The sequence below is a fragment of the Ictidomys tridecemlineatus genome, chromosome 7 (genome assembly GCF_052094955.1).
Source record: "Ictidomys tridecemlineatus isolate mIctTri1 chromosome 7, mIctTri1.hap1, whole genome shotgun sequence".
Taxonomy (NCBI): domain Eukaryota; kingdom Metazoa; phylum Chordata; class Mammalia; order Rodentia; family Sciuridae; genus Ictidomys; species Ictidomys tridecemlineatus.
In genome coordinates this window covers 197,388,273-197,457,306 of record NC_135483.1, presented here as the reverse complement: position 1 = coordinate 197,457,306, position 69,034 = coordinate 197,388,273, and the positions used below count along the sequence as shown (strand labels likewise).

General features: G+C 52.4%; 5 protein-coding genes across 5 annotated transcripts; 2 read left to right on the top strand and 3 right to left on the bottom strand.

Moving 5' to 3' along the window:
• The first annotated feature begins 13,078 nt into the window (after positions 1–13,078).
• On the top strand, positions 13,079–14,776 carry Otos (otospiralin). Its single transcript, XM_005339645.5, has 4 exons — positions 13,079–13,193; positions 13,406–13,499; positions 13,621–13,647; positions 14,292–14,776. The coding sequence occupies exons 2-4, from the start codon at positions 13,433–13,435 to the stop codon at positions 14,474–14,476; spliced, it is 279 nt and encodes a 92-aa protein (XP_005339702.2). The 5' UTR covers positions 13,079–13,193; positions 13,406–13,432; the 3' UTR covers positions 14,477–14,776.
• Positions 14,777–16,162: 1,386 nt separating this feature from the next.
• Cops9 (COP9 signalosome subunit 9) lies at positions 16,163–20,224 on the top strand. Its single transcript, XM_005339646.5, has 3 exons — positions 16,163–16,541; positions 17,661–17,733; positions 19,979–20,224. The coding sequence occupies exons 1-3, from the start codon at positions 16,479–16,481 to the stop codon at positions 20,014–20,016; spliced, it is 174 nt and encodes a 57-aa protein (XP_005339703.1). The 5' UTR covers positions 16,163–16,478; the 3' UTR covers positions 20,017–20,224.
• Positions 20,225–28,792: 8,568 nt separating this feature from the next.
• On the bottom strand, positions 28,793–32,251 carry LOC101960827 (olfactory receptor 9S13). The gene has a single exon (XM_005339663.3). The coding sequence runs from the start codon at positions 31,572–31,574 to the stop codon at positions 30,627–30,629; it is 948 nt and encodes a 315-aa protein (XP_005339720.2). The 5' UTR covers positions 31,575–32,251; the 3' UTR covers positions 28,793–30,626.
• A 16,256-nt stretch (positions 32,252–48,507) lies between these two features.
• On the bottom strand, positions 48,508–50,993 carry LOC101955054 (olfactory receptor 9S13). The gene has a single exon (XM_040268145.2). The coding sequence runs from the start codon at positions 49,677–49,679 to the stop codon at positions 48,699–48,701; it is 981 nt and encodes a 326-aa protein (XP_040124079.2). The 5' UTR covers positions 49,680–50,993; the 3' UTR covers positions 48,508–48,698.
• Positions 50,994–54,575: 3,582 nt separating this feature from the next.
• LOC144365698 (olfactory receptor 9S13-like) lies at positions 54,576–68,587 on the bottom strand. Its single transcript, XM_078018382.1, has 2 exons — positions 67,050–68,587; positions 54,576–56,968 (listed from the first exon to the last, which is right to left on the bottom strand). The coding sequence occupies exons 1-2, from the start codon at positions 67,977–67,979 to the stop codon at positions 56,960–56,962; spliced, it is 939 nt and encodes a 312-aa protein (XP_077874508.1). The 5' UTR covers positions 67,980–68,587; the 3' UTR covers positions 54,576–56,959.
• Positions 68,588–69,034: the final 447 nt, after the last annotated feature.

Genomic DNA, 69,034 nt, shown 5'->3' with positions numbered 1-69,034 from the left:
CCTGTGGTTCCAGAAGCCCTGGGTCAGCAGGTAGATAAGATCCAAATTAGAGCTGCCTGCCATCCTGCAGTGTCCCAGCCCCAAGTCCCCTGCCTGCCATCCTGCAGAGTCCCAGCCCCAAGTCCCCTGCCTGCCATCCTGCAGAGTCCCAGCCCCAAGTCCCCTGCCTGCCATCCTGCAGAGTCCCAGCCCCAAGTCCCCTGCCTGCCATCCTGCAGTGTCCCCACAAAGGGCAGGTGTGCACCCCATTTTCCCTTGGTCACTTTCCAGCCTTCCACATTCTGGGACCTCCACACTTGGCTGAACTCCGAAGGAGCAAGTGACCCACTTCATTTTACAGAGGAGGGAGCTGGGTGTCCCGAGGGTGCAGACGGAGACAGGCCTCCATGCAGTGAGCTGAGGAACAGGAAGGACAGAGGGCAGGGCCCGTGTGCTAATCAAGCAAGTCAGACTGAAGCTTTTGCTGGAGGACTGCCGATTTGATTCCCCTGAAAGTCAGAGCAGAGCAGGGTGACCCTGGTAGGGTCCCTGATCTGGTGGGCCCTGGGGCACCTCCTCTCGGCACCCTCTCTCTCCAGTTTCCTTCATCTGGCTGGTCCACATGCCCTCAAGGATGCCTGGTGGCTGGTATTTGCTAGTGGCACTGACAGCTGACCTGGAGCACTGGCTGCCTTGAAGAGGCCAGTGGCCTGCTCGGAGGGAAGCTCCGTGTCCATGTGGACCCTGTTACCTGCTGCAGCCCTACAGGGTGAGGAGCCCAGGGTGGCCAGGCCCACAGCCGTGAGGCCTGCAGCCTGCCCACAGCACTCAGGAGCTGGGTCCTTCCCGTCCACCTGCAGGTGAGCGGGGGCCCAGCCGTGCCCTGGTGTGGCATCCAGGGACCTCGGGCAGAGGCTCCCCTGGTCTGTGGGGCTTTTCCCTGTGAACCTGAAGTCACAGGTTGCTCTGTGTTGGCGTCACCTGTCGACACATTCGGGAACTCACGGAGCGGTGCTCTGGGGGCATGGAGAAGAGAAGCCCCTTCTTTGCCCAGGAACACATATTTTAAAGATTTGAGTTTGATCACTTATTTTAAATTCATTAGGGTCAAAAAAGTTGAAAGCGTGATAAAACAGTGGGAAGAAGAGTGAGACGGGAAGGTCTGACGCCAGCACAGCTCTCCCTCCGGGGCCGGGGGCTCTGCCGCAGGCCAGAACCCAGCCACAGGACCCCTGGTGTGCCGGCCACTGAGCAAGGCCTGGCCCCTCCCTCCAGTCCACTCCGAGTCTGGGTGGGGAGATGAAGCTCCAAGGGTCACAAGAAGGCTCTACAGAAGCCAAGACAAGTAGGTGTGCGCCAGGTGGGAGGCCGGGCTGTGGGAGGGCCGGGCTGTGGGAGGCCCGGGCTGTGGGAGGCCGGGCTGTGGGAGGGCTGGGCTGTGGGAGGCCGGGCTGTGGGAGGCAGGGCCTGCCCGCGTGCACCAGGGGCATTGGGGCCCAACTGACCCTTGCTGTGGAGGGCTGTCCCGGGCACCCGGGCTGCTACCCAGAGGCCAGTACACCTCCCCCAGTGTGATGGCCATGAGGTCTCCAGCACTGCTGAAGGTCCAGAGGCACTCTGTGACGTCAGTCCAGGCTGCGGCTGAAGGTGAGTCAGGTCCTCCGTGTCCCCTGCCTCGAGGAGAAAGATGCCACCCAGCTCCGCAGGTGATACCGGGTGGGGAGAACGTAGGCCTGAACAGGATCCACGCCAGACATGGCGGCTGCCCTTGGCTCCGTGTTGGCACAGCAGGGCTGCGCTCGGCCCCTTTCTTCACTGTGACACAGACTTGGGAGGACTGGGCTTGTGGAGGGGCCACCCACTCTGCCTCTGCCCCACGGTCAGGGCCTGGGCAGGGCTCTGGTGGACACACAGAGAGGCCCAGGGGTCAGGGCAGGCTGCTTCAGAGTGCAGGCCACCTGGGAGCCGAGAGGTGGGGCAGGAGCAGGGACACAGGTGTGAGGCCACGGCAGCAGGAGCCCCTGGGGGGACAGACTCCCTGGCAAGTCTGCGTCCTCAGTGTGGACAGAGGTGGGCTGGGGTGGAGAGGCCCTGGAGGGGCAGACGGCTCCTATTAGCACCCAGGGGCACCTGCCCCTCCTGAGCCACAGCGGGCCAAGCTGACCTGCAGATGCCCTGAGCCTGGAGCCAGCGCAGCCTCAGGGACCCCAGCAAGGCCCTGCTGACTTAGTGGACACTCCCTGGGAAGAGCACTTCCTCCCTAGCTGCTGACTGTGGCTGCACCACCGTCCCCGCCCTGCACTGCCCAGCATGGCCCAGGCACCTGGCTGCAACTGGACATCTTCAGGGGCTGGAAGCAGAGCCAGGGCTGGCCTCTTGCCCAGCCTGGGGGGAGGCAGACGGGGGCGGGGCACAGAGCATGGGGCGCTCAGGGGCCGGGGAAACTCCCCAACAGACCCCAGTGTGGCTCTCCCACAGGCCTGGGGGCCACGAGTCCAAAGTCCAGGTGCCGCAGGGCTGTGCTCCCTCCAGGTCTCCAGGGAGGGTGCTTCCTGCCTCCCCAGCCTCCGGTGGCCTCTGCTCGTGACTGCACCACCCAGTCCGCTCCGTGGCCTTTCCTCTGTGTCTGTCTCTGCTCTCTTCTTATCAGGACACTTGCCATGGGATTCGGGGCCCACCCCAAACCTAACACATCATTCCAGGATCCTCACTGGTCGTATCTGCAAAGGCCCTCGTTCCAATCAGGTCCCGTTCTGCATTTCTGAAGGGTACCCCACGGTGCCACCTGCTACAGCATCACCTGGCCCTGGAGAGCCCAGGCTGGCGCCGTGGCCTGGCAAAGAGACGGGGCCCTGTCCCTTACCTCTAGCTCTGCTCAGTGAACAGGACGGTGAAGTGAGCTTCCCGCTTTCCACCTGGGACGTTTCTACTGCAGAAAGTCAGGGGCTATGAATGACTTCCCAAATTCATCAAATTAGTAAGCACTCGGAGGCTCGGCTGCAGGGAAAACCTATCTCAGATGCCCTAGATCTTCACCGCCATGTCCTGTCTTGTTGAGAGGCGCACAACATGCTGGAGAGTCGTGGTGAAGGATCTGCTCCGTGCCGGGCAGTCGGTGAAGACTGGATCGCAGGGGCAGGGAGCAGGGGCCACGTGGTGACACAGTTGTCCTGCACACTCTGCAAACCTTGGCCTGGCTCCTCTGCAGAAGAGGCGGGGTCTGTAGGAAGGCGAGTCCTGCTGTGGGGCTGGCGCCCTAAGCCGTCCCTCAAGAGCCCAGGTGTGGCAGGTCACAGGATGCTTTATAGGTAGAGCACAAACCAGGAGCCAAGAGGAAATGGGACGTGCTTCACAGGTTCTCTGCAGAGGGCGTGTGAATCGTGGTCCTGCCCCGTCTCACAGGTGGCCGAGGACACACCTCTGCCGCCCTGGTGGCACCCAGCTCGGAGCCACTTTCCCTTGCTGGTCCCTTGTCCCAGCTGCTCCTGCACTGGGGCAGAGGACACGGGGGACTGGCTGGCCTCAGGGGCAGGGCCTGGCCTCAAGAAGCACTGGCTCTGGGGTACAGTTCTGTACCCAGACACCGTGATACCAAGTGGGGCAGCGTGGGAAGCAGCTGGTCCCTCCTGCCACTGCCCTGAAGCAGTCTAAGGTCTTCAGTAGGAAACGTGGAGGGCCTTGGGGTCAGGCAGCCCCACGCTGTGACGGCAGGGACTTCGACAGGTCCTTGGCCACAGGAGCACACTCCCTACAGTGGCAGCGGAAGCAGCTTGTGTCCAGGGACAGACGCCCGGACAAGCACAGCGCTGTCCACCCACATGGAAGGTTCTGCAGCCCTCTAAGGAGGGAATCCTGACCCCTGCTACAGCGTGGACAGACAGACTTGAGGGCTCTGCTGAGTGAGATCACAGGACAGCTGTGTCACCATGTGGCCCCAGCTCCCTGCCTGAATCAGGGGGGGACAGAGCCAGAGGCCCTGGGGCTGAGCTCAGTGGGCGGGGGGACGGGAGGACCTGGCAGCAGCGTGGCCAGCTCCCCGTCCCTGGCGCACACACGCAGGGCGGTCCTGGTGGCCAGGTCATGCTGTGCACGTCTTCACATCAACACGTAGAGGAGAAGACCCCCAAATCCAATCCCACTCCCCCACAGGTGGGGTGAAGGGAGCGGGCAGCAGGGCAGAGCTGGGCGGCTGTGTCTGTGGCCCAGGGACCCCACGAGGCACTCGCTCCTCAGCCCTGAGGTGTGGGGGGTGGTCGTTGGGACTTGTGTGTGCCGTTATCTGACGTGACCTCCACAGAGTCTGTCTTCTGTGACAATAAATGACACTGAGACCGCCTGTCTCCGCCTCGCTCCCCGGTCCTCAGCTGGTCTTTAAAATGGTTTGCATGGAAGAAGCTGGACGGGTCCCTCTGAGGCAGGGAGTGCACCCGTGGTGACAAATGTCCACTCAAGATGGGTCCAACCTGATGCCACCACACGGTGCAGAGCACAGGTGCCCACGTCACCCACGTGCGCCCACGTCACCCACGTGTGCCCATGTGACAGGCTGCACAGAAGACAGCTCACCGCCACGAGTGTGTGCCACTCAGAGGGCGGCGGCTTCCAACAGGTCCCGATGGGATGGGGTCGGCAAGTCCTGCAGACCCTAGCCAGCGTCCATTTCCACTGAAACAGGGTCGAGCACGACACTGGGGTCCCAGGGCGGCGGACAGGCCTGGCTTAGCTCCTCCCCAGACTGGTTTCTAGGAAAAGGAATGGGGGGTGGCAGCTGGCCGGGGACCTGTGCAGAGGTGAGGGCATCAAACCCCAGGTGCCAGCCCGTGGGGCCGTCCCCTTCACGTCCACAGGGGCTCTTCTGCCCTGGGGGAAGCGCCATCCACAGCACCCCCTCAGCGCCCCCCCGACCCGCTGAGCAAGATGGGAGGTGGGCCTGTGGGCAGGCAGGAGGGGCCGAGGGGGCTCCTGAGCCGCTGCTCTCCACAGGCCTGAGGAGGAGGAGGAGCGGAGAGGGAGAGGGGGCACGGCACACACCAGAAATGACGCGGTGACTCGGGCCTGAGTTCGGGGGTGTCTGTCCTCTCCTCTGGCTTTCCCACCACGAGGCTGTCAGGTGGTGACTGCGAGGTGGTCATTGTGTGGTCACTCATGGGGACTGAGTGACCTGCCCAGTGGACTGCCACTCACCTCCGCTCAGCTGACGGGGCGCTGACCTGCCTGGGGGGTCAGGAAGTGGCCCCCCTGAGATTTCGTGGCGATTTTCAGGTAGCCAGTGTATGGGGTGAAGCTGGAGACTGCCCTTTGCTGACCCCAGCGAGGCCTGCACCCCACCTAGGGCTGGACCCTCTTCTGGGAATGTGTTGGGGGGTGCCTCAGGGGTAGGACAAGGCTGAGACCAGTTCTGTGTGTGAGCACGGGCAGGGCAGGGCGCGTGGTGGACGGCAGGTGCTCCAGCTCACAGACAGCTAGGACGCAACCAAGCGGAACAGAGCCACCCCCACCCGGCTGTGTGGCCAGAGGAGACCAGCAGGACCCCAGGGCAGGACCCGCCTGCAGCCGCAGGGACAGCTGGTGGGAACGCCAGTGTCCACAGGCTGTAGGAGAGCTGTTGGCCGTCACCACGGATTGAGGAAGATGTGAGCCAGAGCCAGGCCCAGAAATGCTTCCACCTGGGGCCCACGGGCGTGAGGGCTGGCAGGAAGCCCCCCTGGAGGCCACTCCCCAGCAGAGCCCCGGCCTGCCCTCGGTGCAGCGTAGGAAGTCGGCCACGGCCTCCCCGGAGCTCCCTCTTCCCATCCGCCGATGTGCGCATCGACTGCTCAAGACAGCCTCGTCCAGCCTGGGGTTCTGGTGTCGCCGAAGCCTCGCCTGGTACCAGGACATTGGGCCTTGCCAGGTCTCCCTCCCTCCCTGGCCCCTCTCTCTGGACTGGCGCTGGGCGGGCGGGTGGTGGTAGGGACGCCCAGCCTCACTCCTTTAGCCCTCGGGCCGACTGAATTTCCTTGATGGAAAACCCTGTGAGGTGAAAAATCTAATTTCAAACTTTGTTCCAAGTCATGAACCAGTTATCTCCGCAGGATTCATCGCAGCCCCGTTTATCGACTGACCTCCCTGGCCGTCCATCCAGCACCTCCCACATCAGGAGTGTTTCCCTGGACATCAGGGCCGGCCCGGGAGGTCTGGCTGGGGCTGCCACCTGAGTCCTGTCACCGCATTCTGAAGCCGCAGGACCTGCAGGGCTGTCCCGGCCCCTTCCTGGCTGCAGATGGAGTGACAGTGTTAGGTCAAGCCGGTGACGTGCACTGGCAGCGGAGCCCTCCCAAGGTTCCCTGGGCTGTGGTGGGTTTGTTAAGAGGCCACAGGCGGATTCAGGAGGGTGCACTTCAGCTCACTCTGGGTGGCTCTGTACCAGAGCTGCTCTGTGCTGTCCCACCCTCGTCCACGGCCCTCACCCCAGGGTCCTGGGGAACCACCACGTGGCCTTGGAAGTGGGGGTGGCGGCTCCTCGGCCTGAGGTCCAGCTGCTGCCCCCTCAGGTTCTGGCCACATGGGTCTCCCCCCCGGAGGGTCACAGCTGGCAGCTGACCGGAGCTTCGGAAGGCAGTGGGGACTGAGAGACGCAGTCTTGGAGGTCACGGCTGTCACTGCCGCATCTTTCGGTTGGAAGAATGAAAAATAACCCAAATGGAGTCGCTGGGGTCAACTCCAACAGCAAAACTGGGGGGCTCTGGGAGAGGGGCTCTGTGCACAGCTGCCCGAGTGACCATCCCCGAAGACGGGCAGAGCCCTGGCCCCAGAGGGCTCCCAGTCGAGCAGCGTCTCTGCCAGGACCTCTGCCAACACGTCTGTGTGGCCTCGGGCTGATGGCCAAGGTGTGGTCACTGTGCCTCGTGTGACCCCCTCAGTCTTGCTTTGCCCACCCCCAGGCCTGACCGCTGGACACAGCTGACCCCCCTGGTCGCTGTCTTCTGCACTTTTGAGCTGTGCCCAACAGGCTTGGTCTCGCTGCAGCTCGAAGTCCTCTGTGTCTCCTGGTGGACAGCAGCCAGCCTCCCGGGCACAGGAAGAGGGCGGCACACAGTGGGCACAGGGCCGGACAGCCGGCTGGTCCTGACGCTGCCTTTGCAGGCTGACGCTGGCCCGTAGCGCAGTGTCCTCTACACGGCGAGCCCCAGGCGGGCCTGGTGCCACGGGGCCCCCAGTGGGCACGCGGCCCCGAGCGAGGGTGTGGACAGGGCCACTCAGGGCCCCTGGCCTTCCTCAGCTCTTCCTCACTCGACACCGTCCCATCCCCAAGTCGCAGTCTGCTGCGGGGTCCCACCTGGGGGCTCCTGGTGGACAGCCTGGGGAGCCTCGCTGGGAAGGCAGGGTGTGGAGACTCTCCGTCTCCCCCTTGACCAGGGCACTCCCGCGGGGAGCTCCTGCCAGGTCATTCCCAAGAGACCGCCAACCCTGAAGCCTGGAGGAGACTGTTAAACCTCTGGAGACCCCAGGCCCCCACAAAGCAGGTCTCCCCCACGCAGGGACGATTAGGCACGTCTCACGTGGTGGCCTGTGCTGTCTGTGGTCCCCGTCCTTCGGTCCTGTCCCCCTTCCCCACTGCCCCTCGTCCACCCCACTGTCTCAGCCAACACCACGGCCCCACTCCAGCCCCACCCGCCCTCCGCTGGCCGCCCCATTTCTACCTCCTCTAGGTTACAAACCCTGACTCTGGGCCCTGAGCGGATGTGTCCAGGGCTCTCCTGGAGGCCAAGGCCAGGCTCAGATTGAGAATGGACCAGGCTGCAGGGAGGCAGGACGCTGGGGGAACAGGGTGGGCTTGGTGGAGCCTAGGTACCCCGGCGGGCGGGGCCTGGGCGGACTGGGGGGGGGGAGGCGGGGGGGAGGAGGGAGGCGGGGGGGAGGGGGGAGGGGTGGGCCTGGCAGCGCCCAGCAAGGCCTGCTCGGGATGGCTGCGTTGCTGTGAGCCACCTGGACTGGGAGCAGGCATAAGGCCCCACGGAGGCCCCCTGCCTTGGCACCGCAGGGCAGGACAGGACGCCTCTGTTCACGTAAGTTCCGGAAACACGCGGCATCCAGGCCCTCTGCAGCAGCCAGTCCAGAGCCACGCCTCGGCCCCGGCTTGCTCTTGGCCACATCACCCCAGCAGGTCCAGGGGTGCACGGCTGTCCAGGCTGCCCCTTGGGGAGAGAGCAAGGGCAGGGAGAGCCAGGCTGGCTTAGAGCCCAGGACACTGCGTGGCCACAGCTGAGGGCTCCGGGCCCTGGACAGAAGCAGGATCGCAGCGTCCATGCCAGGCCGCTCCACGTCACCAGAGGGCAGGGATGGGCGGGGCCTCACTCACAGAGGCCAGTGGCAGCAGCTCTGCGGAGTCCACTCACACTGTTTCCATCAGCTGCCCCTGTGTCCACTCTAAGCTCCCCTCTGGGTTAGAACTTCAGATGCACGTAAAGATGGTCACAGCTTCGCTGCTCAGAGTGGTCAGGTCCTGGAAACCCCAGATGTCCATCCAGGAAAATGACGGAATCGGCACAGCGTGCTACAGCAGGGCAGGGTCCCCAACCCAAGGTGCCCCTGGGTGTGTGTCAGTCAGGGTTGTCCTGACCAGGGTTGGGGCTGGCATGTGATGGGTAGAGGCCTGAGGTGGTGGAGGCCTGAGGTGGGTGGAGGCTGAGGTGTGTGTAGGCTGAGGTGAGTAGAGGCTGAGGTGGGTAGAGGCCTGAGGTAGGTGGAGGCCAGAGGTGAGTGGAGGCTGAGGTGGGTGGAGGCTGAGGTGGGTAGAGGCCTGAGGTGGTGGAGGCTGAGGTGGGTAGAGGCCTGAGATGGGTAGAGGCCTGAGGTGGGTGGAGGCTAGAAGTGGGTGGAGGCTGAGGTGGGTGGAGGCTGAGGTGGGTAGAGACCTGAGGTGGTGGAGGCTGAGGTGGGTAGAGGCCTGAGGTGGATGGAGGCTGAGGTGGGTAGAGGCCTGAGGTGGGTGGAGGCTAGAAGTGGGTGGAGGCTGAGGTGGGTGAGGCTGAGGTGGGTGGAGGCTGAGGTGGGTAGAGACCTGAGGTGGGTGGAGGCTGAGATGGGTAGAGGCCTGAGGTGGGTGGAGGCTAGAAGTGGGTGGAGGCTGAGGTGGGTGGAGGCTGGGGTGCTGCTGGACATCTAGCGTTCTACCCGAGGTCCATCGTGCTGAAGCTGGGAACTGGAATCAAGGTGTTGTTGCTGTTAGGAAGGACGAGTGGCCTCATACATATTGACCATCACTCAGTGAGAAAATGGGCTTATGATTCACGCCTGTGATCAGGGCCTGTCATGGCCGCCATGGCCTCACTGGGACAGGGAGGCCTGGGGCTGGAGGCGCGGGGGTCTTCATTCCTCTTTCACTCCGTCCTCCCCCACCAGCTGCTCCTGGGGCCAGGCTGACATCTCCTGGGAGCCAGAAGGGCGATGGGCTCTGCTGTCCAGGTCTGGGCTGGACAGCCACCTCCCAGCAGGGCCAGGAGACAGATTTACCAGGGCTTCCAAAGGCACGGCCAGCCCTTTAATTCAGAGGCCCGGCTGGACCCTGCCCAGCAGCGGCCACCTCCCTCCCCGCACTCTGGCTCACAACACCTGGTCTGGAATCTGGGACAGCGGCCGGGTGCCACCGAGACCTCTCCTGTCCTCAGCATCGGGAGAGAGAGCTGGAGGCTCCGAGGGAGGAGGGCAGCGGGCCGTTTGCGGGCAGCTATGAAGGCTGGACTCTCCAGCAGAGACCCTCAGAGGCTGAGAGGCTGGCACCCTGGGGGGTGGGGGACGCTGTGGCCTGGGAGAAACGCCCAGTTCCCTAAGGTCAGCTTCTCTGTGGCAGAGATGGCTGAAGGGCCCCTGCAGTCAGGGGCCTGGACGTGCAGTCCTGGAGCCCTGGAGCCCCGGCCCTGTCTGGGAGCAGCAGAAACTGATGCCTGTCAGAGTTGGGGAGGAGTGTCCACCGTCCGCAGCAGTCCATTGCTGGCCAGGCTCATCCCCAACCGCAGGAGGACGTCTGTTGGCATCCCCAGCTGCCCATAGGTCCCAGGGTGGTCCCTGGACCATGGCCCCTTCTTGTGGGCAGTCTCAGCCTTGGGTCATGTCCCTGCCCACGACTCCTCCCTCCACTACCCCAACAACACTGGGCCCCTCTGTCCAGCCCGCCCACTCCCCGCAGTCATCGGGACCATGTCCAGGAGGGACTCCCAAGGCCCAGCCCTGTGCAGCCTGCGGCAGTGCCCTCTCCTGGTTCTGCTGTTCCAAGGCACTTTGGGCCCCGTTCCAGACGTGCTGGTTCCCAGAACCCGCGGGGTCAGACCTGGAGAGACCTGTGGGGTCCGCCCTGGCCCTCCTCCCCTGAAGGCCGCAGGGAGGGTCTGGACCTGCTCCATCAGGGGTCTTTCTCTCATTCCCAAGTCTGCCTGTTCGTGTTCGCCGATTTCACGATATTTAAGTCCTTCATTGAGCTAACAACATGAGCAGAACCTGTGGGCTTGGGAACGAGTGTGGGTGACACTAGAAGACGTCCCTCCCACTCCGGAGCAGGGGCAGTGCCTCCCCAGGACCCAGGCCGGGTCTCAGCAGGTTTGGGGGTGTCTGGCACAGTACTGAGGTGGGCCAAAGCCACTGGAATGGCATGTCCTGTGATGCAGGAGGGGCAGCAGGGGCAGCTGAGGGGCCTCTGGGCTGGAACCCTTGCTGGCTGGACGAAGGCAGAGAGCCACTCTCCACCTCAACTGCTCAGGCCCTGGACACCAGGCTCTCTCGGGAGCCCAGGGACACAGTTGGGCAAGAGGGCACCTGCCAGGATGGAGGACACAGGACGGAGTGACAGGCGAGGGGATACATGGGGCAGCAAGGCCTGCAGAGGAGGCTGTCCTCAGCCCAGGGAGGTGCAGCTCTTGGCTGGAGAGGGCAGGGGTCCGAGCAATGAGCAGGCCCAGCACTGACCCTGGACACACTCCACAGGGCAGGAAGGGAGGAGGTCCGGGGGAAGAGTTGCAGTGAGACCTGAGTCTCCCAAGAGAGCAGGTGGCCCTGTGGGGCACTGGCCTGGGCATCTGGGGGCTGGAAGACCCAGGCCACACCTGCTGTTTCCGGGGTGGGCGGGAGGGGGCGCCAGAGACCTTATCTTTGCCACGCTGCTGAGGCCGCCAGCGGGCGCCTTCTCATTATCACTAGAGGGTACAGGGCAGCCTTTGTCCACCCAGATGGCCTTATGCAGCCCAGGCATTTTCTTACTCCAGACAGTGGACCTCCTGAGGCCTCTGATGTCCCCATAGGGAGGGCCCTATGCCCTGCAGGGACAGGGGTTGGGACAGGGAAGACCCCAATCCAGGGAGCGGTGGTCAACCAGGCTTCAGAGCAGTTACTGGACAAATTCCAAACCCACGGGTACCAGGGTCCACCGCTGAGTTAGGATTCACGCGTGAGCCAGGGGCACAGGTGCTGACCACCCTGCTGAGGACTGACAGGGAACAAGTCGGAAACGCAGCCCACGCTGGGCTCACGCAGAGCTCCGAGGGGAGGAGCCGGTGGCACCTGCACTTTGTTAGGTCCTCCAGGGCCTTCAGCTGGCCCCTGCTGAGCCTCACCCCCCAGGTGTGCTCCGGGCCCTGCAGCTTGGTAGTGATGCCGAGCACCCCCTGCCCCACCACCCAGTCAGAACCTGATTTCAACAGAATCCCTGGAGATCCCTAAAGGTGGGGACATCTCTCTCCCGCCCAAACCAGAACACACGGGGGGGGGGCGGGGGCAAACCCCCTCCAGGACTTTCTTGGCCCACTGCAGGAGAGCAGGGGTGGGGGAGGACCAGTGGATGGGGCAAGGGGTGTAGAGGGCAGGGCCTCCATGTGGAGGCCAGCCACAGGGAGCTGCTGCTGCTGTTTAGACTTCCTGACACGAGATAAATTATCTACAAAAGAGAAGACAAAAGGTATGTGCACCTGTAGTCCCCCACCACCAAACACCATCCCTGTCCGTCCTCCTAGACTTTTGACGCGGTCCTCTATCAGGAACAGAGTTGTGAAGGTACAGCGACTGCTGCCGGGTGTGCTTTCCCTAACTCATCCTGAGATGCCATCTCAGCAGGGCGAGAGCCATGGCCACGGGCAGCTCTCTCCTCTGACACTGGAGGCCCGGGCCTGTCCCATGCAGATTTCCCTCTGTGTCCAGCTGTTGTGATAAAACCAACCATGAGCGCACCCCGTGTGTTCTCTTAGTGAATTGTGGTTTGGGAGACCCCAAAGCAGCTGCCCCCAAGAGAACCTGTTACCTCCTGTAGCCACAGGGACCAGGTTTCTGAAAATGAAACCCAAAGTCTAATCTGGTGGGTGTCTGCATTATCATGCAAGTTGTGGGTCTCTGGGTAAATTTAGGGCATTGTTAGAGAAAGAATGGGCCTCCGCCATTAGGATGGGGATCTGTGGGCAAACTGGGTGGAGCTGGGGATCTTTAGGTGCAGAATCCCAAAACATGTGGGTGAGCAAGTTTCCCAGCACCCCTGAAGCGCCCTGGGGTGGAGAGGAAAAACAAAGGAACGGGCCCCCTGGACAGGTAGTGTCCCATGGGATGGCAGACCTCACGGGCAGGGCCAGGAATCTGCGCTGACTCAGGGTGGTCTCGGGCACTGTGGTGGTCTGTGCAGAGAGGTGATTCTCATGGCTCAGGACCCCCTGGCATTTGAGCTGGCAGCCCTTGGGCTGGGACACTCTCCTTCCAGACTAGAGACAGGCTCTGCAGAAGCCCAGAAGCTCTGGTTTGGAGACAGGTCCAGCTCAGCCTCACACTTTCTGCCTGTGACTTTGCTCACAGTCATTCTGTGACTCCTGCCAGCTGGACTGCTGGGGCAGCTCTGGGCTCACCCACATTACCCTAGGACAGGAAGCTTCCATGGGTCCCAGTGGCAGATGCCCGCTCTCTTGTGGGTTTGTTCCAAGTGCCAAGGTTGAATCTCAGTCCTGAATGCTGTAGAAACAGACTGCACAAGGATGCTTTTCTCTCAATTTGATCTTGGATCCAAGTCTCACAAGTTGATCCCGTGACTCTGCTGCCCGCAGGGCTACAAAAGCCCACAGTCCTCTGGCTGAGAATGAGATATTCAGTTTGACAGTTCAGACAGGTGACGTTTCCTTCCTTGTCCCCAGCCCCTGTATAAAGAGGAAATTTTGAGCTGGCAGTGACACATCCAGGCTGCACGGCTGGGCTGAGCAGACGGAGGGAAGGTAAAGCCTCTGGGGACCTGGGACTGTATCCGAGGGCAAGGAAGGCAGACTCTTAAGTAATCAGAATCAATGAAGCCGACCAGCTGGGGGCTTCATGGGAGAATGACGGCTCGAAACCACTGAAGTTGGAGTCACTGGGCAGACACTCGCTTCCCGGGTGGCAGAAAGGCTGGCTCTGGTGCACAGTGGTCTCGCCCTCTGGGCTCCTGCAGGTGGACCAGAGGAGTGGACTGGCTGCAATGGGGACGATGGAGGCCTGCTGGGTGCTGGGGCTGGCCCTCTGCCTCCTGCTGGGGCCTCTTGCAGGTGAGGGGCCACCCCGGGACAGACCTCTGCCCTCTGGTGCTCTCCCCTCCATACTGCGGTCCACTCACAGTGTGGGTCAGGTCTGGGATGCTTGGCTGATGGCCTCCCCTTCCCTTTGCAGGGGCCAAGCCTGTGCAGGAGGGGGCAGGTAAGCTCTTCCTGGCTTTCTTCATTGACATCAATAACTGGGTGGGGTGGAAGCAGTGGTGGCTGGGGCCAGGGCTTCTTCACCAGACAGACATGATGGGCAGCCTGGCTCAGCTGAGAGGAGGTGGGTCACTGCCAGCAGGCCCTGCCCAGCAGCCTGGGAACACACCTGGCCAATGAAGCCCCGAAATTCCCACCCTCAGGCCTGGGATTGGTCCGGGGCCCTCCCTCAATTCAAACACAGGTATTATCTGGGTGTCTTTGCCCAAACTCTAGGACCAGGAAGCTCTGCTCTCCTCTGAACCCCTCCCAGGACCCTGCCCAAGCCCCTTCAATCCTACCACCCAGCTCCTCCCAGCTCAGCACCTCCCCGGGGAGTGAGGGTGGCCTCCCCTCTCTCCCTCCCCTCCCCTTCCTCCTCCTCCACCTCAGGTCCTCATCCCTCCCCTGACTCTTCTTCTGTCCCTAGGCCTGGCACCCTTAAGATGCAGGGACACTGGCCCCTGTTCCTAGGATGATGAGGGGCAGCCTGGGCCCTGCTCCAGGCCAGAAGGCCCCACCACTGCAGGTGCTGCTTGGCTGTCCACCTGCCCCAGGGTCTCCAGGCCGTGGGCAGCCCCTGAGGTGGCCTCCTGTTTCTCTCAGACCCCTATGCTGAGCCCCCGGCCCTGCCCTACTGGCCCTTCTCCACCTCTGACTTCTGGAACTACGTGCAGTACCTGCAGAGCCTGGGTGCCTACCCACAGCTGGAGGACCTGGCCCGCACCTTCTTTGCCCACTTCCCCCTGGGGAGCACCCTGGGCTTCCACGTCCCCTACCAGGAGGACTGAGCAGCATCCAGCCTGACGCCTGCCTGGCTGCACTGCCCTTGCCTGGGGGTGACCCATAGCCATGGTGGGGTGGGGGTCTGGCGGCTTCACACCAGTAAACCTCCCACTGAAGAGACACCACAGGCCATGGGGCGCCACAGGCCAGGGACACACTCTGACCTACCCCACAGCTGCACACAGTGCCTCCGCTCTATTGTCTCGCCAGCTGACCTGGCTGGCTCTGATCCCTGGGGACTCTGCTTTAATAAATGTCTGCACTTTCACCCATGGGGAGTCGCCTCTGTGTCACCCCCTCCTCCAGTTCTCTCGATGACCCTCAGATTGCCGGTGAGGAGACTGAGGCAGGAACAGAGGCTTGGCCTGAATCGTTAAAGCCATTCAGCTGGTCAGAGGAGCTGGTTCCTGCCCCAGCAGGGGACACGGAGTTGGGCAGCAGTCAGCCCAGGCCAGGTGTCCACACTTCACACAGAGCACACTCCTGAGAGCAGCAGGGAATGAGGACACGTGAGCCCAGCTGTGAGGGGAGTCAGGGCCCAGGTTCAGGCTCCGCGGCTGAGGAGGGAGTGGGAGGGTGGACAGGCAGTGCAGGAGCGCCTCAGGTCCAGCCCCAGTGCAGGGAGACCAGTCTGTGCAAGGTGTGCGAGCCAAGAGGACCGTGAGGCTCACACCAGTCAGGGAAGAGAGCCAGCCAGTGGCAGCCCCCGCAGTGCCTCAGGGGACACACTCTGACCTGGCATCTGAGGCTCCTCTGCCCTGAATCCAGTCCCTGTCCACTCAGGCCAGGCTGGCCCCTGTCCAGGCCACAATACCCTCACATCTCTGCTCTGTCCCTTGGCCTCCACAGCCCCTCCCAACCTCCATGTCCACCTACTCCTGAAAGTTAAGGAAAAGATGATTCAAGGACACTAACAGGGGGTAAGAGACTCCATTCAGGACTACCAAGTCAGGGGCCAGGGCCTGTGGGGCCTCCCAATGGGAAAGACTGCGTTCAACTGCAACAGCAGCAGCAGTGGGGTGGACAGCAAGGAGCAGGCTGGGTGATGGACGGAAAGTGACTGAAGGTGGCACAGTGGGTCTTGCTAAACAGGACTTGCGGAAGGAGGCCAGGGAGCTCAGATACCCACGGGTGTGAGGGCGGAGGAACCCCATCGGATGTCGGCGTGATCACATCTGGCTGCGCTGGCTTAGCAGGGCTCGTGCAGAGCTGGGCCTCCGACAGGAGGCGGCTGCACTCTGGACCAAGTGGAGTCCAGGCGCCTCCTGCTCCCTCTCGGCTCTGGTCTCTCCCTCCTTTCCTTCCCTGCCCCCTTTTCTCCGTCACAAATTGTGGCAAAACAATACAACATGAAATTTCCACCTTAACCATATTCAGTGTCACCAGGCACGTTCCCGACTCCTCCAACGGGACACCGTGTCTTTCGGTGACCGGCTTATTTCAGTAACCCGATGTCCTCGAGGCTGGCCCTCGCTGACCACGGGGAACGTGCCTCCTGGGTGGCACTGCGCTCGCAGGAGTCCGCTTCCCACCAGGGACGCGCTCCGGAGGGGTCTCGGGGCGGCCCTGGGCGGTATTCCGCGGACTCGGGGATGTCCTCCGGTCGCCGCGAGGTCCCGCCTTCGCGGGCGGCCCCAGAACGCGGACGCGGGTGGCGCGCGGCGGCTGTGAAGGTGGCTGCGCGTCCCCGAGCCCGTCGTCCGCATCCTTCTCCGGGAAGAGCTGCCGTGCCCGGCCCGCTCCACGCCGGGCTTCGACGTCCAAGAGCTCCCCGCTCCCTCCACCCGTCGGCTGCGACACAGCCTCCGGCTCCCGGCGCCCTCCCCGGGCACGCAGGTCGGCGAGACCAGCTCAGCTCCCGATGGCGCGGCACGGAGCCCACCCGGGCTGGCCGGGGCCCGCGGCGGGCACCACCGAGTCACGGTCCTCCAGCGTCTAGACCTGCCGGGTGGGAGCGCCGGAAGTAGGCGCGGCGAGCCGGAAGTGGGCAGAGCGCGACGGCCCGAGATGAAGCCGGCGGTGGACGAGATGTTCCCCGAGGGCGCCGGTCCCTACGTGGACCTGGACGAGGTGAGGTGGGAGCGTCGGCGTTCCGGCCTAGCGTAGGGGCGGTTGCCGGAAGGCGGGAGCTGGTTCCCCGCCTGGCGACGCCCGCGCGTCTTGGGGACGAGCCTGGCCGGGGTGCGCAGCTCCTGCCTGCAGGGGCCCGCGGGGTGGGTACCGGGGGAGGAGAGAACGCAGGGCCAGACGGCGGAGCGGCACGCAGCCGGCGGGTCCTGCGCCTCCCACTCCCGGGGCCCCGAGCCCAGCTCCTGGCAGGTTTTAAGGCCCCTGCGGGAGGCCTCAGGCCCCGATTTGCCAGGCGCTGGAAAATGGAAGTAGAAAGGAACTTGAAGAAGGCCTGCAGAAGGCCGGTGGAGCAGGGAGAACCCCAACCCAGGATTTACGTGGTGGCGTCTGCATGGCTTCCTGCAGTGTTGGGATGGGGAGGCTGGCTGAGAAGGGGGGAGTCTTGGAACCTTGGCAGCAGCCTGACACGGAGCACGGGAGGCGTTTGGCACTGAGAGTTGAGCACACGCCTTCGAGGATGTAGGGACCAGAGCAGGAACAGGCTCCTGTGGCCAGCCATCCAGACGGCTACCATCAGAGGACACTGCACTGATCCTTCCCAGGCGACTGAGCAACGTGCAGAATCCTGAGTGCATTCTGTTGCCCAGCGGTGGCAGTGACCTGATTTTGCCACCAGGAGGAGCTTCAGCTGTGGGAGGCTCTGAGGGCACACCAGGGCCAGGGCAGGTCAGCTTCCAAGGGAAATGGTTGCATTCTCAGAAGGGAGGGGTCCAGAATAGTCGCCAGGCTGGGGCTGCACCTGCTTGTGGTCTCTGTGCAGTGTCCAGGAGGGGACTGGAGGCCGAACTTGAGGTCCACAGATGAGGAGTGGCACTCAGGGCAATGGAAATTCTCTTTTTGAAAGAAAGGGAAAAATTAAGGAATGTAGAATTTTAAAAACGGCTCCTTGAATTCCCCCTTCACACACATTCTTTATTTGCAACTAAAATTCTTAACTCCATCCTGAGTACTTGCCTGTCACTCCTCACCCTGTTCCTGTTCCCTGGAGGTATGGGGTGCTATGACAACTCAAAGCTGTTTTGGGGAAAGAGCTCACATAACTTACCTTTCACTCCCCAGGCAGGAGGCAGCACTGGACTCCTGATGGACTTGGCAGCCAATGAGAAAGCAGTCCATGCAGACTTCTTTAATGGTAAGGGTGCTGGGATTATGCATGCCTGGTTTTACTTAAAAGTTTTTCCCGTAAGTTAATACAGGATCTTGTGACCTGAATAATTAGGATCATGGAACAGTGAAGCCAAGGCACTGTCGTTCTCAGAGTACAGTGCAGAAGCGATCACACTGGCTGTCGGCCAAATCTGGAGAAGCATGAAATTGCTCCCAGTCTCACATGGTAGGGCCTGAGATTGAGTACGTGGCATGAATGTTAGCACATGCTAACAGCCAGTTGTGGCTGGCCTGTCACCCTGGACAGGTTCTCTCGGGTGGCTGTACTCTCCTGCTCTTCCCTCCCTTCTTCCTTTCCTATGCTTGTCTGCCCTTGGCTGTCTTTGCAAGGAGCAGCCACTCTCCAGCTTCAGCCCTTCCCCGTCTTTGAGTCAGGACGAGGACACATTTCATCTTGTTCAGAACTTTTCATGCTAGCTACCCAGGAAGTTTTACCAAACGCACACTGAAAGCCGACCTCTCATGAACCTTCAGGTGTGCTAGAGGGCATGTTTCTCTTATTCCTCTGGTTTCTGCAGGCTTTGTCCATACAGGTTATTTGGGCCCTTGCCAAGGGTTCAAACAGAGGAAACATTACATACATTTCCTGCTCAGAAGGGTAAGTGAGATTTCTCTCCTTTTTCTGTCCTGCTGTAATCACATGATTTTTGTCCCTACAAAGAACTTTTGTTACTCGCTAGTAGCAGCTGGGGTGTGATCTTGCCACGTTGGTGTCTGACTTTACAAATAATCCCTGAGTCCATGCTGGTTTGGCTCACTGTCCAGGAGGAGGAACCTTGCTGCTAAATAAGGTGCAGTCTTTCCAGGGGACCTGGCTGCCATCAACTGATATCAGACATCCCATAACCTTGGAGCTGAGCTTTGAGAGCCTCAGTAGCCTTTCCTCTAAATTCTGCCCAAGGGAACACAAGGTGCGGAAGGGTGGATGCCTTCCAGAGCTTCCTTGGTGAGGAGGGTGGCTTACGCAGGGCACCTGGGATTCTCACCAGGCAGGGCTGTCTCATTCCTAGTGCTGGACCATTAATTCACAGTTCAGTCATCTTCAAAAGTCCCTTTTGTCCTTTGCTAGCCTCTTAAATTAGAGGTGATTGACTGCGTTCAATGGTCAGTGCTGAGATTTCCAAAGACGGCCCTTGGATTCCAGTGAGAAGGATTTCCAAAGATTTCCAAAGACAGTGGATTCCTGTGCACCTGCCTCTGGGCTCAGGAGCATGTCAGAGTCCTCCTGCAGGCGCTGCCCGTCTTGGGTGGTGGCTGTTGTTGTCCACGAGGAGCCTCTGGCTTTAGTTGAGATTTCTCCCACAGCCCTTTGGCTCGTCAGCTGGGTGGACTTTGGGATCCATTGTCTGCTGGGCAGTGGGTCCTCACGATGAGAGTGACTTGCTCTCTTCCCTGGCTTGTTTCACAGTGCAGTGGAGGAGTTAGACGAGGTGACAGGCAGGGACAGAACTGCACCCTGAGGGCTGGGTGGGATTGCCCTGGAACGTGTCTCCTTGTGAAGATGTGGAGCAGAGGAATGCTCTGGGGAGAGGGAAAGAAGTGTCTAGAGCAATAGCACCACACAGAGAGGTCAGCGAGTACTCCCTCTGTGGCCAGAGGAGCTGCCCTTCCCCAAAAAGGCCAGTGCGGGGCCTGCCCCAGCACTCTGTCTGACCACGTCCTCAGGCCAGGGCCCACAGGAGGGGGCTTAGTTCTTTCTTTTCCCATGGTGAAGGGGATGCTGGCATGAGGTCCAGAACTTGGAAGGTGCCCAGAGAAAAACAGAAGGACAGATTGGCCCTGGCTGTGGTCACCCGGCCAGTGCCTTGTGTGTTTATCCAGCTGCTTCTGGCAGGAATGGGGCTTTGTTGTGTCTTGAACTCACCTCTTCCAGGCCCCCTAAGGCCATTCTCAGTGGCGCAGTCCTTCTGCCACCTTTCTGTAGCCCCTCCGCATGTCACCCTTAGCACAGGTGACAGTGCAGCTGTGAGGTGGTTGTCAGTGTGCAACACCTGTGTCTTCCTGCGTAAGAGCAGGTTAAAAGTACATAGAAACCACACTGTCCCCTTGAATTGTGAGCCCTGTTAGCTAAAGCTGAGCATCTGTCGTGGGGAAAGGCCTTTGCCACATCATTTACTGTCTGTGTCTTCAACTACCTGTAATATATTTTGAAGTGGGTTTCTGGGATGCTTTCCCTATGTGCCCATTAACGTGGGGTTCTGTTTACATAGATTTTGAAGATCTCTTTGATGACGATGATGTCCAGTGAGTCCGGTCCAGCTGCAAACATGGCCATGCACAGCACACCAATCTGCACAGAGGGCGGTGTCATATGGTTTAGAGACCTCGTGGAGATCACTAGAAGTCAGGACTGGCCAACCGAGGGTGGGGGACTGTCTTAACCCCCTGGACACTTCATCATCTCCTGTGGAATGGCCTTTGTCCTCACGCTTATTAAAAACACACCATCACATGCAGGGCAGTTGTGATTCTTGCATGTCTGGGTGGATGTTGCCGTCCGAGTGTGTGGATTGGGTGTGTGCACTGTGTATCAGCATGCAAAGAGGATCAGACGCTATGTGCTGCTTTTTGGTGGCTGGTGTGCCTCTGGTGTGGTGCCTGCTGGTCACCTGTAGGTGTCCTGCTGCAGCACTCCTGACCCTGCATTTCCTTGAGTGGGCAGGGCCTTATTGCTGCCCATCCCCCTTGGCCTGGTCTCTTCCTCTAGCTTCCTGATCCAAGTGGCTTCTGTCACAGACCTGAGGCTTATGTCCCCGGGCTCTGTCCCATGGGGACTACATGGGGAAGGCCCAGCCAGTCAGCAGCAGCCAAGCTTGAGCTGTGCCGGGTGGTGGCTCCCAGCCACTCTGATGGAAGACCTTCTCCTGCAGGGCAGGGAGAGTGGGTGACCCACACACTGCCAGCGATGATTTAGTAGAAGAATATTTTCTACTAAAGTCAAATGTTCTGAAGGTTCTTGTTACAGTTCTGATAGAAGTGAGAACCTCAATGAAACAGCTTCTCCAGTGACTCGGTGCCAGCCAGGAGGGTTGTACAGCTGGGCTCTGGAGCCTGGGGCCTGGGGAGGTGATTGGGTGGCACAGGCAGGGTCACCGGCAAGGCCTTCTGGAGGAAGCACCTCCTTGCCCTGTCCTCAGGCTCTGCCTCTTCAGAGTCAGGTGGAAATGCCCATCTTCGCCACTGGGGACCAGAGACAAGTCTCTGAGCCCTTGGTGCCAGTGGTACTTCAGAACAAGCAGGTTTTAGAAAAAAGACATTATTGATGGTGGAACTCTTTCCTGCCTTGACACTGCTTAGAGTCAAGGTGAGAAAGTACTGTGAAAAATGTGCTTAGATAGAAGTCCCTTTGTTTCTCACAAGGCCGAAGCTGGGCACTCAGGAGCTGGACTGCTCCTTTGCTCAGGATTCAGGTCTCAGCCTAGAGTGAAGGGGACTGAGCCCTCTGTGAGCTTCTGCCACACCCTTCTCAGGGGGCAGGCTCAGGCACTGTGAGACCAGGATGCTGTGTATCTTTTCAGGATCTAGTTCTGTGTCCACACTTGCAGGCCTCCAGCAGCTCCGAGCTTTCCTAGGTGCCTAGTGGATACTGTGAATCATGGTTACCCTCCCTGATGAGTCACAAAATGCTGCTCATAATTATGATTTTAGTGGCTGCTGGGTAATTTCTGAGGGGTGTGAGTGCCTCAGATGGCTGTCACCCTGAGTGTTCAAGAGCAGTCACTTGACTTATATATAGGTAACTGTGTTTAAGAAATAGCTTGATTTCTTTGTCCCCAGCATTGGGGGAGCCTCTAGCACAGAAGGTGCTCAGCAAGTATCTGTTGAGTAGAAATAACAGTATATCAATATGCAAGGGGCTTGGAAATGACCAAGTCCTAGGTCTTTCTGGAGAGAAGAAAATGCCAACCTAGAGAAGTGCTGAGCATCAGCCCCATGCTGTGCCCCCCCCCCCCCCCCGGACCCAGAGCACCAGCAACACAAAGAGTGCAGCCGTCCATGTGTAGCAAGGGCAATGGGGCCCGAGTTTCCATCTGTCCTCAAGCGCACTTGGCTTGAGAGTTCTGCCTGAGCCCCTAACTCCGATCCCAGGGGTGTGATGGTCAGCCTCACCTGAGCAGAAAGGGTCCAGCCAAATAAGCCTGCCCCAGACACCTGACCTGCCTGGGGACACCCACAGGGGGACAAGGCACTGCACGCCACCCATCTGATGTGCTGCCTGGTCAGGGAGCAGCACAGTAGCTGAGGGTTCCTGGAGCTTGATGCCTGCGGCAAAGCCCAGCTGTCAGAGGTGCTCTGCTGCGTCTGCCTCGGGCTGTGAAGTGAGGGCAGCAGTGACGTGGGGTGGGCCCTGTGGGGGCTCTGAGTCAATGTGCATGAAACGGCTTCCGTGGAGTCAGAGTCCCGCGGATGTGCGCTGCTGCTGTGTGCACATTTGGGCACTGCAGGGACTCTGGCCTTCTGCTCGGCTTTCCACTCTGATTTCTGAACCTTGTCGAAAAACCTCTCTGCTCGCCCAGGTCACTCAGAATTCTGGAGGACAAAGGTGCCAGACCCCATGCCCTTATCAAGAGCTGCCCTCTCCGAAGAGGCCATGAGGGAAATGAGGGGTGGATTTGGAAGGAGTTCCTGAAACAAGGTCACGTGCCTAGAGCCGAAGTGTTGGTGTTTGTCAGATGTTGAGATGCTTGCAAAGGCATGAACGAAGCAATACGGTAAAGAATAATGGGCACAGAGTACTTAAAAAAGTTCATGGAGGAGCCAAGCCAATGGCCAGTAAGTGTTTGAAGGTTCTCAGAGTGACATGCGCCAGGCCAGCGAGGGATGAACACCATCCACCTTGGTGGGACAGGGGTGGCGGGAGGTGTAACAGTCATATGTGCCCCTGCCACCACCCAGCGGGTCTGAGGGGAAATTGCTGCTGATGAGAGTTGTAGGAGATCTCAGTGCCCCCAGTGGCAATGGTCAGGTGATCCAGATGGAAAGTCAGCCAGGATCCCTGGCCCTGAGGACATGCAAACTTCATGAACCCAGCAGCCGTGCACAGAAGTTCACCAACAGCAGCCACTTCCATACTTGGTACAACATGTACCCCTAGTCTTTTCTAAAGAGAGAGCGTAAGGGTGGTAAACAGGCAAGGGCCATGTGCCTGCTGACCTCTCAATACTACCCAACAAGTGTAGAAAAAAACAAGTGAGGGATTGATGCTGTGGCCACCCATGGGCTCCCACAGCCAGCCAGTGAGCTGAGGTGTCCACCTGGTCCTTGGGTGGGAAGCAAGGTAGAGAGTCGTGTTGCTTGGCGTGTTCATCTGTGGGTTTGTGCACACAGGACACATTGTGTGCAGAGATGTGTGCTCTTAGGTGAGTGTATGTGGGGCATATGTGTACACAAAGCCCCCCAGGTCTCCACCTTTGCAGCCCCCCAGAACCTCCAGCTGTGATCACACACTTGTGTGTTCAGCTCCGTGTGTACGTGAACGTGTTTCAGGAAGGATTGTGCTTTAAGGCCTGTGGAGAAAGAGCTATGAAAACCCAGGACACACCGTGGGTAGGTAGGGGCTGGGGAGCAGGTGGCCCCCATCTCACCTGGAAGGAAGCATTTGGGAGAGTGAAGAGGAGCCTCAGGAGAGGGTGTGCTGTTGAGAGGCAGGACAGGGTAAGTGGCTGGCCACCTGGGATGGGCTGTGCTCTTGAGCAGCAGTTGTCCATCCCAGACATGCAGTCAGCCTCAAGCTGCGATCCTGTACCCTTTTCTTTGCTTCCTTGTTTGCAGCTAAAGCAAAGAAGGCAGGTATGGCCTTCAAGGTCAAGGGCCATTAATTAGCATGTGCTTTGAAAGGGGGACTGGCCTCCAGAGCTATGGGTGGCCTCTGCTCCTGGACCTGGGAAGGGAGTTTGCTGGGGGCAGCCTGTGGCAGACTGTGCTGCAGGTGGGCCTCCTTTCAGCTGGAACCTCCCTGCATCTGAGGGTCTGCTCACCTGGGAGTCTGCCAGCCCCGGCCCCTGGATTCGAGTGTCAGGATGTGGACGTGGTTGTGGTCTGCAGATTGAGGCCGCCTCGGGCAAGGTGGCGGTGGGGTGGTGCTTTCTCCCCTTGTCCCCTGGTGGTGGCTTGTTTTTTCTTTTTTGTTTTTGGCTGCTTCAACTTCAAAATTTATTTTGCTGAACTTAATTTATACTGTCACTTGGAAGGCTCACCTCTGTCCCCAACTGTGCCCAGTGCAGTTAAGTAAACGTTGGAAGAACCTCTTAGAACTCTTGCTGAGGCGGAAAACCAGCAGACCTGGCATGAAAATAGCATTTGGAACAGTTTTATTTTTTATTTATTTAACATCTTGCCAAGGATTATAAATCCTAAAAGGTGCCATTCACCGGAAGCCCACGTGAGCCCCACATCTGCATTCTCTCATGTCGTCTCAGGACATTGCCCAGTGGGTATGTGCTCACTTTGCACATGAGCAGGCAGTGGTGGGACGGCTCCCCAAGGCCAGCCCTGAGGCGCGGCAGAGCAGGCTTGCCCTCGAGAAGGGCAGTGTCCAAAGAAAACAGGAGACGCTTCAGGGCCCAGGCTCAGGCCCAGGCAGTCCCTTCTTGAGTAAGGACTCCAGTAGCTCAGACAAGAGCAAGGATTGACAGATGGGATCACATCAAGTTAGAAGCTTCTGCACAGCAAAGGAAACAGTGAAGAGGCAGCTGAAGAATGGGGAAAGCCACTCTTCTGACAGCAGCGCTTCAGCAGCTCTTCATTGCTGTGACCCAGATACCCCGAGAACAACAGCAGAGGAAAAGTTCATTTTGGTTCATGGTTTCAGAGTTTCAATCTGTGGTCAGTTGGCTTCGTGGTTCTGGGCCCAGGTGGGGCGGAACATCATGGTGGAGGGCATGGAGGGGGAAGTAGCTCAGGACATGACACCGGGAAGCAGAGAGCGCTCAGCTCCAACCTGACCTGCCTATAGTTACTCCCAGTCGGTCCCTGTAGTGCCTCTGTAACCCAGTCACTTAATATCTGAACATCCTTGCAGGTGAGCATTTGGGGGACACCTAATACAGAAACCATGGCAGAGAATTAGTGTCTGTAATATAAAAAGAACTCAAAAAGAAAGAATGCCAACTTAATACCAAAAAGAAAGAAAGAGAAACCCCAGTCAAAATCAGGCAAGTGAACTGAACAGACACCGCTCAATCGAAGTACAATGGGCAGTAATTTCATACAAATTCATTCAACATCTTTAGCTCTTGGGACTATGCAAATTAGAACCACACTGAGGTTCTGTTTCCCCTCAGTCACCGGGACTGTCTTCAAGGGCAGAAACAACAGTGCCTGCTGGCAAGGACACAGGGGAGAGGACCCCTAGGTACTGCAGTGGGAATGCAGATACAGCCACCGCGGCCGCCAGAGCGCAGGCTCCTCAAAAGGGCGCAGTCGCATTTCCACGTGTGACGCAGTTGACCCTGCCAGAAGCTAAGGCCAGCATATCACAAAGGTAATGCACACCCGTGTCTTCTAAGGCACAATTTACAGCATCCTAAGTATCTGTCAGCTGATGACAGGATAAAGAAAATGTGTATGTATATACACAGCGGAGTATTCTTCAGTCACAAAAAGAATTAAGTCGTCTTTTTCAGGAAAATGGATAGAGCTGGAGGTCACCATGTGGGGTGGAATGTGGCAGGTGTACACTTAGCTTTTTAATAGACCGCCAAGCTGTTTCCCAGAGGGCTCCACATTCTCGCCAGCAGTCTTCTGTCTCAGCCATGCTGGTGAGCGTGCTAGGAGCCATGGAGGTTTTGAGGTGTATTTCCTAGTTACTAGTGTTGAGCATATTGCCATGTGATGGTTTGCCATCTGTATGTCTTCTTTGATGAAGTAAAAATCAACCACTTTTTACTCGTTTGTGTTTGGTTTGTTGTTTTCTTACTTAAAATTGTGTTTGTGTATAATGTAATCCTTTATCACATATGTAATCTGCAAACATTTTCTTCCAGTCTGACTAGCGTGGTAGGTAGGCAGCTTCCACGGTGGCCCCAGAGACCTCTGCCCCCTGCTGTTCCCGTTGTGTTCAGCACCCTCCCGGAGGTGGCCTGGACTGGCTGCTCTCTTCTCGTGAGCAGCATGGATGAAGCGCTGTTGTGCTGCGTGCGATCAGTTTGTTGAGTAAAGACTGGGGCTGGGGCCCGGGGATGTGGCTCAAGCGGTCGCGTGCTCGCCTGGCATGCGCGGGGCGCTGGGTTCCATCCTCGGCACCACATAAAAATAAAAAAATAAAGATGTTGTGTCCACCAAAATTAAAAAATAAATATTAAAAATTCTCTCTCTCTCTCTCTTCTTTAAAAAAAAAACCAAGTTGTCCATGCCTGTCTGACCAACCCCCATCGTTGCGATGGTCACAGGGATCTGACAGCTTCCCTAGTCTCGCAGGTCTATATAGAAAGACTTGTAAATTGTACCCAAGGAACCAAACCCGAGGAGCCTGAGGCACACCTGGATCTAGTATATATATAAGATTCTAGACTTTTGAGCTGATGTAGAAATAGATAGCTAATATAATTATTTTAGTGCTTTTTCTTTCCATATAAATTTCAGAATTAGGTCATCAATGTCTCTTGGATTTTGATGGGGATTACAATGAATCTAGAGACCAAATTGGAACAAATGAGTATCTTAGCAAGGTAGAATATTTCAGTTCACAAACACTTTAGCTCCCTTCATTTAGGCTTTTTAATTTTTCATTGATATTCTATACTTTTTTGTTAATGTACTTTAACATTTTGTTAAGTTTATTCTAACATATTTTGTTTACTTGGCATATTGCATATGACAGGGAAGTCCAAACTGCAGTCACTCCTTGCTAGTGTAGAGGTGGAATTGGCTGTGTGTGCTGACTTTGTATCCTGAGATTGAGGTTGATTTATTTTTCTAAGGGATTTTTTTTTTTTTTTTTGGTGAATTCTTAGAGCTTTTCCAAGGCCATCTTACCTGGCATGGCCTGCTGAAGCTGCCATGTGTCTCAATGACACAACAGTTTCCAGTTTACTTGGCATATTTGCAATAGAAATAATTCCTTGTACCATCAAAGACACAAAGGAGATTGTTCTTAACAGTGTGCTCATGATGTCCCCCAAGTTAGAATAGATGTTCTGTCCACCAGCCACAAAAGGGATGTATGATTTGAGCAATCGAATACTGAACATCAGTGGAAGAGAGGGAACTGCTGTCGCAGGCGGCAGTGAGGACAGCCGGCCTGGGCGGCAGGGAGGACGGCCTGGGGCATCTGTTGTATCAGGTAAGTCTACGAAGAATACACCTCACGTGAACTGATTTTTGTGATTCTCTAAGCAGACAAAAGTCATTTTTGTTCTTAGAGATCATCAGAATAATGATTGCCCTAGCAGCAGGGTGTTCATTGATAAAGGGCACAAAAGAGCTCTCTTTGATTCAGCGTTTCCTGTCCTGGTGAGGGCAGCAGGGCCTGGGCATCGTGTGAAAGACATGGAGTGCACACCTAGTGTATGTGTGCTGTGGAGGGGAGCTTGATGGGTGGGGGGACGTCATGGAGAGTGACCTTGGAGGTCACCAAGGGAGGGAAAGCAGACTGCAGGTTGTGAGGGGCAAGACCAGCCCCTGAGGGGTGCCAGTAGTTAGCCAGCATACAGGAGAGTGCCCAGCAAAGATGTCTGGTCATGCAGGAATGACCAGAGGTATTTAGAAAGCACAAAGCTTGATGAGTGTTCAGACAGACACCAGTGGAAGACAGCCACCAAAGAGCAATTGACAGATGGCACCCGGGTCTACTCAGAGGTTTTTGACAAGGAATGGGACGTGCCCATTAGGTCTGGACAGTGAGCAGTGGCAGAAGCAGAGAGCAGGTTGCAGAGGGGTGGAGAGTAGCACGAGCAGAGGTGTGAAGTCTAGAGTATTGTTGTAAGAAATGCTCCTGGGAGTGAGTGCGAGGTGAGCAGCCCACAGACCTGCCTGAGCTAGAGGGAAGGGTGAGGATGAAGAGCAGGTCTGCAAGGGTCGGGGAGGGGGGAGAGGAGAGGTTGAAGAGAGGAGAGGAGGAGGAGAAGAAAGTGCAGCTGCTGGGGGTTCAGCTCAGGTCAGCCCGTGTTCAGTAGCCACGAGGGGCTGTGCACTAGACTAGAGAGAACTGAGCTGTGGTCTCTGTCCTTGAGGGCAGCATGCACCAGCGTGCATGCTCTTGTGCACATGCACACACGCAGCTGCCTTCACTGTGGGAAGGGAAGTGATTTGGCAAGCGTGGCCACAGTTGAGGCACATGAGAAGAGGGCATTGAGGACTGTCCTGGAACTGACCCTGGGACTGTGCTGGAGAAGGGCAGAGGGTAAAATGACATGGTGCACCCCGTAGGCTATGAAGGGGGCTCTGGGACGACTGCAGGGTCGTGACAAGGGGAGCACTGGCCTATGTGGCAAGAGAAGGTCCAGGATGTCCCTGAGAGCACCAGAGTGGCAAACTGCTCTGGGTTGAGTCTCACCAGCCCCTCAAGCCTAAGGCAGAGGCCTTAGAAGCCCTCTGCCAGGGTCTGATGAGCACCTAGTGGAAGGCCAAGGTGGGCGGGGGGACCAAGAAGCAGCCCACCCAGATGCCAGGGGCCAGAGGTGCCAGGCCCTCTAACTAAGTCCATTCACACCCAGACCCGTGTGCTGCATCGTGGCACTGCTCCAGCCGGGCAGGGCGTGCCCTCCCACTGTGCCATTTACAACTGTTCCAGAGAAGTGTGAGGTGGCTCCTAAGCTCACCTTAGGGTTGGAAAGGCCTTGGCTGGTTTGGCTGTGCCGCATTATCAGGAGCTTTGTCGTGTGGGATGCCGTCAGCCAGAGACACGCTGGCTCTCTCCTCGGTCCCCTGCTACATCTTTCAAGAGTATCTACACTTTATTTCCTAATAGTTTTCACACCATAGATATTAGAGAGTTTTTATTATAACATTTTACCTGTAAGATTCCATGATGTATTTTGAGATAGCTCAAGAGAACAGAATACAGTTTCTGGAAGCAAGCCCGCCCACAGGGCACCTGGTTAATGACTTGGTGACCTGCACAACTCGAGAGAAGGTGCTTTAAAAAGTGTTTCTTAGGTCAGTGAATGGGACATAACCTTCCTGTGCTCATACGTGAACACATGACCGGTGTAACTCCACATCCTGTTCAGCCATAAGAATGGGCTCAGGACTGTAATGGGTTACTCCCCATGTATACCCTGCTGTCTGCACATCTAAAAACAAGTTACAAAAGGAAAACCTGCACCCAGGGCATGAGCACTGGCCACGGGGCCCGAGATGGAAGGCTGGCTGACATGCAGCTTCCTGGACTTGTGATCCTGTGTGTTCCTGGGAAGCAGCAAGGCCATCAGGTCCCTGCAGCTTGGGTCAGAAGGAGGGGCTTGCGTAGCAGTCAGGACCAAGGTGACTTCGTCCTGCAGAACACAGGATTACCTGGAGGCAGTGCCACCGACATTGGGCGCATCCCCCGACTTGAGCCCCACACCTGGGCGGGTTTTGTCTGTGCCGGGAAGCAGCCAACACAGGGCCGAACTGTGACCTGTAGGTGACAAGTATTGGATGCAGTGCAGCCTGTGATGTTTCCAACCTACCTTGGGCTTACGGGGTGTAATCCCATTGCAACTGAGGAACATCTGTAATGGAATCATGTATGGTGGACAGCCAAGGGCTCCGTTACAGGCAGCTGGACATGGGCGAGCAGCAGTGGTCAAACAGAAGACGAACTGTGCATACCTCTCCATGGAAAGTACTTTGTCTTCACAGAACTTTCCATGGAGAAGAGCTTGTGCCACCCAGATCCTGAAAATGTGGTTAGTCAGGATAAGGCTAACCCGGGGGGCATGGACAGGCAGGTGGCGTGAGCCGTACCTTCTCTTGACCTGTAGATGTTGAACTTGCTGAGTTGTAGATGAAACTTGTGTATTTTCCCTTGGAATTAGTGTTTATATTGTGCAGGTACAGACATATGTGCACATACCAGGAGGGATAAGTCCTGCTCTGCATCCATGTGCACACACACTGCATGTATGTGATGTATACAGTTATGGTCACACACACAGTGCAGCTTTTTACTTTCTCCCAGGTCCATCCTGAGGCTAGGAGGGGCTGCTGGGTCCCAGGGCCATGCTGTCTGTGCCCATGGTGTGATGCCCAGGAGCCTAGGCAAGCTGTGCCCCAAGAGAAGCCACCCCGAAGCTCAGACCCCCTGCAGCTCCTTCGCACACAGGCTCTTTGTCAGACTGGGCCACTCAGAGCCAAACCTGCTCCGCCTGATGCCAGACTCGCTCTGTGGGATGGCTTGGTTGTGGATCTTTAAACAGTTCTTATTTTTAGTAGCTCCTTGGCACCGGTGTGGAAGATGGGCTGAGGGAGCAGGCAGGCAGACCCTTTACTCACATCACGGGAGGCCACCGGCCAGCCAGGCTCTGCGTCTGGGTGAAAGCTGGGCTAGTGAGATACACATTTTTGTCTGACAACTTTAATCAGGATGCACAATATCTATCCTCTGACCAACTAGAGCCTGGGAAATGGCCCAGAGATGCAAAGGAGGAGCAGAAGGCAAGGCCCTGCTAGGCGCTCAGGGGTGGTGCCCACCCAGGCTTCTTGTGGTCAGGCTGTCAGTTCTCCTCAGAGTTCTGCATGGTGCCCATGACCAGCCTTCTCCATCCATGCTTCTCACACGCAATAAACATGTCATCCGTGAAATGCTCTAAGGACCTTGGCGAACATGTGCCCAACATCTTCAGGTGCATTTTGAAGCAGGGAGCAGTTGGAGGATCAGAGATTTCCATGGAGCCCTTCAGTCCAGCTCCATGGACACTGTCACCAGAACTTTCTTCACATGGCGATGTGCCTCTGTGCCAGACTCTGCAGAGCGTCCTTCACGTCCTTGTTCCGCAGGCTGTAGATGAGGGGGTTGAGCATCGGGATGACCAGGGTGTAGAAGACAGAGACCACCTTGCCCTGCTCCATGGACTCCACTGCTCCTGGCTGGGCGTACATCACAAATAGTGTTCCGTAAAATAAGGACACGGCTGTCAGGTGGGAGCCACAGGTGGAGAAGAGCTTGTGCCGCCCAGATCCTGAGCGCATCCTGAGGATGGTCACTGCGATATAGCCATAGGAGACCAGGACCGCTAGTGTAGTGCTCACAATGATGAAACCACAGAGGCCAAACAGGAGAAGCTCATTGAGAGCCGTGTTGGCACATGCCAGCTGGAGCAGCGGGGGCACATCACAGAAGAAGTGGTCGATGCGGTTGGAGCTGCAGAAGGGCAGCTGGAAGGTGAGGCTGGTCTGTACCATGGAGTTGAGGCAGCCTCCACAGTAGGCTCCGAGCACCAGGCGGACACACGTAGCAGTGCACATAGTCACAGGGTACTGCAGGGGGCTGCAGATGGCCATGAAGCGGTCATAGGCCATCACAGCCAAAAGGAAAGTCTCAGTGGTAGCCAGTAAGGAGAAGAAGAACAGCTGGGCAGCACATCCCCCAAAGCTGATGGCCTTGGAGGAGAGGAAGTTGGCCAGGGCATTGGGGGCGATGACGGAGGAGTAGCAGAGGTCCAGGAAGGACAGGTTCTTGAGGAAGAAGTACATGGGGGAGTGCAGGCGGGCATCCAGGGTGATGACCACGATCATGGAGACGTTGCCCAGGACGGTCACCACATACAGGGCCAGGAAGACAGCAAAGAGCAGAGCTTGAATCTCCACCCCTCCTCTAAAGCCCTCCAGCACAAACTCCCACAAGGGCAGCGCCGAGAGGTTTCCATTTCTGAGGGTCGGCATGGCCCAGCGCTGGGACAGCAGGCACAGAGGACAGTGGAGGCCGTGAGACTGAGCAGGTTACGGGACCGTGGTCACGTCTTTTGTGGAGTACAGAGACGTGTCGGTGCCATGCTGCACCCTGAACCAGAGAATTCTTGAACGGCCCCTGGTGGTGCCCACACTGACCGCACAGCTTGACCTTGTGATGAGCTGAAAACACTTGGAATGCCCACCCCAAGGCCAAGGTCACTGACTCACGTGGGAAGAGGGACAGAGCAGAGCTGTCCAGCCTGGTGAGGACACAGGGCCATCCCTGGGCCCAGTGGAATGAGCAGCTGGCCACGGGGCAGGGAGGGTGCCCATCTGCTGGGGAGCTGGAAGACTGACTGGGTGTGATAGGATGGCCTGTCCTCCCCACTGTCCCTGGCCCACTGTGCACAGGTGGTCCTGAGCCAGCAGTGTCCCTGGCCCCTGGGAGCTGGTGGAAATGCAGGAGCCGCAGCCCCAGCCTGCAGACTCGGAGCCTGTGCTTAGCAAGGGGCAGCCAGCGGGTGCTCAGGCCAAGGCTCACAGGCCCTGCCCAGCCACCAGGGTGCAGGGCAGGGTGTGGGCAGGGGAGTGGTCTCTGCCCCCCCGCTGGGGCAAGGCCTGAGTGCTTACTGTATACACAGCCCTGCTGCCTGCTCGCTCATGGTCAGCTTCTGGTCCTGGCAGGCCTGAGCAGGTGGTGTGTTGACGTTGCCTGTCCAGGTGAGGGTTAGGACAGCAGCTGTGCTTCCAGGGTCCCTGTGCTCCTGAGCCAGGTCTGTGCTGGAGACGGGGAGGCGCATGCCCAGTGCCTTGTCCTCTGCGGCTCAGCTGTGACCTCCTGAGCAGTGAGTGAGGTGGCGGGCAGTAGTAGGTCCAGTGAGGCTCTGGGCCCCACGTCAGCCTCCTCTCCTGTCCTGCCAGCTGGGCAGCGTGTTAAGGCACCTTCACTTGGGGTCACTGTGTACCTGGCAGGGCTGGTACTTGGGCCTCCAGTGGCCAATTAGTGAGGCTCTGGGCCTCTGCAGTGCCTGGACTCCAACTCCCTGGGCCCCCAAGCTGCAGGGCTGTGGCCAATCTGTGTGTCATCACCATCTCCTCCCAGTGGGGTGGCAGGAAGACTGAATCATCAAGGACTCCCTTGAGGGATGCAGCAGAGACAACTCCTAGGGACCTCGTGTCCAGGGCCCCTTGTAAGAGCTGCTGCCCTGGGCTGGGGCTAATGTGACCTCCTGACCCACAGCCCTCCCCTCCTGCTCCATCCTGGCCATGGTGTGCGGGCAGTGAGGTGGGAACCCTGCCCTGGGAGGCCGGCAGCCCGCTCTGCCCTGACTGGGACGGTTCCTGCACAGGCAGGGCCTTGTCAACTTCTAGACAGGTTCAGAAGTTAGACTAGTTTTCCTCTAAGTTCCCTTCTCTTGTTCTTTTTGCAAACAAGTTTATATATTTTTTTGCCTTCAAATTTTATTTTTTAAATTTATTTTTATTGTTTTAATTGCTTTTAAAAAAAATACATGGCAGTGAATGCATCACAATTCTTATTACACATGTAGAACACAATTTTTCATATCTCTGTGTATACAGTGTATTCACACCATTTCATGTCGTCATACATGTACTTTGGATAATGATGTCCATCATTTTCCATCGTCGTTGCTTACCCCCTGCCCCTCCCTTCCCCTCTCTCCCCTCTCACCCCTCTGCCCTATCTAGAGTTGGTCTATTCCTCCCATGCTCCCCGACCCTACCCCAGTATGAGTCAACCTCCTTCTGTCAGAGAAAACATTTGCCGTTTGTTTTTTGGGGATTGGCTAACTTCACTTACATCATCTTCTCCAACTGCATCCATTACCTGCAAACGCCACCTCTTTTACTGCTGAGTCATATTCCATTGTGTATATATGCCACATTTTTAATACATTCTTCTACTGAAGGGCATCTATGTTGGTTCCACAGTTTAGCTATTGAATTGTGCTGCTGTAAACATTATATGTAATATAAGATAATTGAAATTTTGTGGGTGGCTGTGTCCCTGTAGTATGCTGTTTTTAAGTCCTTTGTTTATAGACCGAAGAGAGGGATAGTGGGGTCAAATAGTGATTCCATTCCATGTTTTCCAAGGAATCTCCATACTGCTTTCCATATTGGCTGCACCAATTCGCAGTCCCACCAGCAACGTACGAGTGCCCCTTCCCCCCACATCCTCGCCAATACTTATTGTTGTTTGTATTCACAATAGCTGCCATTCTGACTGGAGTGAGATGGTATCTTAGAGTTAGTTTTGATTTGCATTTCTCTAATTGCTAGAGATCATGAACATTTTTTCATATATTTGTTGATCGATTTAATATCCTCTTCTGAGAATTATCAGTTCACGTCCTTGGCCCATTTATTGTTTGGGTTATTTGTTTTTTTGTGTTTAGCTTTTTGAGTTCTTTATATACTCTAGAGATTAGTGCTCTATCTGATGTATAAGGGGTAGAAATTTGCTCCCAAGATGTAGATTCTCTATTCACCTCACAGACGGTTTCTTTTGTGAGAAGAAACTTTTTAGTTTGAGTCCATCCCATTTATTGATTATTGGTTTTAATTCTTACGCTATAAGGGTCTTATTAAGGAAGTTGGGGCTTAATCCAACATGATGAAGATTAGGGCCTACTTTTTCTTCTATTAGACGCAGAGTCTCTGGTTTTATTCCTAGGTCCTTGATCCACTTTGAGTTGAGTTTTGTGCATGTGAGAGATAGGGGTTTAATTTCATTTTGTTGCATATGGATTTCCAGTTTTCCCAGCACCATTTGTTGAAGAGGCTATCTTTTTTTCCAATGTATGTTTTTGGCGCCTTTGTCTAATCTAAGATAATTGTAATTTTGTGGGTTAGTCTCTGTGTCCTCTATTCTGTACCCTTGGTCTACCAGTCTGTTTTGGTGCCAATACCATGCTGTTTTTGTTACTATTGCTCTGTAGTATAGGTTAAGGTCTGGTATAGTGATGCCACCTGCTTCACTCTTCCTGCTAAGGATTGCTTTAGCTATTCTGGGTCTCTTATTTTTCCAGATAAATTTCATGACTGCTTTTTCTATTTCTATGAGGAATGCCATTGGGATTTTGAAGTGAACTGCATTAAATCTGTACAGTGCTTTTGGTAGTGTGGTCACTTTGTTAATATTAACTCTGCCTATCCATGAGCAAGGTAAATCTTTCCATCTTCTAAGATCTTCTTTGATTTCTCTCTTTAGGGTTCTGTAGTTTTCATTGTATAGATCTTTAACCTCTTTCATTAAGTTGATTCCCAAGTATTTTATTTTTTTTGAGGCTATTGTAAATGGGGTGCGTTCCTCATTTCCCTCTCAGAGGATTTGTCACTGATGTACAGAAATGCCTCTGATTTATGGGTGTTGATTGCCTTTTAAATTTTAAAACAGTTTCTGTTTGAAGGAACAGAGGCAAGCACAAGTGGTCAATGAGAAGAGCCCTCACTCCGACCCCACCACACCTTCCCTCCCTGGCCGCTGGCTGTGATCCCACGCATGTGCCTGCACACCTGTGGGTTTCTGCTGGTGTGCTTGTGCAGTCTACGTGTCCACCTTCACTACTTCTGAACTGGGACTTTACCTTACCAGAGACTGTGTGGGTGCATGTGTGTGGTGCCTCCACAGTCTTCTTGGGTGGTGTCCAGTGCTTCTCCATGCATCTGCTGACCGCTGGTCCAGCACATTCTCCTGTCCTGTCCCACTGTGTGATCTGGTGTACACTTTGCCTCTGCCGTCATCTCTGTAGAGTAGATGGAGTCCTCCAGGTAGCCTGTGGGTGAACATAGACAGTTCATGGGTTTCATTCTGCCCACCTTTGTGTCCATGCATCTGCACTCCTCGGGGGACAGGAAGCCTGGCCAGTCCATGTGGCTGTGCAGTTCTGGAAGTGTGTAGTGCACTGAGACACTCATTTCCTTCCTGTTTCCGTCAAGAAAGGTCAGGTTCAAGCTGGCTGCCTGCCTGGTGGCTGTTGTCCACCAGCTCTGGCTGGTTCTTGTCCAACTTGTTCGCTCCGTTTTCTTTTGACCTACAGTCTCCTTCCATTTTTCCTTGAGGTCTCTTTGCTGGTCAGCATTAGAATTTGTGAAGTGTTCACATATAACAAGCCCCAAGGCTTAAGTGTGTGCTGTGTTCCAAGCTCTGTGATGCTTGTCAGCTGGTCTTCAAGCAAAGTTAGAAAGTGCATTCTGATATGTGGCTTCCAAATACCTCAACCAACTTCACATTCTTTTTAATTCCACAGGGTTCCAAGAATATGAAGACTTGGCCCAGATCCCATCCCTGGCTCCCCTGGTTGCCGTGTCTGTCAGGCCTCTGAGAAGTGGAAGGACTGCTGTTTGTAGCTGCACTTGTGTGTATGATGATCTCAGGCAACAAGAAAAAATGCTGCCATCCCATGTCCCCAGTACACTTTGTTAATTCCTATTTAAAACCCGGAGCCTCCAGCACAGGGGGATTCCTGGCCAGGTAAAGGGGAATGTTGTGTCTAAGAGGTCAGAGACAACCAGAGCTGGGGTAGGAGGACACGGCCAGAGGCCAGCGCACTGAGGCAGGTCACCCAAGCACCGGTGCGTGTAACTGTGGCCACACCACAGAGAAATGCAGCGGGAGGGAGTCTGTGTCCAGGACAATGTTAGATGACTTCCTGCAGTGAAGAGGGGTTGGCTGGTCGAAGAGAAATCTGATTTTGTAAGGAAAATGATGGAGAAGGTGAAGCCTTGAGGCATGGTCCTTCTTATTAGGATGATTTTAAAATTGCTCAAATGTGGAGGCCACACTGCAGCAAGCCTCAGATACGCCCCTCAGCTCCACAGTCATCAACACACAGCAAATATCACTCAGCCTTCCTCCCAGCCTCAGGGCCTGCGCCACCTGAACGCAAGCATCAGGAATCACACTGTGTGCAATCTCACCGCACGACCCTAAGAATCAGGGCTTTTATTTTCAAAAGGATCTGCACAGTACCATTATCATACCCAGAGAAAAATATTCCCCTGGTATCATCCAATGTCCACCTCTGTCCAATGTCCAGTGAGCTCACAGCACAATGAATGTCACTTTCACGTAGCTCCTAAGTAATTGTCCAAGACAGGTCCTCACCGGGGAGGTGACAGTCGACATTGCCCCTGGAAGCCGCGGGCTCCCTTCCCAGCCTGTCCTCACTGTGGCTGGTAGCAACACAGGGTGGCGGCAGCGGCGGCAGCTGATTCTTTTTCTTTTTTGGGGGGAACATTGTGATTATACATCGTATTTGAGTTTCTCTTGACAAAATTACACATGCAAGGGATTTGACCACTCCCTCTTTCCTTCCCTCTTTCTCTCTCCTTTCTCTGTTGACCTTGCTTTCCTTTTTAAATCTGTATTTCCTACATTTACCTTGAGGTGGAATTCTTTTTGGTGCATTTCTATATGTATGTAACAAGTCATTGTTTACTTCATTCCACATCTCTACCCCTTCCCTGCCTCCCTCCCTCCTCCTTGTTCTCCTTTCTTGCTCCACTGGTCTCACATCTTTGTGGTATCAATCCTCCTTCCCTACCACCTGCTTTCCCTTTTTTTGCTCTAGCTTCCATATATGAGAGGACATCTGGCTCTTGATGTTCCTGGTCTGGCTTATTTCACTTAGCATGATTTTCTCCATTTTTATTATTTACCAGCAAATGCCATTATTTCATACTTCCTTATGGCTGATTAATACCCAGAATATATAAACAACTCAAATCCTCAATGCTGTTTACTTTTAAAAGAAGCTGGACTTAGTCCTGTACAACGTCCCCCCGGCGGGGCTTAGTGGTTCCACTGTGATGCCCTTCACCATGTTCCCTGTCCTGTGTGTCTTTAGTCAATCTGTAGTTGTAGGTAGGGGTTTGACTAGGACTCAGTTGTGGCCATCACCACTCTTACCATTACTGGCCATCACTTCCACTTCCTGGAGGCATGTGCTCTTCTCTTGGGAGTGTGGGGTCACTTCTCTCCCGTGTTGGCATGAGCCGCTGACCAGCACTGCCCACTTAGGTCCATTCATCAGGTTTGCAGAAAGGTGGCACCCAGCACCACTTCTGCTCAGCTGCATGCGCCTATAGAGATGACTTTCCTGTGTAGATAGTGACTCTTTTCTTGAGAAACGGTTTTTGGCTTCCAGTTTTTGGCTTCCGGTTGGGCTGAGAAGAGAATTCCCACTTAACTGTGGACCACCTGTGCTGTGTCCACATGAGGAATGCTGGAGAGACGCTGGCTCTGCCATCGGAGACATTTCTGAGCAATGAGTTGGCAACTGGCACCTTCTAATGATGACTGTTTTTTTATGTGTCAGTTGCACTCAAGATCCAAACGTTTATGTGTTTCCATCTAATATAGTTATGATTCTGATTCAAATCATAAATTTGTCCACTTTTTGGCCACTGGGATCCTCTCAGGTTGGTACTAGACTAATCAAGCAAAAGGAGTAAAAACATCTTTTAAGGCAAAATATCGTACACTTGGATATAAAAGCCAAACCAAAGTATAAAGGACATACTATCTTTATATAAAATATAGAAAGTATAAAAGAAAAATACCTGTTATACCATAAAGATTCTAAAAAAATAAAGATGATGTTACAGCTACTGTTACACTAGGTAGACTTTGAGGAAAGAAGTTTCTTTATAGAGACATTTCATAGTAGAAATGATCGATCCAACTAGACAATGAAGACTTCCAATTTTATATAGCTAATAAGGACTTAAAATATAGAAAGCAAAAATGTTTGATTAAAGAAGGAAGGCATGCATCCAAATTCCAGTTGATGTCTTACCATACCTCTCTGTTCCTGGCAGAGCAAGCCAGTGAAGTCCAGCAGACACGTTAGAACTGAGCCTTGAATTGTGGCCGTCATAGGAACACAGCCAATGGATCTGTGAGCCTTGGGGCACCCCTGAGCAGTGGGTGACGAGCCATGCTCCCTCCGGCAGACACACGGAGGTGGGTGTCTTGGTAGAGTAGAGGCGTTTTCCTTAATGGCTTCACAGTGCCTGCTACCCTCACATCCCAGAAGCCACCAGTACTCCACCGTCCTGCTTTTCTGACATCTAGTGGCCCTTGCTCCAGGCCCACAGCTCCCATGGGAGCCATCCACAGGGGGCCATCTACAGGCTGCTGGAGGACACGGTGCTGGCACACTGTGGTCGCCACCTTGTCCTCGGCTCTTCTGTCTCTGTGGGTCTGCCCTATCCATGCTCATAACTCCCAGGAGCTCTTCCTGTGCCGCCTGTCCCACGGAGACTGTCCCACGGACTCCTGTGAGCAACTCCACCGCAGCACATCTCCTTCTCGATCCACTGAAACGGCTACACTTCTCTCAAAATCACTGAATCAAAGACACCAACCGGGAGCCTCCGAGTCCCTGTTCCCTCCATTTCCTCATTTTGATGGGCATGCTGCATCATTGCCATCTTATTTTAATGTGCATTTCCCAGCTGCTAATGAGTTTAGTGACTCTTCGGAGGTGTCTGTGTTTTAGTTTGGTTTTCTGTTTTTCTCTTGGATTCTTGATACTCTTTTACTTTCTGGGACTATAGTGTTAAAAGGAGTCTCAATTTTTGCAGGATATGTTTCTGCCCCTTGTTCTTATTTTCCCAAGTTCTTTGATGTGGTGCATCTTATTTTAGAATTGCCTGCTTGTTCTACAAAAATTCTCTCAGGGTTGGAATGGCTTGACGTGTATGGAGCCATGGTGATGTTCAGTCTTGGAGGACGAGGGCTGGAAGGGCCAGGGTCGTGGGGTGTGGGTGGTTTCTTCCCCTTGCCCTGACAGTGCTGGACTTCCTGAGTGAGGGCTTAGACTGCACATCTTGTGCCCTGCAGCGGGGAGGCAGACGCCATGGCGGGTCTCCGACAATCTGCCCACACCTGTGGACTGGAATGGGCACCAAGGAGCTTCTGCTGTAGGCGAGCAGCGTGCCCTCCTCAGTGTCTGTTGGCCTGGCTGTCGGGTAGCCGGGGGCTGTTCGACCAGGGCCCCTTTGCAAGTCCGTCCTCGTGAAGACAAGCTGCTCTGGGGAAGGCCTGGTGTGCTCTGGAGGAAGGCACAGGGGTCTGTGCTCGTGGGAGGCTAGCCTGTGCCGGCCTGAGCTGGGAGGACAGGGCGGAGGTGGACTTCATGTTGACACCGCCAGCCAGCACAACACCAGGGGAAAAGAGCGGAAGAGGCACAGGAGACCGGGGGCACACCACCGAGCGAGCCAGTGTGCAGCAGGAAAGTCACAGAAGGAGAACAGAGAGGGGACATTCAGAGAAACAGTGGCAAAAACTTCCTTAACTTGGGGAGAGAAGTGGACATTCAAATTCAGGAAACCCAAAGATCCTGATAGGTTAAGCCAATGAGGTCTGTACCAGGGCACAGTGTAATTAAACTGGTGAATTATCAAAATGGAAAAGAACAGGGAGGATTTGAAAGAAGCAACAGAAAAGGTGTGTGTTACCTACAAGGGACCCGTGATGACATCATCAGGATCTTCTCAGCGGCAACCCTGCAGCAGCTGTTATAATAATGAAGGCGAGACAAAGGCTCCTCCAGAGAAACAATACCCAGGGGCGTTCTCACCGCGACCTGTCTTCCAGAACTGCTGGGAGGAGGTCCTCGGGTTACAGGGAGGAAACATGTGAAAGCACAGCCTCACTCCTCAGGGTCAAAGCAGACCAGCACCTGGTAACCCAGTTGTGTCTGGACCACCTTTGACATCAGTGTATGAGACAAAGAGCAGATGTGGGCAGATAATAACCATAAACACAAAGCTGAATGGATCGCAATATAAACAGAGGCAAATCCTCATGCCAGTAGCAGGACGTGTGTGCTGGAGGAGTCGAGAAACACGGCTGCATTGATGGAAGTGCAGTGCAGCGAACGTCGACTTCACCACTCTAAGAAGCCTCATGCAGACCTCAACTTAATCACACAGAGAAACAGCAGGGCGGATTTTAAAAAGATGAAGAGAAGTAGAGTTTATCCCTACAGAAAACAAAGTCACAAATGGAACTAGCAAGAGGGAAAGATGATGCAAGAGAGACAGGAAATGGTTAACAAAATGGCAGTAGTAAGTCCTTACCCACTGATAATTCCACTAAATGTAAATGGTATAAATTCACCAGTCGACACCTGGGGCAGCTGAATGGTTAAAACGATCATATCCAGCTTTACTCTGTCTACATGGGGCTCACTTTAGATTCAAAGATACTGTTACGGTTTAGATATGAGGTATCCCCAGAAGCTCATGTGTGAGAAAACGCAAGAAGGTTCACAGGAGAAATGACTGGGTTATGAGTCTTAACCTAATCAGCACACCCATCCCTGATGGGATTAACTGAGGGTGGCCACAGGAGGGGTGGGTCCCTGGGCGAGGCTTTGGGGCTTAGATTTTGTAGAGCCCACTCTCTCCCTCCCTCCCTCCCTCTCTCCCTCTCTGCCCCCTTCCCTCCCTCCCTCCCTCCCTCCCCATCTCTCTCTGTCTCTCCCCTCCCCTTCCTGGTACCGCGTCCTGAGCTGCTTCCCTCCTCCACACTCTTGTGCCCTGATGTCCATCCTCACACAATGCCCCAAGGATTGGAGCAAGCCTCCAGGGTCTGACACCCCTGAAACTGTGAACCCAAAACAAACTGTTCAACCTTAAAACTGTTCTCGTCAGGTCTTTTGGTGACAGTAGTAAAAGTGACTAAAACAGAAATTCATGGATTTAAAGTGAAGGGGCAGAAAAAGACGTGCCCTGCTAACTGAGACAGAAGAGCAGGCGGCAATGCTTATTTAAGGTAAAATAGACTTTCAGTTAAAAACTGTCCCAGGAGACAAAAGGAAGTCGTGACACGCGAGGAGGGGCCGACTCCACAGGGAGCTGTGCAGACGTGACGTCACTCGCCAAAGCACCACGACAGGTGAGGGCCGAGACAGGGTGCTGCAGGGCAGGAGTCGCCATCCCCACCAAGGGGTGGGCCACCCAGAAGTCCAGGTGGCAGGGAAGCCGCAGCCTTGAGCAACCCTAAGAGCCTGGCGATTGAGGCACACATGGGCATCCTCCAGGAAGCAGCACGCGCGCGCACACACACACACACACACACGGCCATGCTCCAGGAAGCACCATACACACACGCTAGGTCACAGAATTGGTCCTATCAGACTGACAGGATTAAAATATGACCACAAGAGGGTGAAACCAGAAAAGAATAAGAACTCAAAATGAAAGACTAACAGACACGAGGGAATGACACACGCGCACCTGAGCAACTGTCCTGGGGACAGAGACGTCCAGGGTGTTGGGAAATGGGCAGTGAGAACAGAAACAGAAGGTCACCGTGAACGGGACACAGCCGAGCAGCACAGGGGCAGCAGCAGAGGCTCACACCTCCACGGAGGCCCCGCGTAAAGACCCAGCTCCAGCCCTCCAGGAGCTTGAGCAGAATGACCAGCCCAGGAGAGGAAATCACAGACATCAGAGCAAAGGCAAAACAGATCACGAAAGGGCAACGTCTTCAGATGTTTTTATTAGTGCATTACAGTTATCCATGATATTGGGGTTTATTTTGACATGATTGTACATGCATGGCAAGTTTTCTTAAAAGATAAACAAATGACAGACCCTGGTGTAGACTAAGAAAAGAGAGAAAGAGCCCAAGAAATTCAGGAACAAGAGAGTGCTGAGGCCCACGCTGCAGGGAAGCAACCCTGAAGGGCTGTGAGGGCATTCCACCAGTAAGTTCTTACAACGCCCTGCCAGGAGGGGATCCAGGAGAGCTGATGCAAGTCCGTGTGCCAGAGCACCCTGCTCTCCCACTCACAACACCCAGGACGCAGGAGAACCTAGCACCCATCACCAGGTGTGGGGGACAGGGACCTGGGGTGTGTGCACAGTGAACACTACCCAGCCTTCAAAAGGGAATCCTGCCCTTTGTGGGAGTGTGGACGAATGTGGAGGGCCTCATGATGAGAAATGAACCAACACCAAGACCTGCCACCAGTCCTTCCCAGACACCTCCAGGGACCCGAAGAACAGAGAGCACTCCCAGACTCTCACCAAAGCCAGACATACACCGCAAGAAAATGAACCACAGGTCAACGTCCCTGTCAAACAAGGATGCAACCCACAAAATGCTCATGAGCGGAACTCACACTGGGAAGCTCATACATCACGACCCCAAGGGTGTCCACCCGTGGGATGCAGGGGCAGTGCTGAGATGCGTACCGGCGGCCAGTGTGACAGGGTCAGCACGTGGGCCTCTCGTGGATGCAGTGGGCACCTGGTGTGCTCTGCACTTCTCTCAGAATGATTGGCGTGGAAGGGATTCTGCAGCCACAATGGAAAACCATGTGGGGCTTCCTCAGTAAAGTGGGATCCACACAACCTGCCACCCACCCACCCCACTTCTAGGTTACACGCAAAGGAATTAAAGTGATAATCTCAAGCAACACCTGCACTGCCACATTCTCTGCATCACAACTCGCCTTGTACAAGACATGAAGGAACCTGAATCCCAACCACAGAGTGGACGAAGGAAATGTGCCCATCTGCAAGGCCACGTTCCAGCCTTAGGCAGGAAGGGTTCCCCCCGGGGAACTTGGAGGCATGAGGACGATGCTGCCTGGAGTCCACAGAACTCACAGAAGCAGAAAGCAAGCTGCTGCTGCCGGGACCAGGAAGAGGACAGGAGAGCGCAGGGCACAGAGGCTCCCCAGGCCGGTGGGTGGGACCAGAAAAGAGCCCGCTGCAGCACAGCACCTCTGCACCGTGCTGCGTGGTGCACCAGGAAAGGTGCCGGCGCAGATCTTCTGTAAGTGAAGACGGCGAGTGAAGAGGGCAGGGGAGACTTTGGGAGGAGATGGAGGTGGTTTCATAACTGTGTACTTGCCTCCAGACTCACTAAGCTGTGCATGTTAAATGTGTACAGCTTTATGTATGTCAGTCACACCTCAGTAAGTATGAAGAACACAATCGATCAGCTTGAACGATAAAAGATCATGGACATGGTGCTGGGAAAAGTGGACTTCATATGTCAAAGAAAGAAACAAGATTCCTATCTCTCACCCTGCTCAAGAGTCAAATCAAAATGGATCAAAGACTTAGGAATTAAGGGAAGTGCCAATCAAAGCTATACTGAGACATCATCTCACTCCAGTCAGAATGGCAATAATCAAGAATACAAATTATGATAAATGCTGGAGAGGATATGGGGGGAAGTACACTCATATATTGTTGGTGGGACTGCAAATTGGTGCAACCACTCTAGAAAATAGTATGGAGACTCCTCAAAATACTAGGAATGGAACCACCCTATGACCCAGGTATCTCACTCATTGGTATTTATCCAAAAGAACTAAAATCAGCCAAACAGCCACCTCAATGTTTACAGCACAGTTCACAATATCCAGGTTAAGGATCCATCTCCAGTGCCTGTCAACAGATGAAAGTATAAAGGAAATGTGGAACATACGCAGAATGGAGCTTTATTCAACCATAAAGAAGAATAAAATTATTGCACTTTCTGGTGAAAGTGAAATAAGCCAGGTCAGAGCATCCAGGGTGGGACATTTTCTCTTATCTGCAGAAGCTAGAGCAAAATGAGGGGAAGGGGGATGAGATGTCATAAAGATAGGGAAGCTCAGTGGACTAGAAGGAGACTGGGAAGGACAGAGGAAGGATGGAAAGGGGAGAAATGGAATGAATTTAACAAAGTCATGTTAATCTCACCACTCTGTGTGTGTACAAAGCACCAATCAAAAATAAATAGATGAGCAGAAGGAAGATCAGGGAGGAAGGAGAATAAGGGAGAGAGAAGGGAGGGAAAGAGGAAGGAAGGGGAATGGAAAGGAAAAAGTCAAATTTCATGCATGTGTAGTTTTGTCAAAACGAACCCAACTACTCTGTGCAACTATAATGCTCTAATTTTCTTTAAAAAGTCATCAACAGAAAGAAAAGATCATTTGACAAAATTCAATGCCATTTCATGGTGAAAACACTCAACTCACTAGGAGTGGAAGAAAAACTACGTCCACACAGTCAAACTCTGTCTCAAGAGCCTGGATCTAACACGAGCGGCTGAGGAGCCTCTGCTCTTGCCACTGTCCGCAAGCACTGAAACCCGCATCCACAGAGCGTGGCAGGAAAGGAAGACGGAAGGAGAACTGAGAAGCATAAAGCGCTCCTCTCTGCAGATGGAGTGGGCTTCATGCGGCCTGCAGACGGAGAAGACAGACTGCTGGAACGCAAGGGTGACCCAGCAAAGTCAGGGACACAGCACAGGCCAAGGTCAGTGGCAGTGCTTCTTGCTAATGATGAAGAGGACTAAGAGAGCAATTCCACGTCCCACGGCACCAAAGGGTAAAATGCTTCGGAATGAACGTACCCAAGGAGAGGAAGGTCTTGGAAATGGGAAATGGGAAACACTGCTGAAGGAAGGGGAAGAGAGCCCGCGGTCCTGAAGGACTCCTGTGTGGCGGGGCGGAACCACCCACAGTGCATACACTCACCTGCAGCCCTGCCCGGTCCCAGGAACTTGTGCTGGGCAGAAACAGAAAAGCACATCCTAAAATTTACATGGAATCTGAGGGACCCCAAATATCCCAGACAACCGTGAAAAAGTGTAGGTCTGCACTGTTTGGTTGAGTCTTCCAAAGCTTTAGTGAACAACAAACGAGAGTGTAGGACTAGGAGACAGACGTGTGGACCAGTGAGACAGAGCAGAGCCAGGCCTGGACCCTGACATACCTGGCTAGTGTTCTGTGACAGTCTCCAGTGCCACCAAGGGGGAAAGAGACCCCTCGGAGCAGGGTGCCCGGGAAGGTGCTCACGTGCAGGGTGAACCTGGACCCTCCTTGCACCACAAATGAGAATTGGACCAAACACCCAAACCTAAGACCTAAGATGATACAACTCCCAGGAGAAAACACAGGGAAGGCTGCAGGACAGATTTAGCCATTGTTTCTTAAAGCTGGCCCTGGGTCTCCAGCAGCAAGAGTGAATATGGACAGCAGAGACCACACCACGTAGGACCTCTGCTTATTGAAGGCCACAATTAACACGGTGAAAGGGCAGCCTCCAGAGTGGGAGAGGAAGTGTAAATCACAGATGTGACAGGAGTCAGAGTCCTACCACTCAAAAACAAACTGACCACTGAGTGTCCCCCAGAGGCCCTCTGAGAGCTGGGCAGAGGAAGGTCAAACATGACCCAGAACAGCTACCAGCACATACAAGGGTGCTGCACGTCACCACTCAGCTGAGAAATGTGCATCACTCCACAAGGAGACACTGTCTGTGCCTGGTAGGTGGCTTGCGGGTACCTGCTGAGGACCTCGAGCTGGCCAGGCAGTGGGGAGGTCAAGATGGCACAGCAGGCAGCGAAAAGAGCAAGGTGGGCCTTTCAAAGACCGTGCCTGTGTGCCTGTGCCACCGCAGAGCCACCTCCACGCATGTCTGGAGACCCTGAAAGCCCCGGAAGGCCAGCAGAGTCGAGGGAGGGGTGGAGACCGAATCAGAGCAGACTGTATCCACGCCTTCATGGTCACATCAAAGTGACCTGCTGTCATGTGTGACTAAAAGAGTTAGTAGGATAAACGCACAGACAGGTGGGCGAGAACGGCTGGGTCATCCGGCAGCCCACTCCTGGGCACAGGCCCTGAAGAGGGGAGAGAAGCTCTGGGGAGACCCTGCCCAGTCAGCACCAGGCATGGTCGCCAAGGGACTGGTGACCAGTGCTCAGTGCCGAGTGGTGGCTAGAGCATGTGGCCAGCTCCTACAGGGAGCCACTGCTCAGCCTCACAGGAAGGGTATCCTCTAATGCTACGGCTTCGGGACCCTCGAGGACATGGTGACAGTGAAACTGCCAGGAGCAAGAGAACAAATGCTGTAGGACCCCACCTACGGGGTTCCTGGAGCAGTCAAGTTGAGGAAAAGAGGAACCTGGCTCCCAGCGGCAGACATGGAGCCTGGGGTCAGTGCAAGGTGGACAGCCCTGGGCACCTGTCTCAGCACAGTGCAGGTGTGCAGCGTCACCGAGCCCCGTGCTCGGAGCTGGTTAACAGGCAAGCACGTATTGTGGCTGTTTTCACAATTGATTTTTTTAAATTAAAAAGATAGTAGAGAATGGGGATTAAGATTAGCACAGCCCTTGAATTTTAAGGAATTTGCCCTCCACTTCGTCTCACAGACCTAAGCAGGTTATGCCAGGTGTGTGGAGTTCTGTGCCAGCCAGCAGTCAGCCCAGGTCTGCAGGCAGCGACACAGGGCTGAGAGTGTCTGCGCCCCTAATGTCAGAACAGCTTCCCCGACGGGCACAGGCCAAGTAATGCTCCCAACCAGGGACACTGCTGACGCCTAATGTCCACATCACTGAATTCTAAGTTTCAGGTTAAGTCTACACCAGTGTTCAGGAGGCTCAGCTGGTGGGGTGCCTGCCCAGCATGCACAGGCCCTGGGGTCAATCCCCAGCACCTCCAAAACACAAAAACAAAACCAAAAAAGTCTACACCAGTGTTAAAAAAGAAAAACTCAACGGAGTAGTCATTGGTTTCTTCTCTCACTCTGCACTAAGATGGCATAAGTCACATGGGCGTCTTCCACTCATCTGCCAGAAAGAACAGGGAAGACACATGGAGCCGACAGAGGGGAAGAGGGGAGGGAGGAGGGCAGGGCAGGGCGGTGGGCTGAGGCTGACCCCACCTTCCCAGTGACCTCACCATCACTAAGTAAGACGCCAATTAGACATTTAGAAACCACAGGTGAAGAGGGAGGGAGGAGGGAGGGCAGGTGCTGAGGGCTGGTTAGAGCGAGCCGGGTCCATGCTTTATAAGTATGGCGAATGGATGCTGTTGTCATGTGTGACTAACAAGAAGCAACTTCACACGTGGTTGACAGGACACGTGTGAGAAAGCACAGAGAGAAGGGCGTGGAGGGAGACTCCAGCGGGAGGCAGTTACCAGACACGAGACGCTCCGTGCAGGGAGCTGGAGAGCCAGAGAGAAACAGAGACTTGGCATCGAGCAGGCACCCGAGCAGAGGGACCGAGTCACGGAGAGCTGGGCGCTGGGGGGTGGGTGCAGGTGAGGTGAGCTGACGGGGAGCAGCACTCGGAACTGCCTGCTGCTGGGCTCCTACGGGCAGGCTCCTGCGGGGAGACCAGGCTGAGGTGCAGGGACACAGGGCCCTCCAGGAGGAGGACGGATTGCTGGTGGTGGCCAGGGCATGGGTGCTCCCAGTACAGACAGGCATATCAATTAGGTCCCGGGATGGAGCCCAGGGGTGGGTGGGGTGAGGAGGGGTGGGTGAGAGGGTCCACCCTAGCTACGGGTGCAGGCTGTCCGCCAGCCCAGGAGGCAGCAGGCTGGGTGCAGCTGTGCTGGCCACCACGGGGTGCACCATCCCTTCCTCACCTCCACCTGGTGCGGCCGCCAGAGCCCATCCTCCCTCTGCAGCCTCTGTGGGACCAAGCACAACTCTCTGTGATCACCGGCGAGCAGGCGGGGTTTGGAAGGTTCGGGTCAGGAGGGTGGTGTATCTGGGGCTTCTGCTGGGGGCTGGGGGCTATCCTAGGGGCCAAGTACAGGAGGAGGCCAGCATCATGCCCAGGGAGGGAGGCAGAGGCAGCACCTGAGCGGGTGACACCAGGACAAGTAGACTTCAGAGCTCTCGGAACTGCCTGCGACACTGGTAAGGATAGGCTCCACAGCAGCCTCTTCAGAGTCCCACTGCAAGGAGCACAGGAGGGGTCCCCAGGTACAGGGACATTCAGTGATGAGGGAAAGAGAAGCCTTCACTGGGAGATGTCAGCACCAGCTCCATGGTGTACTTCAAAGGCGCTCTGCTTAGGCCTCTGTGTGTTCCAACAAAGCATGAAGGACATGGGTCAGCTCAATCTCTGGACCAGTGCTTTTTGGTGGCAAAGAACATGACACATTTGTATTTAATAAGGTCTGAGCCATGATATGCTTTTATGAAGGATTGGATCATGGATGGATGGAAAGACAGACAGAGCAAGAAAGCAAGAAGGAAAGGAAAATTAAGACTTGGAACACACATGGTCTGTTGTTGCAATACGCACTGCCTCCCTTGGAGCTTTTCCATCAGTCCTCATGGACACTGCCTCTCACCAGCCTCCCTACTGCACAAGGCTGTGGGCCTCTCTCCCAGCCTCCGCAGGGCGTCCTTCACGTCCTTGTTCCGCAGGCTGTAGATGAGGGGGTTGAGCACTGGGATGACCAGGGTGTAGAAGACGGAGAATACCTTGCCCTGCTCCATGGACTCCACAGCTCCTGGCTGGCCATATATAATAAAACCAGTTCCATAAAACAGAGACACGGCTGTCAGGTGGGAGCCACAGGTGGAGAAGAGCTTGTGCCGCCCAGATCCTGAGCGCATCCTGAGGATGGTCACTGCGATGTAGCCATAGGAGACCAAGATCCCTAGTATCGCACCCACAAGGATGAAACCACAGATGCCGAACATGACCAGCTCGTTGAGAGCCGTGTTGGCACAGGCCAGCCGGAGCAGGGGGGGCACGTCACAGAAGAAGTGGTCGATGCGGTTGGAGCTGCAGAAGGGCAGCTGGAAGGTGAGGCTGGTCTCTATGATGGAGTTGAGGCAGCCTCCACAGTAGGCTCCGAGCACCAGGCGGACACACGTAGCTGGACACATGGTCACAGGGTACTGCAGGGGGCTGCAGATGGCCATGAAGCGGTCATAGGCCATCACAGCCAGAAGTATAGCCTCAGTGGTACCAAGAAAGGAGAAGAAGAACAGCTGGGCGGCACATCCCCCAAAGCTGATGGCCTTGGAGGAGAGGAAGTTGGCCAGGGCATTGGGGGCGATGACGGAGGAGTAGCAGAGGTCCAGGAAGGACAGGTTCTTGAGGAAGAAGTACATGGGGGAGTGCAGGCGGGCATCCAGGGTGATGACCACGATCATGGAGACGTTGCCCAGGACGGTCACCACATACAGGGCCAGGAAGACAGCAAAGAGCAGAGCTTGAATCTCCACCCCTCCTCTAAAGCCCTCCAGCACAAACTCCCGCAAGGGCAGCGCCGAGAGGTTTCCATTTCTGAGGGTCGGCATGGCCCTGCGCTGGGACAGCAGGCACAGAGGACAGTGGAGGCCGTGAGACTGAGCAGGTTACGGGACCGTGGTCACGTCTTTTGTGGAGTACAGAGACGTGTCGGTGCCATGCTGCACCCTGAACCAGAGAATTCTTGAACGGCCCCTGGTGGTGCCCACACTGACCGCACAGCTTGACCTTGTGATGAGCTGAAAACACTTGGAATAGAAAGGTAGCAGAATACATCAGTCACGAGTATGGCATTATGTAAAAATGTGAATGTGTAACCGATGTGATTCTGCAATCTGTATTTGGGGTAAAAATGGGAGTTCATAACTCACTTGAAACTATTGTTCGAAGTATGATATGTCAAGAGCTTTGTAATGTTGTGAACAACCAATAAAAAAAAAAAAAAAAAAAAAAAAAAAACACTTGGAATGCCCACCCCAAGGCCAAGGTCACTGACTCACGTGGGAAGAGGGACAGAGCAGAGCTGTCCAGCCTGGTGAGGACGCAGGGCCATCCCTGGGCCCAGTGGAATGAGCAGCTGGCCACGGGGCAGGGAGGGTGCCCATCTGCTGGGGAGCTGGAAGACTGACTGGGTGTGATAGGATGGCCTGTCCTCCCCACTGTCCCTGGCCCACTGTGCACAGCATGGTCCTGAGCCAGCAGCGTCCCTGGCCCCTGGGAGCTGGTGGAAATGCAGGAGCTGCAGCCCCAGCCTGCAGACTCGGAGCCTGTGCTTAGCAAGGGGCAGCCAGCGGGTGCTCAGGCCAAGGCTCACAGGCCCTGCCCAGCCACCAGGGTGCAGGGCAGGGTGTGGGCAGGGGAGTGGTCTCTGCCCCCCTGCTGGGGCAAGGCCTGAGTGCTTACTGCATACACAGCCCTGCTGCCTGCTCGCTCATGGTCAGCTTCTGGTCCTGGCAGGCCTGAGCAGGTGGTGTGTTGACCTTGCCTGTCCAGGTGAGGGTTAGGACAGCAGCTGTGCTTCCAGGGTCCCTGTGCTCCTGAGCCAGGTCTGTGCTGGAGACGGGGCGGCGCATGCCCAGCGCCTTGTCCTCTGCGGCTCAGCTGTGACCTCCTGAGCAGTGAGTGAGGTGGCGGGCAGTAGTAGGTCCAGTGAGGCTCTGGGCCCCACGTCAGCCTCCTCTCCTGTCCTGCCAGCTGGGCAGCGTGTTAAGGCACCTTCACTTGGGGTCACTGTGTACCTGGCAGGGCTGGTACTTGGGCCTCCAGTGGCCAATTAGTGAGGTTCTGGGCCTCTGCAGTGCCTGGACTCCAACTCCCTGGGCCCCCAAGCTGCAGGGCTGTGGCCAATCTGTGTGTCATCACCATCTCCTCCCAGTGGGGCGGCAGGAAGACTGAATCATCAGGGACTCCCTTGAGGGATGCAGCAGAGACAACTCCTAGGGACCTCGTGTCCAGGGCCCCTGTAAGAGCTGCTGCCCTGGGCTGGGGCTAATGTGACCTCCTGACCCACAGCCCTCCCCTCCTGCTCCATCCTGGCCATGGTGTGCGGGCAGTGAGGTGGGAACCCTGCCCTGGGAGGCCGGCAGCCCGCTCTGCCCTGACTGGGACGGTTCCTGCACAGGCCCTGTGACTCGGCCTGAGCACAGTTAGGAAGTTGGAGCAGATCACCTCTAAGTCTCCTTTCTCATTTCTTTGTGTTTTTTCCCCATTTGTTTTACGACTCACCTCTTCCCCTCCTCCTCCTCCTTCTCCTCCTCCCTCTCTCTCTGTTTCTCTCAAAATCAAAACAAATTCTTGAATCAAACACAACAGTTGAGGCGGTTACCATAAAAAATATAATACCCTCTTTGAAAGAAAATAAAGCAAGCATCAATCCACATATATTTTGAGTTTGATTCTTCACAAGTGTTCACGTGGATTACCTCTCACTTTAAACAAACCCTGAGATCTTTGAATTCTTTCATTGATTTTTATGTGTTACTCACCTATTATATACATACCTTTGAGTGTCCCAACTGAACAATGTTATCAAACCAAGAACATCAGGGGTATCAAATCCCAAATCACTGCAAAATACAGCCTGTTCTATTAGGGAAAAAATAGGGAGACTGAGTAATCTAACTCTTTCAGAAAAAAATCATTCTAATTAAAGGAAAATTTGTCAAGTACACATCATTCATTCTAAGACAGCAGTAGTCCCCCATCTTAGCGTATTTGTGACACGCTGTGAGAACTGGGTCTGCGTTTCTGGGCACTGGGGTACAGCAGGCCGTTCCTTATCAGGCCTTTGATCTCCCGGGGTTCACTCCAGTGTTTTAGGTTTCCCCTCCTTGTGGATATTAGTACTCGGGCAAATATCATTTGTCTGTCAAAAATTATTGCCTCCTAACCTTGTCTTTGACGGCCTTCAAATTTCCACATCTGTGGTTTAGTTTAATGCATCTGGCTACCCAGCACCACTGACTGCAAAAGTGGCCTCAGTGACCTTGTGCTGTCAGTGACTGATAGACAATGAGAGCTCAAGATGTACTTGTGAATGTTTTAATTTTTATCCCATTTTATTTGGATCAACTTCATACAATCTCAGTAGAATATCCAGCGCGAGAGACAGTTCTTCCCTTTTTAAAACATCATTTATTTTCACAGTGGCCTAGTAAATTGTTTTATTGCTTTTCTGATTATAAAGCCTCTTATTAGAGTTGAGGACTCAGAGTCTTAGACTCTTGTATATAAACACACTTGACAGAATCTTAACTCCCAGCAACTCCATTCTCGGTGAGAACATAGAAAACAAAGGAATTTTATACTCTTTTTTATTAACCAAATTATAAACACATCTAATGTTTAAATATATTTTAATTAGGAGTGCTTGATCTTTCTATATTTAGTAGATGATATTTAAGCAATTTAGCTTTGTAAATTAATGTGTTTCCTTTAATAAAAACATTAATTAATCTCACTAGTCTTAAATTTAACTTACTTATTCTTAACTATAAAAAGCCAAGAAATCAAACAAATGTAGATAATAGTATTAACTATCTCTATGTATCTATCAAATGTAGATAATAGTATTAACTATCAAAAAATTGTTATAAGCAATGGATATTACATTTTAGACATTTTATATAAACCAACCAGAAAAACTTGTGATTTGGTAATATTAAGGACATCTTTTATCTGTTTACCAATTTAAACTGAACTTCTTTTTAAGTTACTTGAATTAATTTACAACTGTTTGGATCCATTTTTATTTTAATTTTAACTTATGAGTGCTCATTTATCTATATGACAATTTTGATACCACATATATAATATACAGACACAGACAACGTACAAAACAAAGAAGCAAAGATTTTTACTTTAAGAAGAGCTCCACAGGTAGGAAGTAATTGTATGGATTTCTGTCAAAGCATTTGTTAGATTTAACTTGTTTAGAAATTAAGAGCCAATCAGAGTTTTACATTATGATTTAAATATAGAGCAGGCCTATGCAGATGGAAATGTCAGGTTTGAAATCTAACAGCCTGATGGAGAGTGAAAGCAAAGGTTCGGATAATCGGCCACCTGTCCTTGATGGCTATCTGACCCACCACCATCCCCAGAAAAATGGGCCTCTGTAAAAAGACAGAGTGAAAAAACCTGCATAGGGACACAAAGTAAAACTGATTAGAGAAACACATTAATTTAGGCGCACAAGATCAAATGTGAATTCACCATAAAATCATGAGCCCCAAAGCATTTTCCTTTTTTTTTTTTAGAGAAGAAACTATAGTTAATCTAGTAAAGGGGCATGTGGAACTTCTCCATCAACTAAGTGTTTGCCCTGAGCTCAGATTAGAATCAGCCCAACCATCCAAAGAATGCAGAAACCTATAAAAATCCTTAAAAAATGTTTTTAAGAAAAAGAAAACTTGTATGTTTAGAATCTTTCCAATTTTCTCTGTGGAATTAGGGAGATTATTAATTAACCAGGCCGCATGGTCGAGTCAGAAACAGCTTGAGTTTTAAAGGGAAACTTGTTTTCTGTGGCCATAAATCCTGCAGGATTCTCTGAAAGCATGGTGCCTGAGCTTATATTGATTTCTGGAAACCTTATCTCAGTGAGGTTTTAACCAAGGAGGCAGAAGCGTTGTGTTTATATTTGCTGTGATTAACATCCATCAGTCCAAGGTGTTTATCTTGGTGGGGAGATAGTGCAGCTTGGTTTCTGGTGAGTCATCCAGGCTGGTCACCGTGAAACGGCTCCTCCTGGATTGCCTGTTTTCAGGAGGCTGGAACATTTTAGCTTTTTTCTTCCCTACCTTCTGCCTGTTCTCAGAAAACACAGACTGTTGTTGAGCAGGGGGAGGACACAAGAGACACCAGAGGCTGAGGCTGCCACAGACCTAGGGTGACTTTAAATCAGAGATTGAGTCAGACAGCAAACAGGTGGTGCCATTGCACGGTGCATGAAGGCCCTTCTCATCAGGGCACAGGATAAAGGCTCTGGTGGGGACCTGGTGGGTCTCAGCCTCATGGTCGGCGGGCCGCTATTCGTCAATGCGTGACTCTCCATCTACCACTCCCTTCTCAAGGAACAAAGGCAAACTTTAACAATAAGTTTACTTTATTTTTTATTAGTTGTTCAAGACAATACAATGATCTTCACATATCATACATTTGATTCAAATAGGGTATGAATTCTCATTTTTCCACGTGTACAGATTGCAGGATCACACTGGTTATACATCCATGTGTATACACACAGCAATCCTAGTGTCAGTTGTATTCTGCTGCCCTCCCTATCCTCCCCTCCCATCCCTATTGTCCAACCATACTACTGTGACACTTCTCTCTTTTTCCCCTTCCCTCCCCCTCACACCTTGTATATGTATTTTGTGAACCCATGAGGGTCTCCTTCCATCTTCCGTGCATTTGCCCTTCTCCCTCCCTTTCCCTCCCTCCTCTTTTCCTTGTTTCGTGGTAATCTTCTTCTCATGCTCTTCCTTCCTACTCTGTTTTGAGTCACCTCCCTTATATCAGCGAAGACATTCAGCATTTGTCTTTTAGGGACTGGCTAACTTTGCTTAGCATAATTTACTCTAGTGCCATCCATTTCCCTGCAAATGCCATGATTTTGATATTTTTTTTACTGCTGAGTAATATTCCACTGTGTCTAAAGGCCACAATTTCTTAATCCATTCATCTGTTGAAGGGCATTTGGGATGGTTCCACAGTCTAGCTATTGTGAATTGTGCTGCTATGAACACTGATGTAGCTGTGTCCCTGTAGTATGCTCTTTTTAGGTCTTTTGGGTATAGTCCAAGAAGGGGAATAGCTGAGTCAAATGGTGGTTCCATTCCTAGCTTTCCAAGGGATCTCCATACTGCTCTCCAAATTGGCTGTAACAGTTTGCAGTCCCACCAGCAGTGTACGAGTGTACCCTTTTCCCTGTATCCTCGCCACCACTTGTTATTGTTTGACTTCATAATGGCTGCCTTTCTTACTGGAGTGAGATGGTATCTTAAAGTGGTTTTAATTTGCATTTCTCTGACTGCTAGAGATGGTGAACATTTTTTTGTGTACTTGTTGATTGATTGTATATCTTCCTCTGTGAAGTGTCTGTTTAGATCTTTGGCCCATTTGTTGATTGGGTTATTTGCTTTTTTGTTGTTTAACTTTTTGAGCTCTTTGTATACTGTGGAGATTAGAGCTCTATCTGAAGTGTGAGGGGTAAAAATTTGTTCTCAGAGTGTAGGCTCCCTATTTATCTCACTTATTATTTCTCTTGCTGAGTAAAACCTTTTTAGTTTGAATATGTCCCATTTGTTGATTCTTGATTTTAACTCTTGTGCTATAGGTGTCCTATTAAGGAATTTGGAGCCCACTCCCACGAGATGAAGATTAGGGCCAACTTTTTCTTCTATTAGATGCAGAGTCTCTGGTTTGATTCCTAGTTATTTTATCCATTTTGAGTTAACTTTTGTGCATGGTGAGAGAAAGGGATTCAATTTCATTTTGTTGCATATGGATTTCCAATTTTCCCAGCACCATTTGTTGAAGATGCTATCCTTTCTCCATTGCATGCTTTTAGCACCTTTGTCTAATATAAGGTAGTTCTGATTTTGTGGATTGGTCTCTGTGTCCTCTATTCTGTACCATTGGTCCACCCGCCTGTTTTGGTACCAGTACCATGCTGTTTTTGTTACTATTGCTCTATAGTATAGTTTGAAATCTGGTATGGCTATACCACCTGTTTCACTCTTCCTGCTTAGGATTGCTTTAGTTATTCTAGGTCACTTGTTTCTCCAGATGAATTTCATGACTGCTTTTTCTATTTCTGCAAGAAATGCCATTGGGATTTTCATTGGCATTGCATTAAACCTATAGAGTACTTTTGGTAGTATGGCCATTTTAATGATATTAATTCTGCCTATCCATGAACAAGGTATATCTTTCCATCTTCTAAGGTCTTCTTCTATTTCCCTGTTTAGTGTTCTGTAGATTTTGTTGTAAAGGACTTTCACCTCTTTTGTTAGGTTGATTCCTAATTTTTTTTTTTTTAGGATATTGTGAATGAGGTGGTTGTCCTGATTTCCCTTTCAGAGGATTTGTCACTGATATACAAGAATGCCTTAGACTTATGAGTGTTGATTTTATATCCCGCTATTCTGCTGAATTCATTTACTAGTTCTAGAAGTTTCTGGGTGGAACCTTTTGGGTCTGCTAGGTATAGGATCATGTCACCCGCAAATAGTGCTAATTTCAGTTTTTCTTTTTCTATTTTTATGCCTTTAATTTCTTTCGTCTGTCTAATTGCTCTGGCCAGGGTTTCGAGACTATGTTGAATAGAAGTGGTGAGAGAGGGCATCCCTGTCTTGTTCCAGATTTTAGAGGGAATGCCTTCAGTTTTTCTCCATTTTGAATGATGCTAGCCTGAGGCTTAGCATAAATAGCTTTTACAATGTTGAGGTAAGTTCCTGTTATCCCTAGTTTTTCTAATGTTTTGAACATAAAGTGATGTTGTATTTTGTTGAAAGCTTTTTCTGCGTCTATCGAAATGATCATATGGTTTTTATCTTTAAGTCTATTGATGTGGTGGATTACATTTATTGATTTCCGTATATTGAACCAGCCTTGCATCCCAGGGATGAATCCTACTTAATCATGGTGCACAATCTTTTTGATATATTTTTGTATCCGATTTGCCAGAATTTTATTGAGGATTTTTGCATCTGTGTTCATTAGAGATATTGATCTGTAGTTTTCTTTCTTTGAAGTGTCCTTATCTGGTTTAGGAATCAGGGTGATGTTGGCCTTGTAGAATAAATTTGGAAGTACTCCCTCTTTTTCAGAAATCCTAGAAATGAAAGAAAGTATAAACCAAATTAAAAAATCAAATGAAAGTATCACCAGTAGAGTAGACCAAGTAGAAATCAGAACATTAGACTATGAAGACAAAATATATCATCTCGGAAAGAGTCTAGTCAACTCCAAAAGGTTGGTAAGAAATCATGAGCAAAACATCCAAGAGATATGGGATATCATAAAAAAAACAAATTTAAGAGTCATTGGGATAGAGGAAGGTATAGAGGTCCAAACCAAAGGAATGAGCAATCTGTTAAAGGAAATAATTTTAGAAAACTTTCCAGACATGAAGAATGAAACAGATTTACAAATACTAGAAGCCTACAGGACACCAAACATACAGAATCACAATAGACCAACCCCAAGACACATTGTTATGAAGATATCCAACATACAGAACAAGGAGAGCATATTAAAAGCTACAAGAGAAAGGAGGCAGATTACATTTAAGGGTAATCCAATTAGGTTAATGGTGGATTTCTCATCACAGACACTGAAATCGAGAAGATCCTGGAACAACGTTTTTCAAACGCTGAAAGATAATGGGTGCGAACCAAGAGTTTTATATCCAGCCAAACTAAGCTTCAGGTTTGACAATGAAATAAAAATCTTCCATGATAAATGAAAGTTAAAAGAATTCGCAGGCAGAAAACCAGCATTGCAAAGCATTTTGAGCAAAACACTACATGAAGAGGAAATGAAAAACAACAACAAAAAACAGCAGTGGGCAGTACCTCAGTAAAGGGGAGGGATGAAAAACTAAAAAAAGAGGAAAAACAAACCAAATCTTAAAAATAATTAAATAAATAAACAAACATGACTGAAGTACAAGCCATATATCAATAGTAACCCTAAATGTTAATGGCTTAAATCACCAATTAAACGACATCGGCTAGCAACCTGGATTAAAAAAGCAAATCCAACAATATGCTGCCTTCAGGAGACTCATCTGATAGGAAAAGACACACACAGGCTGAAGGTGAAAGGCTGGGAAAAATCATACCACGCACATGGGCCTCGAAAGCAAGCAGGGGTGGCTATACTCATATCAAATAAAATCGACTTCAAGCCAAAGTTAATCAAAAGGGATAAAGAAGGACACTATATACTGTTAAAGGGAACCATTCACCAACAAGACATAACAATTATCAATTTATATGCCCCAAACAATGGTGCTGCTATGTTCATAAAACAAACCCTCCTCAAGTTCAAGGGACAAATTGACCACAACACAAGAATTACAGGTGACTTCAACACACTGCTCTCACCACGGGACAGATCTTCCAAACAAAAGTTGGTTAAAGAAACTATAGAGCTCAATAACACAATTAATAACTTAGACTTAACCGACATATATAGGATATATCAACCATCAGCAAGTGGATATACTTTTTTCTCAGCAGCACATGGATCCTTTTCAAAAATAGACCATTATTATGCAATAGGGCAACTCTTAGCAATTATAAAGGAGTAGAGATAATACCATGCATCTTATCTGATCATAATGAAATTACACTGGAAATCAACAATAAAAGAAGAAGGGAAAAATCCTGCATCACTTGGAGAATGAACAATGTGTTACTGCATGTTCAATGGATCACAGATGACATCAAGGAGGAAATTAAAAAATTCATTGAGGTAAATGAAAACATAGACACAACATATCAGAATCTATGGGACACAATGAAAGCTGTTCTAAGAGGAAAATTCATTGCTTGGAGCTCATTCCTCAAAAAAAAAAAAAAAAAAGGAAAAACCAACAAATAAATGATCTAACAAATAAGTTTAAAAAGCTGCACCAACTACGCCTTCCTCACCTGAGGCAAATCACAGCTCTCTTTCTTTGGTTAAGTTTCAGAAAATACCCCAAACTTAACACTGAGCTGACAAAAAAGTTCACTCACTCGTCCCCCCTCTATTTTTTAAAAATGCCATGCATCCCTTTTATGAGGAGTGGCCAAGCTCACCTGAAATTTCTGTTTGCCTTGCGAATGGGCCCCTGTTCCTGCACCCAAATCTCACTGTGCCTTGCACAGTGAGGGAGCCATTAACCCCGTGCCGAGGTTGTGAGCCAGCTGAGAAAATAAAGGTCTGAAATACTCAGAAGAAATACAGACAAAAGACAAAAAATAGTTTAATAGCAGGGGCTGTAAGGGTTCCGCGAAACGTCGGAGTAGAGACCACAAGACTGTCTTATGCCACAGCAGAAGGGAGGGTTTATTTGGAGACCAGCATGCTGGGGCCCGAGCTCTCTATAGCAAAGAGATAGAGTCCTGAGAACAGCTGGAGCAGAGCTTATACACTTTCCCTGGAGAGGGCGGGAGGGAAGTTACATTTTGTAGTTTGGCAGTTGGGGACAGCTCATTCTGGGAACAAGATTAGCAGACAGTCCATAGTTGGGGACAGCACATTCTGGGAACAAGATTAGCAGACAGTCCATAGTTGGGGACAGCACATTCTGGGAACAAGATTAGCAGACAGTTCTTAAGATTTCAACAGTGTTTTGTTAAGCATATAGAGAAACGGAGTGACAAGTACCTGTTTTATTAACCTTTCAGGGCCTGCTGGGTGGATTAGACTGGATGGGTCTGATTCCTAATAAAGAGAAAAAGCACACCAACCTTTATCATCTAGCCAAACACCTCAAAGGGATCTACTGTAAGAAAAGGTTCTTCAAGATAAACAGAGGGCCTCTGGGGAGAGTGGCCTGATGGGGGCTTACCACAGGGATTGTTCCTCCTCCTCACACCGGTATCTCTTTCTGCCTCCAGGCAGCTGCGTCTGGACCTGTAAATTCCGTGGCATCCCAGAATTCTCGTTGAGCAGGGTGTTGCCAAGACAACAGAGCGGTCTCAGATGGGTGAGAGAACACTGAGAGTTTTCTGAAGAGCATCACCTCCACCTAGAGATGGCTCAGACAAACCCACATCATTCACGGCTCCTGACAACTTAGCACGATGTTCTCCGTTCCCATCCATTTACCAGCAAATGCCATAGTTTCATTCTTCTTGATGGCTAAAACTCCACTGTGTGTATAAACCACATTTGATTTATCCATCTGCCCGTTGGCCGCACCTGGGTGGGGCCATAGCTTGGCTGTTGTGAATCAGGCTGCAGTGAACGTGGTGGGCCCAGGCCAGTCTTATGCTGTTTCAGGTCTTGTGTACATACACCAAGCGGTGAGATAGAGACTCGTACCGTGGTGGTTCCATTCCTAGGCTTTGGAGGGACGCCCATACTGCTCTACAGAGTGCATGAGCTGATTTGCAGTCCCATCAGCAATGTGTGAGTGAGCCTGCTCCTCACAGGCTCACCATGGTCATTACTATTTTTGTTCTTGATAACTGACTTTCTGACTGAAGTGACATGAATCTCAATGTAGTTTGATTTGCATTTTCCTGATTGCTAGGAAAGTTGAACATTTTCTCTTATATTTATGACATATTGGTGTTTCTTCTTTTGAGAAGTGTCTGTTTAGTCCTTTTACCCATTTATTAATTTGGTTTTTTATTAGTATTTAGTTTCTTGATCTCTTTGTATATTCTGTATATTAATCCTCTAAGGAAAAGCTGGCACAGATCTCCTATGCTGTAGTCTCTCTCTTCATGTTCTTGTTTCCTTGGCTACTGGAAGTTTTTAATTTGATGGTACCATGCTTATTGATTTTTGGTTGTTTCTTAAACTCCGGGAGCCTTGTTATGGAGGTCAGTGCCTGTGTCCAGGAGTGGACGGCAGTGCCTGTGTCCCTGCGTTGGAGTGTTGGCCTACATTTTCTTCTGCCAGCTGCAGTGTCTGGTCTCATTCTGAGGCCTTTGATCTACCTTGAGTTGACTTTTGTGCTGGGTGAAAGATAAGGGCCAAGTTTCACTCTTCTGCATTTGGATAACTAGTCTTCCCAGAACATTTTATAAAAAGTCTTTTTATTTAAAATATGTTTGGGCCCCTTTGTCAAGGGTCAGATGACTGTGTCTGTGTGGGCTGGTCCCTGTCCACTGGTCACATGTCTGTTTGGAGCCAGGACCACGCAGGTTTTGTCAGTGCAGCTCTGTGCTATCACTTGAAGTCAGGTATCGTGAGGCTCCACCATCGATCTTCTTGCCTAGGATTGCTTTGGCTATCTGGGGTCTTTTGTCCTTCCCAATGACGTTGAGAACTCTTGTTTTCTGTGAGGAGTGTCGTCAGTCTTTGGATGGGGATTGCACTGATTCTGCACATTGCTTTGGTGCGATGGCCATCTTAACTAATTCTGCCTGTCCATGCACATGCGAGGTCTTCCCGTCTTCTGGGCCCACTCCAGTTTTTCTCTTCAGGGTTCTATGGTTTTCATAGTAGAGGTCTTTCACCTCCTTGGTGAGATTTATTGCTAGACAATTTATTTTTTAAAGTCTTTGTAAAGGAAATTGTTTTCCTGATTTCTTTCTCAGCAGATTTATTTATTGTTGGTATATAGGAAAGTTATTGACTGCTGTATGATGATTTTATAACCTGCTACTTTTCCAAACTTGTTTATTAGTTTTAGCAGTCTTTTGTTATAGATTTTTTTGGGGGGTCTTCTAAATATAAGATCATGTCACCAAGAAACAGTTTTCTTTTGTTTATGTGTCTTTGTCTGGTTTTGGTGTCGAGGTGATATTGGCTTTATAGAATGAGATCGGCAATGTTCCCTCCTTTTCTGTTTCATGGGAAAATCTGAGGAGTTGAGCATCTGTTTTTCTTTAAATGTCTTGCAAAACTCTGCTGAGAATTTACCCAGTCCTGGCTTTCATTGTTGGAAAGTTTTTGATAGCTTCTTCGATTTCATTATTTGACATTGATCTGCTTAAGTTTTCTATGTCCTCGGGTTCAATTTGGCTAGGTCGTAAGTTTTAGGAATTTGTCAGTATCTTCATATTTTCTAGCTTATTGGAATATAAATTTTCAAAATAGTTTCTGATGATCCTCTGGATTTCAGTAATGTCTGTGGTGATATTTCCTTTTTTACCTTGAATTTTGTTAATTTGGGTTTTCTCTGTTTTAGTTACTTTGGCTAAAGGCTTATCAATCTTCTTTATCCTTCCAAAGAACCAGCTTGCTGTTTCATTGATACTCTGTATTGCTTTTTATTCTCAATTTCATTGATTTTGGCTCTGATTTTAATGATTTCCTGTCTTTTATTGATTCGGGTACTGGTTTGTTCTTCTTTTTCCAGGGTCTTGAGATGTAACATTAGATGATTTATTTGGCATCTTTTGTTTTTTAAATGTAGGAATTCAGTTCTTTCCTCTTAGAACTGCCTTCACACTGTCCCAGAGATGTTGATATGCTGCATCTCTATTCTCAGTTGTTTCCAAGAATTATTTATTTCTCCTCTGATTTCTTCTGCTATCTGTTTGTCATTCAAAAGAGTATTATTTAAGCCAGGCAGAGTGGCACACATCTGTAATCCCAGCGACTCAGAAGGCTGAGCCAGGAGGATCTGGGTTCAAAGGCAGTGTCAGTAACTGAGCAAGGCCATAAGCAATTTAGCAAGACCCTGTCTCAAAATTTAAAAAATTAAAAGGGCTGTGGGTGTGATTAAGTAGCCCTGGGTTCAATCCTCAGTACCAAAACTAAAAGAGTATTATTTAATTCTAGGTGTTAGAATGTTTTTAAAATAGTGGTTTTTAAATAGTTTTTGATTTCTAATTTCACTTCATTATGATCTTATAGAATGCAATGTATTATCTCTGTTTTTAAAAATTTGCTAATATTTGCCATGTGATTTAAAATATTGTCTATTTTAGAAAATATTCCATGTGATGTTCAACAACACTCCAGCACCCAGGCACAGGCAATGACTTTCTCAATAAGATCCCTAAAGCTCAGGAAATGATGCCAAGAGTTATTAAATGGTATAGCATCAAGTTAAAAAGCTTCTGTACAGCAAAGGTAACAATTAGGATTGTGGAGAGAACCCACAAAGTGGGAGAAAATCTGCTAGCTGCACTTCTGACAAAGGATTAATATGTAGAGTTTATAAAGAACCCCAGAAACTTTACACCAAAAAAATCAAATAACCCAATTAATAAATGGGCCAGTGAATTAAAAGAAGAAATACAAAATGTCAACAAATATATGAAAAAATATTCAACATCATTAGCAATTAGGGAAATGCCAATCAAAACTACTCTGAGATTTGACCTCCAGCCAGTCAGAACATCAGTCATCGTCAAGAACACAAACAATAATAAGTGGTAGAGAGGACATGAAGCCAGGAACTCTTTTAACACTGTGAGTGGAACTGTCAATTATTTCAACACTATAGATCAGTATGGAGGCTCTTCAAAAGACTAGGCATGGGACCCCCATACAGCCCAGCTGTACCTCGGCTCAGTATTGACTCTGAAGAATTCAAGTTGTCGCACTACAGTGAGACCTGCACACCCATGTTTACAGCAGCACAGTCACAGCAGCCAAACCATGGAATCCACCTAGGTGTCCATCAATTAATAAAGAAAAGGTGGTATTCAGTCATAAAGAATAAAATCATGTCATCTGTAGGAAATGGATGAAAGTTGAGAGCACTATGTTAAGCAAAATAAGCCAGACTCAGAAAGTCGAGGGCCATAAGTTTTCTCTCACATGCAGAAGCTAGAGAGGGAAAGGGAAAGAAAGGTTGTGGGGGGTCTTATAAAAATCAAAAGGAGATCAGTGGAAGAATGGGATAGGGGGTGGAAGTTGGGTGGGAAACGGGAGGGCTAAGGAATGACATTGGCCAAATCATATTGTTATGTTGTGTGTATGTATGAACATGTAGCAACAAATCCCATCATTACGCACAACTGTATGTCATGTACCAATAAAATGTGGAAAAAAATAAAATGGTCAAACACATAGGAAAACAGATATTTCATAGTGAAAAGTTTCATCCAACCCAATCATATATGAAAATTTGAATTTGCATGTAAATAATAAAGACTGAAAACACATAAAGCAAAAGCATGGAGTTCAAGATGATATGCATACATCCAAATCAGAGTGAAGTTTTGCCACACTCAGCCGTACTATCCTGGGTGGGCCCTAAACCAATGGCTGGAGTTCTTGTAGGAAGAAAGGACACAGAGGCATATAGACAGGAGGAAGAGGCGAGTGTGAGGTGGGGCAGAGAGAGCAGCCAGGCAGCTGCTGGCCGAGGAGCACCAGGGATGGCGGGAGCCACTGTGACTTCCAAGGAAGACAGATTTCAGGGTTAGCATGGTCCTGCTGCACCTTGCTTTTGGGCATCTGTCTTCAGCATCTGTGGAATAACACATTTCTCTTTCTGTATGGTATCCTTAGGAACCTAATACAGCAGGAAAGGTGTGGTTGGCTTGCAGATGACAAGGTCAGGAAAACATCCTCACTATTCTATCTTATGAGTATTTCAGTTCTCCAGCTCTGGGTGAAAAATCTGGTCCATAGGAACTTGATGGCCTTCTGAAAAATCCTCCCATATTAACTTCTATTGAAACACACAATATAAATGGACCCAATTTATTCATGGAAACATTTGAAGAAGCACAATTAATCCATCTTTTTTATTCTCTTTTTCCATTATGAAAACTACAGCAGGGGCCTTCCTTCCCCCCTCCAAGGTGCATACCTAGATACACATGGCAAAGTAGACAGATAGATGCAGACAGCCAACTCTGAGCTGCTCAAGGACCATGCAGAGGGGACCCGCAGGGACGCAGGGGTGTCATGCTGATCCTGTCTCTTCAGTTCTGGCTTCTTCAAGTTGCTATCTGTATTCACAAATTCCATGACATCAGAATGGCGGATTCTTCTTGCTAGCCACCATTTTGGTTCTGGACAATTCCTGCTGAGAAATTGCACCTTATTAAATTCTTTCTTTTTTATCTACTTATCCTGCCAGATTTCCTCCCAGAATGATTAAGCCAGTGAAATGCAGCCAGGAGTGGACGAGTTCCTGTTTCCTCTGACTCCACTCTGACAAATGTGTTAAATTGTGCTATAGTTTAGAACTTTCAGCTCCTCATACTAATGAGTTCCACACCGTTTCAGAGTTCTACCGTCGTCGGAGACCTCGCTCTTACTCTTCCACGGACTTTGGCAGGCCCTGTCCCTCCTTTTTCTTTTCAGTTTTCAGAAGTTCTTTGGATTTTTCTTTTCTTTGATGTGATGTGTTCTTAGTACTATAGAAACCTGGCCAGGTGGCAGAGAAGGGTTTATAAATTCAGTTATGAAATGCAGGTCTTTATGGGGTCCGCCCTTCTCAGGCAGTAATATGGTGTGTCCTTCTATTTACTCAGTCACCATTTGTGCCATCAAAGCAGTGAGAGTTTTCTATTTCCAAATTGCTTGTGAGTGTGCAGTTTTTTCTCTTTACTTTTGGGTGAAGCATATTATTATTGATGTATTTTATTTTATTTTTGAAGCAAAACAAGGAGATTTTGAGTTTCATTTCTATTTCCTATATTTTATATTTTGCTACATTAACTACCCCATGATATTTGGTAGTACATAATGAAATGGTTTCAGGACAGACAAACAGGCAAATGGAAAAGTGGATTGGAGACACAGACCTACATGTCGATGGACATGTGTTTCATGAAAAAATGACACTCAGATTCTGCACAGCAGTTTACTTTGTAAAGGGTCAGAAGTGAGGTATATGGAGGAGAAAATGGAACTAGAGGTTACTTCTAATCAGGCAGAAACCTTAGATTCACATGGATTGTGGTTCATCATAGAAAAGAATGAACAACAGAACTTGTTAACTATAAAACAGAAACTGTTGGGGACTACATTAGGAAAGATTTCTCTCCACATGAACCAGAATGCACTAATCCCGAAGGAAGGCAGAGAAACCTGGAATCCTCAGTGTAAAAACTTGTGTTGACCAAAGACTGGAGACAGTGAGGCCACAACCACAGAGAGGGAAATGAACTAGAAAATCACAACATCCGTGCAGTGTGCATGCCCAGAGCACAGGAGGGACGCCCATCGAGAGGTGGAGAACACACACACACAAAAAAAAATCAAACAAACTGGCCGAAAAAAATGAATGTCTGAAAGGAGGCTCCCTCCCCAGCCAGCGGGAGACGAGGACGCAGCCCGGGGCCAAAGGGCCAGACTAACTCTGGCAGCATCTGAGCTCTGCCTCCCCAGCCCCCATGCACCACGAGCTCCCAGGCCCCCACCAGAAGGCATCTGTCCAGAGAGGAGTCCGCACCAGAGCATCCAAGAGGACCCCTGCCACGAGCCTGTGTCCCCGAGTGGGGCAGAGAGGATGGCCTCGTCTGGTGCAGCCCGAGGAGGCCAGCAGGAGCTGACACATGGCCACAGGGACTCAGCTCACAGAGACGACGCCCCTGCGTGGGCTCCACCTAGGAAGTCCCTGTGGGTGGCGGGCACTGTGGCTGAGGCTGGTCACGGCTTAGTCTGGGAGGGGTCGGCAGGGAGCGGGTGGACTCTGGGCACTGGGCCAGTGTCTGTCTGTGAGCTGGGTGCTTTACCTGAGCTGTGCATGGCGGATGAGGGCACACGCCTGCCCTGTGTGACGGCCACCGCGCTGGCCCACTCCTTCCTGAGAGGCAGCCCGTGCAGACCTGGCCTCTGTGGGCCCAGCCCTGCAGACCGCAGCGCACCCTGAGGAACGCTGGCCTGTGTGGGAGAGTCGCCTGAAACCCATCTCTCTACAGTGGGGTGGATCAGGAGCCTAAAGAGAGGGGGCGGGCAGGAGGCCCTGCAGTGGCCACCTGGCTGTCGGGAGGTTAACTCCTCTCCCCCAGGGCTGCTTGCCCCATGGAGGGGTCCTGTGGAGGCACGAGGACAGGGCCCACAGGTGTTTCCCCTGGAGGGGAGCAGCCTGGCCCAGCCCTGCTCAGGACACTCTGAAGGTCAGAGCAGGCAGGACTCACTCTCCTGCTTAGCATCTGCTGGTCCCCATGTGCTGGGACGAAGGGCGGGACGCAGGGTGGACAAAGGAGGAAGAAAGAAGAGGAAGCAGGGAAGGTGGAGGGACAGAGTGCAGTTTAGAGCCCTCTGGCCCGTCCATCTAGGCCCTTGGACACTGTGTCTCAGGGGACACCATCCTGGGCCTGGCTGTGTACCTGTCCCAGCCTCCGCAGGGCGTCCTTCACGTCCTTGTTCCGCAGGCTGTAGATGAGGGGGTTGAGCATCGGGATGACCAGGGTGTAGAAGACCGAGACCACCTTGCCCTGCTCCATGGACCCCACGGCTCCTGGCTGGGCGTACATCACAAACACAGTTCCATAAAACAGAGACACGGCTGTCAGGTGGGAGCCACAGGTGGAGAAGAGCTTGTGCCGCCCAGATCCTGAGCGCATCCTGAGGATGGTCACTGCGATGTAGCCATAGGAGACCAGGACCACCAGAGTGGTGCCCACAAGGATGAAACCACAGATGCCGAACATGACCAGCTCGTTGAGAGCCGTGTTGGCACAGGCCAGCCGGAGCAGGGGGGGCACGTCACAGAAGAAGTGGTCGATGCGGTTGGAGCTGCAGAAGGGCAGCTGGAAGGTGAGGCTGGTCTCTATGATGGAGTTGAGGCAGCCTCCACAGTAGGCTCCGAGCACCAGGCGGACACACGTAGCAGGACACATGGTCACAGGGTACTGCAGGGGGCTGCAGATGGCCATGAAGCGGTCATAGGCCATTATAGCCAGAAGTATAGCCTCAGTGGTACCAAGAAAGGAGAAGAAGAACAGCTGGGCAGCACATCCCCCAAAGCTGATGGCCTTGGAGGAGAGGAAGTTGGCCAGGGCATTGGGGGCGATGACGGAGGAGTAGCAGAGGTCCAGGAAGGACAGGTTCTTGAGGAAGAAGTACATGGGGGAGTGCAGGCGGGCATCCAGGGTGATGACCACGATCATGGAGACGTTGCCCAGGACGGTCACCACATACAGGGCCAGGAAGACAGCAAAGAGCAGAGCTTGAACCTCCACCCCTCCTCTAAAGCCCTCCAGCACAAACTCGTGCAAGGGCAGTGCCGAGAGGTTTCCGTTTCTGAGGGTCGGCATGGCCCAGCGCTGGGACAGCAGGCACAGAGGACAGTGGAGGCCGTGAGACTGAGCAGGTTACGGGACCGTGGTCACGTCTTTTGTGGAGTACAGAGACGTGTCGGTGCCATGCTGCACCCTGAACCAGAGAATTCTTGAACGGCCCCTGGTGGTGCCCACACTGACCGCACAGCTTGACCTTGTGATGAGCTGAAAACACTTGGAATGCCCACCCCAAGGCCAAGGTCACTGACTCACGTGGGAAGAGGGACAGAGCAGAGCTGTCCAGCCTGGTGAGGACGCAGGGCCATCCCTGGGCCCAGTGGAATGAGCAGCTGGCCACGGGGCAGGGAGGGTGCCCATCTGCTGGGGAGCTGGAAGACTGACTGGGTGTGATAGGATGGCCTGTCCTCCCCACTGTCCCTGGCCCACTGTGCACAGCGTGGTCCTGAGCCAGCAGCGTCCCTGGCCCCTGGGAGCTGGTGGAAATGCAGGAGCCGCAGCCCCAGCCTGCAGACTCGGAGCCTGTGCTTAGCAAGGGGCAGCCAGCGGGTGCTCAGGCCAAGGCTCACAGGCCCTGCCCAGCCACCAGGGTGCAGGGCAGGGTGTGGGCAGGGGAGTGGTCTCTGCCCCCCCGCTGGGGCAAGGCCTGAGTGCTTACTGTATACACAGCCCTGCTGCCTGCTCGCTCATGGTCAGCTTCTGGTCCTGGCAGGCCTGAGCAGGTGGTGTGTTGACGTTGCCTGTCCAGGTGAGGGTTAGGACAGCAGCTGTGCTTCCAGGGTCCCTGTGCTCCTGAGCCAGGTCTGTGCTGGAGACGGGGAGGCGGATGCCCAGCGCCTTGTCCTCTGCGGCTCAGCTGTGACCTCCTGAGCAGTGAGTGAGGTGGCGGGCAGTAGTAGGTCCAGTGAGGCTCTGGGCCCCACGTCAGCCTCCTCTCCTGTCCTGCCAGCTGGGCAGCGTGTTAAGGCACCTTCACTTGGGGTCACTGTGTACCTGGCAGGGCTGGTACTTGGGCCTCCAGTGGCCAATTAGTGAGGCTCTGGGCCTCTGCAGTGCCTGGACTCCAACTCCCT

Coding starts and splice junctions, on each gene's coding strand:
- LOC144365698 (XM_078018382.1), bottom strand. CDS start 67,979: ATGCCGACCCTCAGAAACGGAAACCTCTCGGCACTGCCCTTGCACGAG.
- LOC101960827 (XM_005339663.3), bottom strand. CDS start 31,574: ATGCCGACCCTCAGAAATGGAAACCTCTCGGCGCTGCCCTTGTGGGAG.
- LOC101955054 (XM_040268145.2), bottom strand. CDS start 49,679: ATGCCGACCCTCAGAAATGGAAACCTCTCGGCGCTGCCCTTGCGGGAG.
- Otos (XM_005339645.5), top strand. CDS start 13,433: ATGGGGACGATGGAGGCCTGCTGGGTGCTGGGGCTGGCCCTCTGCCTC. Junction 13,500..13,620: donor CCTGCTGGGGCCTCTTGCAG/GTGAGGGGCCAC, acceptor TTCCCTTTGCAG/GGGCCAAGCCTGTGCAGGAG. Junction 13,648..14,291: donor GCCTGTGCAGGAGGGGGCAG/GTAAGCTCTTCC, acceptor TGTTTCTCTCAG/ACCCCTATGCTGAGCCCCCG.
- Cops9 (XM_005339646.5), top strand. CDS start 16,479: ATGAAGCCGGCGGTGGACGAGATGTTCCCCGAGGGCGCCGGTCCCTAC. Junction 16,542..17,660: donor CCTACGTGGACCTGGACGAG/GTGAGGTGGGAG, acceptor TTCACTCCCCAG/GCAGGAGGCAGCACTGGACT. Junction 17,734..19,978: donor CCATGCAGACTTCTTTAATG/GTAAGGGTGCTG, acceptor CTGTTTACATAG/ATTTTGAAGATCTCTTTGAT.